Below are 69,613 nucleotides of genomic sequence, written 5' to 3'. Positions count from 1 at the left end.
ATGCAGTGCTCAGCCCAGCGATAGGTGCTTAGAACGTTTGATGAATGGACAGTAAAACATTTGGCTACATTTCAGAAGGAAGAGGAGACAGTTATGTAAGATGCACTTCCTTCGTTTCCATGGGAATAACATGATTGGAAAAGGCAAAATAATGTGAATAGACATAATGGTAAGACGATTTTACAGAAAGTAGCTAGAAAGTGTGCAGCTCACTATACAGAGTGGAAGAAAAACATTGAATTTTCTTATTTTTCAAATGTTTTACTCAATCTTAGCTATCAATAGGTCATGTATAAAGTATAAAGTATATGAGATATATAGAGTCTGATCATATACCATATATATATGTATATATATATATACACACATATATATATAAAATCCTACATATGTAATATCTATTATACACCTCTAACAAGCTTAATCATTTGTGTCAAAAAATTCAGCTATTGCTAGTATATATAGTTATAGTCATTGACATATCAAGGCTTTATTTTATGAAACACTTCATCATAAATTAGTCCCTTCCATATTGAGAGAAGGTTTCCAGAACAAAAAGTTCCCACAATAGAGATGTTGGTGAGTCACCCCATTTTAATGACTCATGCTACTTTGGTTTTATAACCTTTTTAGTAATATGATAATAGTAATGCGTAATTTGTATGTGACTCTACAGACCTCTAAAGATCACATAGGCAGTGTGGAGCAGCAAATAGAGGCTTAGAATTTTAATTCCAGTTATATTACTCCTGAGGTATGTGCATTTGGGTAAGCTCTACATTTTAACCTCTCTGTGTGTAGTTTTTATCTTAAACAGCTATTTTGAAGATTAAAGGAGATAATTAATCAAAGAAACTAACTCATATTATGTTCTCAAAAATGTTAGCTGTATTTTTATCCTCTTGCTTCTCTTTCCAATGATGATAAAGTGTCAGGCAATAGGCAAAATAAGCATTAACATTCAATTAAGTTAAAACATGAATATATATATTTTAGCCTATTTTTATTGGTTAGCAAAGCAAGGCTAAGATTAGTTGCCCACCAGGGTGATATATGTTAAAGGCAAGATTTGAATTCATGTTTATTGTCACGTTTTTTATGTGCTATCCACATTCACATCCAACCTTCTCTGTGAGGAGAGGGAAAGAAAAGATGAAAGTAAGAAGCATAGCGTTGCTTTGACTTCTTACAATATCTTTGTAGGGTAGATCATATTGTGTAGTTGCTAAAAGTGAGGCATAGAGAAGTTACGTAAACTAGCCCAAGGTTATAGCAAAGTTAGAAAGCATGAGTAGACAAAATTGAAAAACTAGTTTTTTATATTCCAGAAGTCTCTGTGGTTTCCTGTTATTGTTGTGACTCGTTTGACTTCCTATGGTTTGTATGCTGTAGAGCTTTCCACCAATAAAGGGAAGATATATTGAAGGCTTATTTGTGCCAGCTTCCAAATATTTCAATTCAACCAACATTTACAGAGCCGAAATTGCAAACGTTAACTCTAAATGTTTCCTCCATCCAACTCAATGCTTCCCTTACTCTTCCTGATTATTGAAAACCTACCACTGGAAATTAAATCTTTGGATTAATGGTTTGTTTCTTGTAAAAATGCAGAGTCATTTTTTCCATATCAGTATGCTTTTTTCCCCCACCATATCAGTAATTTGTGCTTTAAAGTGAATTAGCTTTCCAGATACTTGCCTGCATTTTTATCACGATGAGGAGAGAATGTCACAAGACAGTAAAAAATGAAAAGGAAAGCCGTGGATACATTGTGCAGGTCTATCTCACAGGACGCCCTGACTTGATTCTCTGCTCTACTATGCCTGTTTAATCCCATAAAACAGTTCAAGAAAGGATGTGGTATGTGTACGTAGTAGAGCATTGTGCAGTTATTAAAAATCATATTTTCAAAGAAAATTTAATAGATGATGCAACACTCAAATCATTAACTAAAAATAATAGCAACAAAAATTGTATTTACCACATGACTAATTTTGTAACACCTGTGCATATGTATGCATGTATGAGTTTGTACATGTCAGTGTGTGTATGGATATGTGTGTTTGGTTATATCAGAGACAAGATGATGTGAGCCTGGCTTGCAGCATTCAAGCAGAGGTCGTCTGTGAGCTCAGGGCAAACCAGCTTTCAGCCTCTCGTAGAATCTTCTAGGAGCTGTTGCTGCAGCTGTGTCTCCTTCTACTTCCTAATGGAACAGAAATTAAAAAACAAAAACAACTTCAAACTGTACATAAGGTGAAAATAAAAGGGCTCTGAGACCACCTTTCTTCTTTTGTAATCCAGAGCTAAACTCAACATTTCGCCTTGTAACTTCTGGAAATACTGTATTTTTATGTAAATATATATTCCACCCCAACCATTTTTTTTAGATATGTGGAATTATACCATTCAGCATCATTTTACTTTCTACTTCATGTACTTTAAACAACTTTCCATGTCAGTCTTCATTTTATTTCACGAATATTTATATAATCTTTTCAATGTGCCAAGCCCTCCTCTAAGCACATTGCAAATATTGAATCATTTAATTCTTGTAACAGCTTATGAGATGGGCACTGTTCTTTTGTCTACTTTACAGACAAGCAACATGAGGCATACTGAGATTATGATATTTGCACTAGATAACCCCAGCTGGAAGTGGTGAGGCCAGGATTCAAACCCAGGTGTAGTTTCGGAGTCTGCATTGCGTTCTCTGGACTCTGCTCCTAATCATTAAGCTAAGCTGCTGCTTGGTATGCTTAGTGTAAATAAATCTTGATGTGTTCATAGACATCATCCTTCTTAACAATGGAGTAATATTTCATTGTGTGAATGACCACAGTCTATACATCTAGTCTCCTATTTATAAGTACTTAGGTTGTTTTCAGTTTTTTACAGTTATAAAAATTGTCACCAAAAAAATCATTGTATTTATCATTTATCTCTGTGTAAATGTGCAATAGAGCTTCAGGATAAATGCTTAGCAGTGATGTTGCAAAACCAAAAGACAAATCTTTTAAATGTTTATAAGTAACGCCAAATTATTCCTCAAAGTTTTATACCAATCTTTATCTTATTAATGGCTTATTTCCCATATACCCAAATGTTTATACTTGCCAATTTATCAACAGGGGAGGAAGCTGAAATTGGTTTCTCACTACTTGTACTTGCATTTTTTAAATTAAAAGTGAGGTTTGAAATATTTTTATATGTTTATTAGAAGTTAATACTTTTTCCTCTGTGAACTTCCTTTTATGCCTTTTTTTCTTGTGCCAATTTCTCTAGTGAGTTTTTTCTTATTGATTACCAAGTACTTTGGTCTTTTAAGACTACTAGCCTTCGTCTGTCATATTTAGTGAAAATGTATTTCCCCAGGTTGGAGGAAGTCAGTGTCAGCTAAGTAAACATTGTGGAATCAGTGGTCTGGAACCTTTCAGCAATTGGACATCAACATGGGCAGCGATACATAATGAAGAAGTCGTGGTTGTCCCCAAAATATAGAAGTGCAGAGCTGAAGGCAGAGACTCAGAATATGGACAAGAAAGCATCATGCCCAACCCTCCTAGCACTTCCCGGAGGGACTATGTCATGAGGTTTATCTCAGGAAAAAACTGAGCTTCAACTAATTACATACATTGAAGGAGGTTTAGTATATTGAACTTAGAAGGTTTATTTAATAAATGTGATAATCGTTCTCAATGGCAGCACTGAGCAGTGGTGAGGCACACACTTTCAAGTCAGTCTTCTTAGACTCAAACCAGTGCTTAAATATTATTAGCTACGGGCCAATTATGTAGTCTCTCTGTGCCTCAGTTTCTTCACTCATGGTTGGTGGGAGAAGGGAGTACTTACCCCCTAGTTGTGAGGGTGATATGATATTGTATGTGAACTGCCTAGATCAAGGCCTGCATGTACTGATTACTCAGTAAGGCAGAGTTCCGCAGATGGCAGCAGGGGAAGCCAAGAGGTCCATCTGATCTATATTCTTTGTGGAGACAAAATACTGAGAAGAATGACACCAAAGGTTAACAACAGATGTCTCTGGCAGGTAGAAGTGCGGGAATTTTATTTTCTTTTTTTAATTTGCCTGCATTTTCATTAACGAACATTATACATTTACCATCTGCATAAAATATTACTTTTAATAACCTGTTCCCTCCCAGTAGACTTTGTTTATTAATCTCAACCTATTCTGATTTCCACCAGGTTCCTTAGATCTATCAATCATATATAGCTAGCGAGCTAGATATCCAGCCATGACCTTTGTCTACAAAGAATTTATTAAACACTAAAGTAAAAAACAGGTCCAGGGAAGGAATCAAGAGAACATGATGTGAAATACATGTAAGTATGTCCTAAGATCCAACAGAGCTGTTATATTTTGAGAACAACTTTGGCTCTGAGCTTCCAGGAAGACAAAGGAAAAAAAGGAAAAATTACCTCATTTTCTTTAGAGGAAAAAAAAAAAGTTCCCCAGGGGAAGAGCTTTTCTCAGATGAAGAGGCAGTAGGAAATAAAGCAGGCAGTATTTCCAGAAATGGCAGTTTATACCAGTATTTCTTGAAATGTCTCTCAGTGAAAATCAAGGTAACAATAAAACCCAGTTAAGACAATTTTGTGGGTCAATAAAATAACCTGGCCTTAGTACATGGTTTTTGGACAGTCAGCCATGATTAGAATTAGACTATGTAGTACATGGAGACATTGCTTGCCCTTCAAAAGAACCCACTTAAGTAGCATTTTACAACTCTTTCACCTAATGCTTTCATTTTTATACTCTTATTAAGATTTTGGCTTGAACCATAAATTTCATATATGTATGGATTACCTTGAAAACAAAATTATATTTTCTATTTTTGTTTTGTTATACCACACATGCTGCATTTGGCAATTTATATGTCACTAACTGTTTTGATCTAGTGTCATATATATATTCTTTCTAATCTTTAGCTGTCAATATGTGAATTCCAAATGCAATTTATTTTTAAATTTAGTTTGGACAAAATTAATTTGATGATTTGAATCACATGAAGCTTTATGATAAAACATTAAAGTTAAGGTTCTTTTATTAAATGAAATTCAGAAACGCTTTACCATCAAAAATTGGGATTGAAATGCTCCTTTCACTTATGTCTTGCAATCACTTTGCTTATTTAGAAAACACTTCAAATTGATGAGGTGCTATCCTCATCAGAATGTTTGATATTAAAATTTAGTTATTGCTCTGATTTCGCTACATTGTGTGCTTTAAATCTGAAATTTAAAATAATCCTTAATTTACTTAAGTCTGATAAAAAGGAGGTTAAAAATACATAAAGTCACCCCTTTTTACATTTGAGTTGAAGCAAGTAATCATAAATTACAACTACTTCAATAACTCATCTCAAAAAAGAACATTACAATATTTTGAAAAAAAATTCTATTTTCCCTAACCTCTGTGAGGACAGAGAAAACTGATTTTTTTTTTCCCCAAGAGTGGTTTTGCTTTTTTATCTTGATATATATCCAAGAAAAACTACTACTTAAAATATCACAAACTGGAATAGTGACATATGTATCTTTTTATCTCTGATTAGATATAGATAGATAGATTAGATAGATAGATAGATAGATAGATAGATAGCTAGCTAGCTATAGATAGATAGCTAGCTAGCTAGCTAGATAGATAGATAGATAGATAGATAGATAGATAGATAGATAGATAGATAGATAGATGCTAGACAGAGAGATGGAGATAAATACAGATAGATTTTTTTTTGGCATCGGTTTTATTGCTTGCCACCTTTTCATCAAGTCAAATAATGGAGTCTTTTAACACCTTATATTGTTTTAACATATTTCTTTTTGACATGCAACACTATTCCACCATCAAAATACTGTGACCTGTGCAGCTCATATCTGAATTTATATTGATAGCATATTTAATTTACTTTTATCACATGAGAACTGAAGTAATTTAAGATGTGGTATTAAATTTTGGATACTAATAAAAATCTTTTTACACTAATAAAAATTCTTTTTACATTAATAAAAATTCTTTTTTACATTAATAAAATTTCTTTTTACAGTAAAGCCTTGCTTGTTAGTCCATCTGCCCTCTGGGGACAGCAGAAGGACGTCTTCGGTGTGAATCCTGTAATGAGGTTTCTCTGCCTGTCTGATAACTAACAGCCCTTAGAGGTGTACCCAAAGGGAGCCATACAGTGCTGAATTTCAACACTGTAGTAGGTTGTGTAGTCTGAGTTTTCATTTGGCAGAATGACTGATGTGATGCAAAATAATTTTCAAAAACTAAGGGACAGCTTTTGAGCTACGCTTCTTTTGCTCAGGCTCTCTTCCATGTCTGGAAGTGTACTTTCTCTTCTAATAAAGCTTTTCTTTTCTACTGTAAAAAACAAAAACAAAAACAAAACAAAACAAAAAAACAAAAAAATGTGAGACAAATTTTAAGATCGCATGAAATTTGAAGTTTATTTTGAAAGTTAATTGAATAAAATTATATCATTAATACAAGGAACACTTTTAATGTTTTTCTGAAAGCAGGTCTGAAACAAAATGGTAAAGATAAAATGAAGGCCTTTCCGCGTAGAAAAAAGTTATTTAGAAAATGAAGCGGATTTAACCATGAGGCATAAAAAACAGATTATTACTACTAGTAAAGATACAGAGCTGGATTAATAGATGCAATAAAAACATTCATCCAAAGGATTCCTAAACTAGATGAATTAAAAGGTCTTATATAATAAATTTCTACTACATTATGATGAGCATATACTTTTGACGACTAACAGTTAGTGGGTGCTTACCATATGACACGGAAGAACTATATCACTAAATTGTCACATGAACTCTCAGAGGGAGATGCTATCATTGTTCATGTTTTACAGATGAGGAAACTGACACAGAGAGGTTAAACAAATTTTCCATGTTGTGTGATTGTTAAGTGGTAAACAACCAAGATTTGAACTTGTAATCAGGCTTCATAGTTAAATATCTTTATCACCACAAAAAGCTAAACTGGCTTATATCTGTGTTTATTAGTGGTATTTGCTCATTATAAGTTACTACATGATAAATTACATAACTGCAGACCAGAAAGGTTAAGAGAATTGTCCCAAGTCATTCAGTTAGATGGTAGCAAAGACAAGAATCCTGGTTTTTCCTGTCTAGTGCACTCCTCAAAACTGTGCTGCATTCCACTTATATGATATGTGCAGAAAGCCAGAAAATAAATTGAGAAAGATAATCTGTGATAAAATGACCACAGAATAATTAAACGTGACCAAAGTTATCTAATCATTTCAATTTACATTGCCTGTCTGGTGACCACCCCTCCCCTCCACTTTTCTATTCATCGGGGCATTAAAAAAGTTTCAAGATATTGATCTGACTGAATTTCTTAGACACATATAATTCTGCCATCGTCCTGCGTTATGGCCATGGAGAGCACCCAGTTTAAGCTCACTTGTGAATGATGTTATTAGAAGCATGCTATTGTTCGGATCATACATTATGAAGGTAGGAACCCTCTGAGCTATTCATCTGACATCTTTTATTAATTTTAAATTAACCTAGAAATTAAACTGAGTTACTTTTTTTAGAAAGAAAAAATGGTTTGGTAATTATCCGAATAGTCACTAGCCTGCATTTTATTCTTAGGTCGTATCTTGAGTTGCTTATATAACCTTCAGGAAGTCAATAAATCTATCCCAGTCTTTAGACAAAAATTATCTAAACCTTAATTTCACCCTGCTTTCTTCCACTTAGCACCGCTCAACAATTCTCCTGTATGTAATGTATTCCCCCTATGAAATGATATGTAATAAGCAGAGAAAGTTGAAGAGGCATGATTGCACATAAGTTTAGCTGGGCTTTCTCCACTCCCGTTTAGAGGGACAGTACCCGAATTCTAGGCCTCAAGTACTGTCCCTCTAAGACCTACTGAGATACAGGTGCAAGATTTGGGACTGAAGCCTTGAAAAGAGTCCCACCTTGCCTACACTGCTGATTATCAGTAGTATAACCTTGCTAGATGAAAATATTTAATACTTCACAGATGCCTGAAAAAAATGTGCAAATCCATAGGCCTAGTAATTCTGCATTTAGTAATTTACCTTATACAAAGATTCATTTACAATTATGAAATAATTCACATCACAGCATCATTTAAAATAGTACAAGAACAACAATTTCAGCCAAATCTGTGTATGGTATAAGTCCAGCGATAAGGGACTTATGTAAAATGATACTTTCATATCATGCAGTATCCTACAACCATTCTAAATATAGAATAGTTATTAGCATCTGAACATGGCAATAAATTTATAAAATATTATCTTTATTTTTAAAAAATAACAAAAGCTTTATACTAATACTCTGAAATTTCATGAAGATTATACCTGAGGGGTAAAATTATGTGTAAATTTTACTTTACTCTTTGTGAATTTTCATATTCCTGTAATTTCCCTAAATGAATTTGATGCACTTCCTGGTCTTATCTCTTTCTAAGTATTAACTCTGGGTTAGCATTAAATTCGGTTTATTTCTTGTCTAGATTCCTACCCTGGCCAGGTGCTGCTGCCATCACGTTTGTCCAAGGCAGCGGTGACTCATATCTCTCTTTCCTGGTCTCAGTTTGGCCTCAGTTTTGTTTGGGTTTGGTTTTGGTTGCCATTATTTCTTCAACTGTTGGTAAGGTCAAAGGAAAGGCCTGATAGATTTTTTCCCCCCTTTCATTAATCCTTCAACATCAAATTCATCACTGTGAGTTAAATGATTAATAATTTATTCAAAGCAAAGCTTTGGAGTAACTGAAGATATTAGAAATCTTTCAGAAATCAATTTTACTTACATCATGTATGTCAGGGTATAGCATGTTGTGGGGATGATGAAGTCTGTGAATGAATATTAACATAAACATTGACAAAGAAAGCAGTGTGTATATGACTTTCTTCGAAGTATTGTTCTTTCTTACACAACAAATATGCTCCCCAAAGTAAGTAGCATAAAAAACAAATCGTGAATGTGCAACTGAAAGGAGAAAGGACAGAAAGCTTCTTATCAAACAAATATTCATTTCGAATTTTCCGACTGATAAGTTTAAATCTCACATGTATTGCTAAATATTTATTATCTTAAAGAAGGGTATATTAGAGCTTTCTTGGAGGAAACTTTATCTGAATAGCTTCAGTTTTGCGTGGGTTCAGTTTCATGCAATCAGGTTTCATTTCCTGTAATAGATCATTTTTTTAACTCATGATGAAGAAACTATGTCAGTTTATATCATGCCAATTTGTTCAAGCTATCCTAATTTAATTAATATATCAGCCCTCATCTCACCTGTGGTTTTCATGCAAAATTTCAGATTATCCAGGAATATCATTGCTATATACAAACATAAGGATCCTGGGTTGGCACAAACTTTCTATATAAATTTGTATATATTCAGCTATGATACTGAGTTGCTAGACCCAGGAGCCATTATGATTGAATTTCATAAGAACACCAGACTGGAAATGCAAATACAAAGCTTAGGGACTTATTTATGGAACACCTATCTGTAATGTGTCAGTCTCAAATGATATTATTGAATGATTCTTTTCATAAATTTTGAATGTGCTCAATTCTGTAATACGGTATCTATTATAAATCCAGTGTTAGTTTGGGCACATTTATTCCAGATAGTTTTCAAATGCTTTGGGTTTGGTAAAATGCTAAAGAACTTCATCAAACATCCCCCTATTCTTACCTGTTTGGAACTATTCATACTTTAAAGAGAACCGAATCCTTCTATAGCTACATGCTAAGTTGACAATCAAGTTACCAGGGTGTCATTTTATCTGTTTAACTTCTAAGAAGTTGCAGAATGTATTTCACAAACTGCTGCTGTATCTCCTCCTCTTTTTATTTTTTAAAATTACTGGAAAAATGCATTCCCTAGTGCTAGGCAAAGCAAAATCTGGAGAGATTTGGAAATTTTGTTTATTCTAAACTTAGATTCCATAATATTTTGAGTGGGTCTAAATTTGATAAAACCTGTTCTCTCATTCTTACCGTCAGTTTGTTTTAGAGTCATCTGGTTTTGATTTTTCAAAGAGAACCTGAAGATGAAAATTCAGCTGTACAGCTGCACAACTTATTGCCAACACAATACTTTACAGAGATGTGTATGTGTTTGTGTGTGGGGGGGCAGCACACACATGCAAGTATGTGTCTTTAAATAAAAAATAAACTATACATTAAATCTAGTGATTATTCAAATTGAGTTTTAAAGCTCTCATCCCACCAGTCCCTTCTAACTGTGGGTTTATACTGGAGAGAACAGTGGAAAACTGTCAGGAAATGGGTCTAAATGCTCTAAAATTTTTTAGGAATTATTTTTTTAAGGCAGTAATCTATGCAAAGAGGTATTCCTTTCTGAAATTTCTTGGTCAAAGCATCAATACCTTTATTGCCCTAGGTTACTTTTGAAAAACAGGATGACCAAAATCACTTTTTCACAGTTGCTTTCACAGGACTATTTAATAAATTTTAGCAAAGTGAATACTTGGATAAGTGATTGAATGAATGATCCTGTCTATAAAGATATTTAGACTTTTCTGCTTAGTACGATTTTGTATTCATTTATACAATTGTGGGTTTTCATGTTAAGAATAAAATTTTATTTAAAAATTTTTATTTTAAACACAAAATATACAAAATATTTTAAAAATTATATTACTGATTCCTACAACTGATTCATTTTTTTTTTTAACTTTAGTCATGGAACAATTCTTTTATGGTCCTTGGGAATTCTCTAAGCGTATCTACCCAAAATGTTAATATTTAATGGAATTTGCACTAGCAAGACTCCAAAATGGTCCCCAAAATCACCACCAATGATCCACCCTCCCCCCTGTCCCCGGTATTTATACCTTTGGTTCATTCCAATAAATCTAGACTACACCTGTGTGACCAATAGAGTACAGAAGCAACAGCATGTGACTGTCAAGATTGCAAAAGGCATTAAATCTTTCTTCTGATATCTTGGATTACTGACTCTGGGGGAACCTAGCCACCATACTATGAGAACATTAAAGTAGCCCCTTGGAGAGGCCCATATGGAGAAGAAATGAGGCACTTGATTGACTTACCTCACCTGTGAGGGAGCCACCATGAAAGTAGGTCATCAAGCCCCAAACTTCCAGGTGACTGTCACCCCCAGTCAAAATCTGACTGCAACTACAAAAAAGCCCTAAGCGAGAACTAACCGAAAGTGCTCTTCTTGAATTACTGACCTAGAATTCTGAGCATAGTAAATCATGATTTTATGTCATTAAATTTTGGGGTAATTTGTCACACCACTCTAGTAACTAGAATAATATTTAAATGTATATGTATTCAGCAAATTTATAGATTTACTTCTCATTTTTAAGAGTATAGAAAATCAATAGTGATTCTAAGATCAAGTGCACACTTAGATCCTCCAACATTCATTTGTCAAGTTTCTCTTCTTAGAAAAGATTTTATGTTGAAAGTATTCAAATTTGTGCTATTTAATTTCCTTCCTGGCCTTTCTAGCCTTTCACTACTTTGGTAGATTTACTTCTTATCCCTCTCTAAAGACATGCCCATTTTACGATCAGAATCTACTGGTGCCCCCTGGATTTGGTGGACTGTATCTAGTGAGCAACCGAATAAAGGGATCGGTGCATAATGGGTGATAAATACACAAACTGATGAGCAGATTTTAGTGCCTTATATGTGCCAGGTATGTTTTTTCCATTACCCCTTTGTGTGTGTATAGTCTTTTTTGTAGTATTTCACATGTATTTGATTTTCCCAATAATCCTGTGTATTCAGAAAAAAAAGGAATCTCATGAACAAAAGGTGTTCGTTAGCATTTAGAATCTTCCTAACATAATTTTGTCTTTAAAGGTGTAATCAGCTTTTGGTTTGTAGAAAGAAAATCTGAGAACTGCTCATTAACAAATAGCTTCAATTTCCCCAAGAAACACAGGCTCCTACTCTCAAAGAGCTTCATTTTTGTGAGGAAACTGACAACAAAAAAGAAGAAACTCACTACAAAGCAATGACTTCTATGCAGAGATGCAAATAAGATGAGACACTGGAGTCATTAGATAGCTGCTCTGGAGGGCAGATAGCCTGAGATCTGGAAAAAAGAATGAAGAAGGAAGGAAAACTTCACAGGCAGAAGGAGCAGAGCATAAGGGCCGCAAGGTGAGAAAGAGCTTGGCATATTGGGGACAAAATGAAGGTCGATGGCAGGCAGAAGAGTGGACCTGGGTGGTACAAGATACAGTCAGACCAGCCCCGTCAGGGAGGGCTTCGTATAATAGAATAAGAAATCAGAATCTTTTTTTCTAAAAGCAGGAAGAAGCCAAAGAGGACTTTATACCAGCGATCTGAAATATTTCTAAAGGTTCCTTCTGGCTGCTCTATGGGTAAACAGGGTACTGTATGGGGGCAAAAATAAAACGAAAGGTGTTAGGAGACTAATACAAAGGATAGGGAGGGATGATGTTGGTTTGGCTATGGAGGTAGTAAGAGAAAGTGAGAGGAATTGATATCTGCAAGACATGCTTTGGAGGAAGATGCTGAGAAATTTGCTGATAGTTTGCATGTGGGGGTCGTTTGCCACCTGCCAAACCTCAGCTGTTTTGGCTCTACCAAGTTTCTGGCTTGTACAGCACTGTTTGCACAATCATTTTAATCTTCACTGACCTTTCCTTTATTATTTTACAAAATAAAAATGTTAATGATAAAAAGCATGGGTCTGTTAAATGTGATACCTCGAAACATAGATGGATGTTATCAGCAAGCTGAAAGCAGTAAGTTTTAGCATCAGTTGGTTTCTCAATGAAATTTAAAGCTGTCAACAATGTAGTCAATGTTGAGGAAGAGAAAAAAATTAAAGTTATATAAAATGGATTATTGTAATTGTTTCTAAAGAAAAGATACATTTTTAACCTCTGTATCATATTTAAGCCTATTCAACTTTTGTATATTCTTGACACTATTCATGTTTTCATGCTTTCAAATACATATAATTCTTTACTAAATATCACATTCTAGTAACACACTGTAAATATTTGAATGTCACCAGATACATTTATGTATGTATTAAAACATATTGAATTCTTTCTATGTCCTGGACACTTTTCTATGTGCTTTGATTATCGACAGGAACAGACCAGGTCGGCCACAGTGTTTGCCTTCGGAGGGCGTACAGTCTTGTGGGTATAAAAGTAAGTAAACAAGCAACCAATAAAGAAGGAATCACACTAGGAAGGGACAAAAGACAAGATGGACAATGTTCAGGGTGTCATGGGAACACACAGGCAGAATCATTAACTAAGCAGTTGGGTGACTTGGGGTGGGAAAAGGGATAGGAAAATCCCCCTGGAGGAGATGACCTTCAGTCTGAGATCCAAGTTTGAGTTGCATATACTGTGGAGCTTATCTGTAAGAACTGGTCACCTCACTAAGGTGTGATCTCAGCCATTCATTCAATAGCCTCACCTCTATATAAGTATATTTTCTTTCTCTAACATGGTGCATGGAGGAAGTCCAATAAAGAGACACATTTGTATTTTTAAAAACAGGCTCTGGAAAGAAATTCAATTAAGACTAAAGATGAAAGTGAAGATGGAGTAAGCTGTTATAATAAATTAATGGCTTATAGCCAAAAAAACCCCAGAAATGTCTGATATATTGAAAAGTGGTATATTGAGGTTCACAGTGGCTCTGCTCTATTCGGTAACTGAGTTCTCCGTGAGCTCTATAAGGAAACGAGTTCAAGCAGATTGTAAAACAGATTCAGAATGTACCAGGAACAGTAAAAATGTGCTTTTTAAGTGAGAGAGATAAATCGTTATGTGTCCGAAGAGGTATACAGATGTTCACTTGTGCTTCTGCTTTTGTTTTGTTAGAGAATTGTATACTATGGTAGAACTCACAAATTTTGACATTCACAAAGGCCTCAGGCCCTCCTCCCTGGAACTATAAAGGCCCCTATCCCCTTTAGATGGATATAATATTTTATCTAAAGAAAGACTGCAGAAATCCAGTATTTGCATTGTGGGTCTCTCTTACCATTTTCTCAATACATACACCCACTTTCGCATTGTTCTTTGCCCTTTCCAAGTTCCTCTTTCCTACACACGATACATTATTGCCAGAGTTAAAAAGCCAGAGGGACTGACTTTCAAATATTTCAAATGTTATTTATGCAACTAATTTAGTTTGCCCAAGTAATAATGTACACACCCAGCAGGATGTGCTCTATAAATGACTCCCCAGTTAATCTTGGATTCCACTTAAAAATTGGTGTTATTACTAACTTATTAGTCAAAAAGTAAAATGCTTATGATAAATCTTATGCTCACAGAAGTCTTTCTTCTGGGGAGCTAGAACTCGTCTACAAAGAAAGAAAAAGTGAATTCTCACACCCTGGATCAAGACCAAATCTGGAATAAGTCAAGGTTTCTGATATTGTTTCTCATGTCCATGGTATAAGTTTAAATTTTAAGTCTGTGAATTGAGTACTACAAAGATTATCATAGTTTCTGGTCTCCATCTCCATAAAGTCTCACTATGTATTCTATTCTTCTTTACCTCTCTTTTTAAACTAAGCAATGAATATTTAGAAAACGTCTTTATTCATATAGCTACCTTCTATGCTATAATATGAATATGTTATTGAATAGGATCTTATATGGATCCAATATGAACGGGATGTTGGTATTTGATCCACCAGAAAAGGGCATGCCAAAAAATGTTACACTAAGAACTTTTCTAAGGCTGAAAAATATTCAGCACAATGAAGACAGTAGTACTGAGTTTTTTCTTTAAATTATTTTGCTCATAAATCATTTTGTTAATGACTTAATACATACATATAAAGCAACTTGAATCTTATTTTGACTTGAAAAGGTGCCACCGTTAGTGTAAACCTGTCAGTCTCACCTGATGTTAGAAGTATCAGAAGGCCTTTATAGCATAGTCTCAGCCTCAGCGTATCAGCTTACTGACATCCTGTAACTAAAAACAAACAAGAAGCTTGTAATGCATACAGATAAGCATCACTATGTGTTTTTCTTAAAATAATGTTTTAGCTATTATTGTTGTTGCTGATTTTCCTTTCATTTAAGTGAGGGAGAAAAATAGCCAGCAAATAAAACCTTCTCTTGACAGCGTCAGGCTGTCTCCCTGCTGTACGTGTGAACACAGAGGATTCATAGTTTGTAGAACTATGGTTCCTGTTTGATTTAGATTTGCTCTTAAACACTCTTAGCTTGATCCCTGGTGCTTATCTGCAGAGCTTGCTAGCTGCTGTACCAGCAATATTCCACGTCTTCATTAACTTACAATTAGGTCACTTTTGTTCCTTTTTTAACAAATTGCACTGCAGTTTATAAAAATGTGAGAATTTGGCACAGTTTTGTTTCCACCAAGGCACCTTGGATTATTTCTCAAATGTTTTCGGTTAGGTAAAATTTCAAATGCATCTTGCCAAGTGCCCTTTTCTCCATGACTTCCAAATCCATGAAAATTTCAGGGGAAATTTAATCCGTATGTTTCTGATTCATTCACTCTTAACTCATCATATTATTGTTTTCAAAAAACAATTTTATGTCCAAGAAACCCTAGGGACATTTTTAGTCAAAAATTTCCCCAATTGGATCATGGAAGTCGTTAATTTTCAAGTATTAAACATTAGACTTGAACTTCCCCCACCCCCCCCATTTTAACTTCAAATTATTCTTGTAAGAGGTAAGTTCCAATCAGAATATAGAGAATGTGAAATGACTGCACATTTCTGCCAGCAGCTGCCTTGCCAGAACCGAGGCTGACTCAATCAGCCTGAGCCTGCTAAACAAAGCCAAGTTCACCCCTTAATCGTCAGAGTGCTCTGAGTCTCAGGCGTTCTTCCCTCTACTGAGTCACCAGTTAAGTCGCACTTGTGGATCTGAACCTGCCATTTTGTAAAAAATGTGAGCTGAGGCATGTCTAAACCCTTTTGGAATCAGGAAGTATCACACTTAGTAACCGTTTCTTCTGAAAGGGAGGAGAAATCTTTCTATAAATAGTGTACTCTGCATCTACTACAGTATTGTTTGTTTACTTTTTTGCACATCATTTTAGAGTCATCAAGTCACATTACAAAGGACTTTCGGTTTCATGCAAAAACACCAATATACTTTAAGATGCTGAACACATTAACAAATAAGTACCAAATACATGTTTATGCATTGGCTTCTAGTTGAAGCAATCTGGTTGGCATTTTCTCAAGGGAGTTATTTAAATTTTAAATGGAACAACATCTCATTTAGATTTCTGCAAATGTGCTAGGGCAAAGAAGTAATTTATATGTACATGAAACTCTTCATTGAAGCACCTGGGTACTTGACAATAATTAAAATACAAAGTAGCCTTATTAACTTTTCCTTTCAACTTTCTACCTTTTTTCTTCTTCACCGAGAGTGAGAGGAAATTTCTAGAGTAGATTGTCAGGTGCCCAGAGGTCCTCTTTCCTACTACCACATAGTGCCTGCTTGCAGTTTGCTCCTGTATCCCTTTCTGTTGCATCCTTCAAAGCTATGCTCTGATCTTCTCTTGTACATTCACTGTCTATTTTCAGAATATGTGTTTTTATTTCTCAAACTTTCAGTCCCTTTTATTCCAACTGCCAGAAATTGAACATTTATTTCACTTTAATGCCAGCAATATAATTAAGGAAACAAATGATAAAGAATACAAAAAGGGTGGAAAGTACTGTAAATCAGAAATTTCCATAATGCAGTTTCAGCAGTGACCTGGGTTTGGATAATTCTCCCACTTACCGTTGTTGGCTCTAGACCTCCATCTTCAGAGGATGTGATTTAAATCAGCGGTCTCAAAAGTGGCACCCAGAAATGCACATACGGGGTCCATTCCAGACCTATCAGAAACTCTAGGCATGTGTCCCCATATCTGTGTTAACAAACCAGCCAGGTGATTCTGATTCTTGCTGAAGTTTGAATTAGCCCCGAAATTTAATGGGTTGAATTCAACAGTTTGCTTCTCATTTTGTATTTCTTTCCATGTTTTTTTTTTTAATTAAATTCATTGGGATGCCATTGGTTAATAACAGTATAAAAGTTTCAAGTGTACAATTCTGTAATACATCATCTCTATATTGATTACATTGTGTGCTTACCACCCAAAGTCAAATCTCCTTCCATCACCATGTATTTGATCCCTTTAACCCTTTTCATCCTCTCCTAATCCCCTTCCCATCTGGTAACCATTATACTGTTACCTGTTTCTATAAGTTAGTATTCTATTGTATATATGTACCACATCTTCTTTATCCAATTATCCATCAGAGGACACTTAGGTTGTTTGCATGTATTGGCTACCATGAATAATGCTACAATGAACATAAGAGTGCATATCTTTACGAATAAATGTTTTCAATTTTTTAGGTAGATATCCAGAAGAGGGATTGCTGAGTCATATGGTACCTCTATTTTTAATTTTCGAGGAACCTCCATACTGCTTTCCACAGTGGTTGTAACAATTTACATTCCCACCAGAAGTGTATGAGGGTTCCTTTTTATCTACATCCTCTCTAATACTTATTATTTCTTATCTTATTGATAATAGCCATTCTAACATCATTTTCTGTTTTCTTAACCTTACCTTTCTTATCAGTGGCATCAATCACTGTACTTTGTTGTGAAAATTTTGAAGTCATTTTTACTCTTCTTCATTTTCTTTTTCTTTTTCTTTTTCAGCACCTTGTCATAAAAGTTGTCCATTTGGTAACCAAGGTAGTTTTAAAGATGTAATCCTTCTCACATATTCTAGGCCCATAAATATCAAATTTTAAGCCCTTTCCAGTAAACCAACCGATATCCTCTCTGAAGTCTTCTATTCTATACTCCTATTAAAATAATTTCCCTAATATGCTGATTTTATCTGTCACGCCACTGCTCAAGAACAGTGCTATTTTATTTTGAACCAAAATCTAATTCTCTTGTTTATCCTTTAAGGTCTCTACCAATTAGCATTTCTCTGCTGCTTTGGTCTCATTTCTCATTTTCTAGCAAAGCAGACCTCATTGGCTATACTCACTTACTTTTTATTTTATGTTTCTCTTATTTAGAATGCCCTCCCCCTCCCCTTTCCACCATTCTATATTCTCTTCCTATTGAAAATCCAGTTCTCATTCTTTGAATCAGGACTGTAACTTCATCATTCGATATTTACTTTTGCTCTGTGATCACTATATTGAATTTGGCCTAACTTATATGTTTCTTCCTGGGTATTATTTCAAGTCAATGCAATGTATGTACTCTCCAGTTCTTTTTTTATAACCTCATAATGTTCTTGTACTCTCCATTGCCCATTTCAAGGCCCAGTACTGTGGTCAACTGACCTAAAAGTAGGTAAAATGAGATACTGAAACTCAGCTGTCCATTTGCAGTTATTAGTTGCCCTGGTTTAAGTTTATGGGAGTGAGTATGAAACTTATTTCTAATAAGGTGGTATATTCATAACAACTCACCACACCATGTGATTTTTGATTCTGTGCTATTACTGTTTAGAGATACTGTCCCTTATTGTGACTTTATCTTTTAACACACAATATATTACTCAATAAATTGAAAGAATGAAATAACTGCGTAATTATACATGTATACATATATCTTCTATTTAACATGGGCCCACACCTAAAAGAAACTCTGTTAAGGCTATAAACAGAAAAAAATTACCTTAACTTTGATCAGTATTTCTATGGCTCTCGGAAATAAAATAGACTATTTGTTCTTAATATTTTTTATAATTTAGTGATATCCTATAGCGTACTTTATTTTAATTTCAAAAAGGCAATGAATAACAGATGTGGTAGAAGACCATAAAAGGGAGAAATAGTTTAGAGAGAATCAGTAAAACTAAAAATATACAGTGCCAGGCTTCCAAGGCAAAGCCAACTATGATAGAAGGAACAGAAAGCTTTAGTGGGAACCAGTTTCATTTAATCATGGCATTGAGGGTGAAGGAATTTTACTTTCTTACTTTTTATGAATAATTGATTTTGCTAAAACAGCATCTTTGTCAGCATCATGTCGTTTAAAATTGTATTTGGAATTCTATACATCAATACCAATCTTCAGATTCTTATGATTAAATTTGTATTTGTCCACAATTGTTCTTTATGAAGCCAAACCTAAAAAGCTCTGAAATCTATTTTGATCACTCTTATGGTGGTAGAATATTACTTGACCTGAATTAGTTTGGTGGTAGAACCTTACATAAACTGACATAAAATTATTTAAAGTTTTTATTTATTCCACTTGGAATGAAGGTTCATACATTTTGCGGCTCAAATAATGTGTTTGAATACAGAGTAAAGTTCCAGACCCCCGGGTGTGTGATATATTATATTGATTTTATTATCTTTCTAAAATTTTAAATTTTCCAAATTTGGAAACATCTAGCCCCATAGATTTAGGTTTAGTGATTGTGAACTTGAACTCATTTTCTCCTCTGATTTTTATCAGGAAGAAGTTCTAAACTGTGTCCTGTTGTCTTGAAAATATCTTTTTAAAACCTTGAAGTTTCTGAATGTCTCTACTATAAAGGAAGTAGCTAAGTTAGGTTTTAACAAAAAGAACCCTGGATACAAGTTATACAAAGGGACTGCAAATACATTAAAACATGATAAAATATCAAGGGGCAAAATTCAGAACCCAGAAAGTGAAGAGTTTTCAATATTTTATTTCTTAACTTCCATGCGTGTGCTGAGTAAAAAGAAATATATGTATGCACAAGTACATATATATACACACATGTATATATGATATGTACACATGTATATATTTTATCAATCTAATGGCAAATGAAAAAACTTGGATTAGACCTATCGAATGTGTGTGGTGTTTGCCTCTAGATTATATATTATGATTTCTCATAGCAGATCATAATAGTCATTCAAATAAAAGATATTTATTATTGTAGTTGCCACCACACAGACATGCACATAATCTCCACCCAATATATTCTCTTGGCTAATTTTTCTAGTGTGATTACAGAAAACCAGGACTTTTCAGTATTTTATCCAATGGATGATTGCAGTGAAATTAGTGTTGGCTCCCAATGTATGGTGCCAACTTCTTGAGAGGATAAATCTTGGGTGGTTAGAGTTGAACTAAATAATTCCAATGGAATATAAGTTGTACATAAAACACTCTGCATATGTTGAGAGTAGAGCAAGTGAAGCATAGGTTCTTTGCTCAGCACTGGACTGTGAATCATTCCCACAGAGCTCCCCCTCAGCTCTTCAGGGAGAAAAGCTGGCCCATTACTGTTACAAACAGGGCAAGGCACAGGATTCAAATAATTAACATTTTACTCAGTTCACTATGTGCCAAAATCTGAAGCAGACACTGGGAGCTGTTACAAAGTTATTAGCAGACAGAAGAAAGATCCTTTCTCTGAAAGAATTTACAATGTAAGCAGAGACACAAGGCAACCACACATTAAAGGAATTGTCTAAGGCATATTAGCAAAAGAGCATTGATAGTGTTATTAATATGCATATAAAAGTCAAATTTAAAAACATTTTAAAAAAAATATCAAGCCCTGGGCTTGCTAAAAACACTCTTTTCACCTTTACCAGAGCCATGCTTTTTATGTATGGGGCATTTATTGCAGAACGTTCTCTGTGTAAAAGTTAAAAAGATGCTGTAATGGGAAAAGCATAAGAGAACACAGGTAAATTCCCATCTACGAGTGGGTGCCAATCAAAAGATGAGGGAATTAAATGTGGCAAATGAAAGATTGGTTCTGGATTGGAGCCTTGGGTAACAGAGAGACATAGAGCTCCAGTACTGCATTCTGGCAGTTCTCGAAAACATTTCACTGACTGTCTAAAGGCTATTATTTTAGAGGATGGGAATCCTTCTGTTTTCCAACAGAATGTCAGAATTTTTATATTGCTTTGCCATGATGTAAAAGGGTTTAATGATTTCTTTTTCCAGCAGTCTGTGGTCCTAGGGAATGAAACCCAGAGAACAGGCTATGCTTCAACATGAACGACAGCACCATCCTTTGAAGACAATCTCAAGACCTCCTAACTGAAAATCCATGTTTCTAATTTAAGTATGAGACAGTAATTACTCACACGGCCAGGGAGAATTTCAAGTCCCTGCCCATTGGCAGCACTGTCTAAAAATGATCAACTCATCTTTCGAACTTGATCAAACTACAAATGGTATTAGAACTCAGTTGTCTAATAAGGATGTTCATTTTGGCACTCAGCAGTTTATGTGTGGCTCACAGATGGCTTCTGTCTCATTTTGTATAATCCAATCATCCTGCACTATTGCATCTCACCCTTAGTCTTCAGGAGTAATTGAAAACCTCACAGCGACAATCATCTCTTCTTCCAGATGTCTTCAATATAAGGAATGTAGCTTTCACCACCTCTTTGACATAGGATGTGTATATGGCTCTCCAGGTCAGAATTGCTCCAAGCAAGGTAAAGAAAAATTACTTTTTTACGCTGCTTTTCCATTACTGCCCAGCACTGGTGAAAGCAAATATGTTCTATAAATGGCCCTTCTTTCAGTAGGCAACTCGTTTCACTTTTGTGTGGGTACCACGCAAAAAACATTTTGCAATACTCTTGCATCATGTGGTAATGATGGCAGTATAGAGGTGCCCATGACCAAGAAAGGATAGTAGCTATTTTAAAGTTAATATGTTATTCACAGGCAAACTTTATAGTATTTACACCTGTACTTTTGCTATTGTTTTCTGAAATCATGACATTTTGTTCTCAAACTTTTTTGGGGGGGTGGGGGGCAGAGGTGGCTTTTATTTTTTCAACTTCTAAAAGATGTATAAGATTTTAGAAGCAAAGTATTGAAACATTTTAAGCTGTAGGTGTATTAGTTCCTTTTTCCCTTGAGGCTAGTGTTAATAGTTGTTTTATTTTAGTATAAAAATACCCCTTAAAAAAATCAAAGCACCTAAAACAAGGAAATATGAAAAGCCTCAAAGCAGCTGAGTAAATTCACAGAGGCTTTGGGCCTATAAAAATCTGGCCTTAAGGGAATGACACTCTGGAAAATCAGATTTTTTACTTAAAAATTAAATTATGATTTCAAATTAGTGCTACATTCATTTTAGTAAAATTTTAGTGCTATATGTATTTCCTTCATTTTTTTTCTGTTCACTGCCATCATCACAACATACATCATCAGTAAGAAATGCTAAATATGGAAACAGCTAAGAAAATTTTTCTAGATTAGTAAAAACATTATTCAGGTAAAATATTTGTTAAAAACTTTTTTTTTTAAATGACTTTAAACTGTTCATAATTTATGTATAGTTTTGGGATTGAACTAGCAATAATAACTTTGCTGAAGAGATAATAGTTTATATAAAGTATGAGGACCAGGGCTTACACACACACACAGACACACAGACACACACACACACACACACACATCCCACATGCTCCTTCTGGTGGAAATATCCAGGTAATCGCTGCAGTTTTTACATTTTTAGAATCCCAGAATTTTACATGTGGAATCTCAGCCTTAGAAACATTAGACCAACATGAATATGTTCAGAATAAGTGAGTTGAAATCTGAATTCTCATGATACATCTCTGTAAGTTATGAGTTAACTTTTCTTAAGTCCTGTTCATTGTCATATTATCAGCACAGGAATCACTGATATGCTCATAAATTAATAGCAATAGCAGAAGTGACCTTCGTCTGAAGAGAATTCCAAGACTCAACAAATATTTATTGAGTGCATGCAATGTGCCAGGCATTGGGTTAATTAAATCCCCACTATCCCTACACTTTGAAGGAGAGAAAAGCTGACTCAAGGGAAAGAATCATGGCCAAAGGCCATTTAATTAATTTGCTGTCTGGGGAAATTGCACAGGAACTGGGAAGGAAGCCCAGGTATGAGGACTGCAATGTTGTTGTTCAGAATACAATGCATTGTTGTTCAGAACTCCGGTAGAATACACATTTCTTAGCTACATTAAACTAATGTAAAATTATGACTGTAAAACAAATGTTGCATGTAAAAATCTCAGAGGCACAACACATTACCTTCATTTCTTTGTGGTTGTTGACCTGAACTGGAGAATTTCATGCATATAGACACTTTCAGAAGAAACTACTATTAGTAGGCTGGATCCTACACTATGATCCTACAGATGAGAGAGCTGTATTTCATGATTATATTAGGAACTGTCCAAAAAACCAAGCAGTGGGCTTTCACATGGGGAAAAATGGAGAGCAAGTTATGTGTTGAGCATATATAATACTTAAAGCTAGAAATTTTACGTGTGTGCTGAATACAAACTCCCCTATGAAATTTTATATATATTTACAAATGAGAACAAAATGAAAAGAGTAGGTGGCCAATGTGACACCATGCCAGTGAGGAACTGAAAAAGAAATCCTAATGTAATCTGACCCAAGGGTCCACATTTTCAATGAATAGACTATGGTCCTCACAGAAGTGGGTCTTTTCCCTTCTCTTCATTAGCATTCAAAATATATTTATTGAACACTTACCAAGAGCTAAGCATTATTTTTGTGACTGAAGAATTAAATGTGATTAAATCACTGTCTCTGTCTTTCAGAGTCTAGAGAAGTGGGCACCTTCATAAATAAGCATGCTACAACACAGGCGATCATATATGTAAGACATATCCACACTGCTATGGGTATGAAAGAAATATGGAGGGATTGATTCTGTCCCTGAGTAAGGGATGTAGTGTGAATATGATCTAGAGCTAGACTTTGAAGAATATACCGGTATTTCCTCTGTAGAGAAGAGTAAATCTGTTCTAGTTAATGGGAGCATTCTGCTTTGTAAAATCATATAAGGGCGTCCAGTTTTCATAGAATAAATAGAAGGGATTATTACAAAAGGACTAGGCCCAAGTTTCATAGGGGAATTCTTGTAAATCTGCAAAGATCGTATACATCTGTGACTTAAATTATTTCTGAGTATAAAAAAAAGAAAATCTAAAAGATATTTTTATGAAATAAGAATTACTTTGTCATCTAAACTTTATAAAGTTAGCACATAGACACAAAAAACTACAGATCAATCTCACTTTAAATATGGAAGTAAAAATCTAACTATAGAGAGAATCCAAGAATTCATTATAAAGATAAAACATCATGCTCAAGTAAAATTTTTTCCAAAAATGTAAGGATGGTTCAATATATGTAATCTACCAACAAAATTTACCATGATTGTAAATCTAAGTAGAAAATTATATGATCATCCTTATAGATGCTAAAACAGCCTTTGACAAAAACTGACAACCATTCCTAATTAAAACAAATAAAGTAGAAACTGATTACACACACACACACACACACACATACACACACACACACGCACAATGCAGTCCCAAAGTCAATATGTTACTTAATAGAACATACTAGAGGCATTCACAGTAAGACCAAGAATAAGGCAAAGATATCCACTAATTCTACCACAATTTCAAAATATAGTAGAGGTACTAGTCTAATATATAGAGGTGCTAGTCTGCAATCAGACTAGAATAAACAGCAGAGCCATAAGAATTCTAATAGAAGTGAAACTTTCTATTTTCCAATGATATTGTAGTGTATTTGAAAAGTCTGAGAGAATAATGAAAATACTAACATAAAAAATTCAGTAAAAATTCAGTAAAGTAATAGAATATTAAAGACAAAAACCAGAAGGTTTTATATACACAAATGATAGCTAATTAGATGATGTAACAGAAGATAAAACTTTGGTTGCATTAGTAGCAATAAAATAATTTATTTAAGAATAAATTTAACAGAAAGTGTATAACAGCTATGAGAGAAAAATTGAAATACTTTTGAAAGATACAAAACTAAATTTGAATAAATTTGGAGAATTTTCTTTTTTATGGATAGCATGAACAAACATTATTAAGCTATCATTTATTTCTATCTTAATAATAAACTTAGCATGATCCCAATAGAAATAACATACAGTTGTTTTATGGATCTATTCAAGTACATTTTAAAGTTTATATGGCAAAATAAATATAAAAATAGCTAAGAGAACCCTAAAAAATGGACAATGAGGGTTGACTATATTAAAACTCACTACAAAGCTTCTGTAATTAAAACAGTGTGATATTGATCCATGAATGAGTAGAGACACCAATGGAAGATATTAGAAAGCTCATGAATAAACAAAAATGTGTATGGAAATATAGTGATGACATCCTTAGAATGTCAGGTTGTGACAGAAAACAATGAAGTACAAAGAAAATGATGGAGATATATAAAATAAAAATAGGTAGTATTTTGTAGTTGCTCAAACTAGTCCAAATTTGGGACAATTTCAGCATTGACAATTATGACATTAATGCATTATAACAACAACAACAAAAGACCATGGTTACCGCATATAGTTGAATAAATAATAAATATATAAGTTCAAAGATAAGATGGAAAATCTCTTTATGAAAGTTTGTACACTAATATATATAGAAGAAAAAATAAAATGAGAAAAATTACAATTTTACAACACCAATGTAAATAATTGATTCAGACAAGGTATGTGTATCAGTAGATACTAAAACCGAGGGGTAAAAACTTTAGAGGGAACAGGATATCCACATAGTCTCAAGTGCCACCCCACAGATTATTTACTAATTATAAAGGTTAAATAGTACAATTAAATTAGAGAGATCTGACAGCTGTCACCTTTACTAAGTGATAAAACTGACCACCATCAATAATGAGACAAAATAATATTATGTATCTCTTCATGAGATACAATGAGAAGCACACACTGCTACCTATGTAGAAGTCTTCTCCAAAGAATTTAACTATTAGGAAACCAATGGAAAAATTCAAAGTATGACACTAAAGAGATATGACAACCAAATGTAACATGTGCAAATTTAATTGACTCTAGGATTCTCAGATTTTTGAGGATAATTGGAGAAATTTGAATATGGACTCTATATAAATAATATTTTGTATCCATGTAAAGTTTCTTATGTATAATAATAGTATTGTGGTTATATAGGAGAATGTTCTTGCTGTTGTGAGAGTTTGGGAAAAAACACATAATTTCTATGAAAATTTTGTTTTCGCTTCCTGCCATTGAGAAATAAATACATTTCATTTGCACATTACCTTTACACATTATACCTAGTCATCTTTTTGCAAAGGATGTAGTTAAATTTAAGCCATTTAAAGGGGCCACAAATGTGAATATTAATATAAAAAAATCTATTTTGAAAAAATATTTTTGTGTGAAACACAAAATACTTTAGTATAATGTAGTGAGATATGTGTGCACATATTAATGTTAATGAATACCTCAATGGCTGTTGGTTAACTTCTGAAATATCCTTATCAGAAATCCGCACTTGAAGAGGTTCTTGGGCAGTTCAAAAATTATTATTAAAACCTATACCAGAGACTTTGTTAATGAGCATAAAAAATAAGTTATTTTTCGTACAGGTAAAACGAGTCTTGTTTAAAATATGCAAAATCGAACAGGCCTCCTATCCATACATGAATGAGATATAAGACTCTGGAAAGCTCAGTAACCTGCATACCATCAGAAAAGCACTCAAGATCTAGAGTTCCATGGTCTTGAGTTGTATTCCCACTTCATGGAGAAATCTGTCAACTGATCTGGCCAGGATGGTGGATGCCACCTTCAGGACATCATTATGACTGTCTCAGAGTAAACCTGACATTCTCGAGGTGTTTGCTCAAGGGCTGAGAGACAGAGAATGGGACTTCCCCGAGTTTTCAAAAAGAAGTCATATTTTTGTGTCCTTTTGCTAATAAATGTCTGTATATTTGTTGCAATTTTAAGCAGGACTTGCTATTATTTAACATACAACACAGAAATTTGGTCTTTTGTTTGGTCAGAAATTTTTAAACCATGGAAAAGGGAAAAGGGACTATTCATAATTTTAGCATGTAAGGACAAACACTATTAAGATATTTATATTTCCTATCAAATTTATATTTTTTAGATACCGAACTGAGGATATGGGAGAGAAACATAAAGCAACCATTTACTTCTAATCTCTAAAAGTTACAAATGTTGACCCAAAGAAACTGACATTTGTCAAATAGCAGTTTAATTTAGATTTTCTTGAATAGCGAACCTGAGTAGTTAATTTTAGTGTCTGAGTAGTGAGATTATGGGCAATTTTCAATTTTTTGCTTCATGTTTTTATGATTTCCAAATTTTCCATAATGACTATTAGTTTGATAGCCGAATTTGTTTGTATTTTTATCTTTTGTACTGAATACTTTTGGGGCTGAAGTAATAAATGTATATTATTTAAATAATAGCTGGAATTTAGAAAATTAAAGAAGCAACTGGGACCATAGACTATTTTAGACCTTTTGAACTTTAGAGATCGGGGAAGAAATTGAAAACTGAATTACTTAAAACTGCTAACCAGTACCCCAAAACAAGAGGACTTATTTGATCTCCCTTTCCACCCCCCCAAAACTAACGCAATCTTTATAACCAATATTATCATATTAGTTTAAATAAAGCCTATATTAAACTTGTTTCCCAGATGATTGTCTTATTAAGAATTTAACAGCAGAGAATACACCAACCTGTCGGTTACTCTGCCTCTTTCTGAAATGTTCTCTAGGTATTGCCACTTTGTGTGGGTCCTTTTACATAGGTCACCATACTGCATATGAGGTGAACTCTATATAGTCATATGCCACTTGATGATTTGGTCAATGACCAACCTCTTCTATGATGGTGGTCTCTGAAGATTATAATAGAACTGAAAAATTCCTATTGTTTAGTGATGTCATACCCGTCATGCCATTGTAGCTCGTAAGGTTGTAGCCTGGTAGGGTTGTGGTCCTCATGGCGTCACAGCGTAGTAAGTTCATAGCATTAGATAGCGCAATGTATCACTCGTGTGTTTGTGGTGATGTTGGTGTAAATAAACTTACTGTGCTGCCAGTAATATTAAAGTACATAATACTTGATAATGATAATAAACAACTATGTTACTGGTTTATCTATTTACTATACTATACTCGTAAACCCCCTGAAACTGCTGTCCTTGACCCCAGAGGGACACACGAGGCAGAGGGCTAGCATTTGTTTTCTTACCATAAATATGAACAACACTTTCCATCAGGTGAGAATTAAAGGAGACAAGGTTTGAGAAGTGGGTAGTGTGGCACCTGGCACATATAGGTATTAAGCAAAGGTTATCCTTAAACCAAGTCCCTAGGGAATAGAGATATTCCTTGAATTTTCATTAATAAAACCATATTTTAAAAATTTGTAAAGATGCTTACTGTTAAATAAATTTGCTGAGAATTTTTTTACACAATTATTATGAAAAAAGTAAACATATGCAAATATAAATTTAATAGTATAATGGATTCCATTTATCTATCACCTAGTTTCACAGTTACCAATCAGTTCAATCTTGTTTTATCTATATCTCTACCTAGTTTCTTGCCCTTTTAGTTTGAAGCTACCCAGATATCATATCATTTCATTTGCAAATATTTTCATACGTATCTTTAAAAATAAGGACTCAAAGAAGTAACCACAATATCATTATATCATAATACCCCTAAAATGTTAACAATAATTCTTTAACATCATCAACTGTACTTTCAAGTTCAATTAGTCAGATGTCTCATAAATGTCATAATTATTTTACAATTTACTAGATTCTGGATCAATTACATTTTTTAAAAAAAAGAATAATAAAATTTATTAATGGCTAAATATCTTGACTGCTCCAAGTTCTGATTCTAAAATATTGAATTTTCCTAAAGTGCAATAATAATGGTGTCATAATAAAGTTATATGTTTAGTCATTTGGGTGTCATTATTAAGAGTTTTTTCTTTGGTAATTCAATAAAACTTTTTTTCCTAATTCAACTCTATTGAAAGTATTGTACTAGAATTGGTTAGTCAACATTCTTTTATTGAAAACCTACCAGGTAAAAAGCAGGACAGCACACAGTGGAGAGAGCTCTGACATCTAGCAGGTCTGAACTGGAGCCCTGCCATATACAGACCACATGAGCTAAGATAAATTTAAACTCTCTTTGTCTCATTTTTCAAATCTGTGAAATGGAGATAATATTTACGCAAACCCAGGAAGCTTTTCATGTGTGCACGTAATAGTAGGGTATGAAGAAGGGTGAATAAAATGAGAAAATATGAGTACAGTGCTTGGCACATAGTAATCCTCCAAAACAGAGTAAATATAGTTAGACTGTCAACTATGAGGCAGAGTTAAGGGAGTGAGGCTGGAAGGGTGATGGTTAGAATTCCGCTATCTAATAAGGTAGCCATTAACCACACATGTCTACTGAGCACTAGAAATGTGTCTAGTCCAAACAGAGATGTGTTGTAAGTAAAATACCCTCTGGCTTTCTACCGTGTAGTATGAACAGATGACATAAATATCTCATTAATAATTGTTAATAAATAGTAATTGTCGAATATATATTGGTATATTGGGTTAAAATATGTTAAGACTAATTTCACTCATGTTTTTACATTTATAAATGTGGATATTAGAAAATTTGAAATTATTTATGTGGCTTGCATTATATCTCTAGTGGGCAGCACTGGGCCAAATCACCAATTACCATTCTAACCATTTCAACTTGGTTTTGCTTTTCCTCCTATTGTTGATCTAGTCAAATTCAGAGATAAAATCAACACCACCCTCTCTATCTTAAGCCCCGCAACTTGTCAATTCTATATTTTTACCAGCCCACACATATATTCTCTTCTCCATCCCTCCTACTGACTTAGAATATTACAAACCCATTTATTTTATATTTTGCATTTTTTATTGGGACATAGTTAACAGAGAATATTATGTAAGTTTAAGGTGTTCAACTTGTTAATTTGACATATTTATACATTGCAATGTGATTACCACCACAGCTAACACATTAGCTAACACCTCTACCACATTAGCTAACACCTCTACCATGTCTTTTAGTGTTTTCCCTACCTATTGGTTGCTCGCCATTCTACTCTGCTCCTTCTTAAATCTTTCAGACTCTCCTCCGCTTTCAGAGAATTTGATACTCCTCATCGAGGCATAAAATTCCCTTTGTGATCTGACCTCAACTCTTTAAACACTCTCTTACTGCCCCTGCCACCACGACAGCCACAAGCTTAGCTCGAGCATGTCTTTGCAGGTGCTTCTGCTTCTGCCTATAGCAACGACTCCCTCCATTCCCATGCCCCAGCTCTTCACAAATAGCCTAATTGTTAAGAGTCAGAGAATAAGCTTTGAATCTTAGCTCTGCAATTACTGTCAAACTTTGAAAGAGTTACTAAACCTCTCTAAGCCTCACTGTTCTTCTCTCTAAAAAATAAATAATAGTAGACCCTACCTTTCAAAATTTTATGAGGATTAAGAGAGATGATGCATAGATAGTGCCAGGTCTACAGTAAACCTATAGTAAATGCTATTGTCAAACATCATCTCCTAGAGAAATGTTCCTTGACACTTCACCTTCCACACACCCTTTTGCTCCCATTCTCCATTAGTCTCATTCTCGGGCTTCCACAGTCCTCTGTACATTCCTCAGTCGCAGCTCTTCTCTCTGTATTGGAGCCATCTGTTTCCTCATCATTCTTGTTCCTAGATCAGTAGTCTTCAAAATGTGATCTTAGAAACAGCACACCCAGCATCCTCTAGGAACTAGTTAGAAACACAAAGTCCCAGGACCCACCCTGAACCTACTGAATCAGAAACTCTGGGGCCGAGACCCAGAAATCTGTGTTTTAACAGGTCCTCAAATTGAGTCTGATATTTATACATTTGAGTAACACTGTTAGACCAAGTCTCTATGCCTGGGACCACGTCCAATTTATCTTGCATTGCCACCCAGCCCAGTGATGATAGAAAAAAATGCATGAATGCATCCTGATCACAGTGTGGAGCTAGTGAAGGATATCCAGCGGAGACTGTCATGGTCTGATTGCCTTTCAGGAGTTGCTTTTGCAGGGTGTGTAACATATAGATTATAGGGAGAGGTTACTAGAGACAATTGAATTTGCTTATAAGAAAATTATTATTTGGTAGTCAGATTTATTATTCAGGTAGAAAAAATAATTATTTATAAAAATATGTCTTACTTTTCAAAATAATTTTAAATTGCATTGTTATACCACTCTATACGTAGTGTTTTATAAATTTTTTAGGGGAAAGTAGGTATATCTATATATAAAATTTGTCAATAAATATGTTTTCCCACAAATTATGATTTCGTTTAAAAAATAGCTTCGAATGTCTTATACATATTTATTATTTGTGGATTTTCTAATTACATAGTACAATCCTCTGATTTTATTATAAAAGTAAAATTTTATAGCAAGTGAGTGCATTTAATAATGAAAATCTTATTTAAATTTCAATATTAATACAGAAATAGTTTCATTTTTGTTTGACATATCTATGCTATATCATATTAGTATAGAAACTATATATTATTTATCTTATTTTGAATTGAAATGAAATAAAGCAATCATGTAGAAACATTTCAGTTAGAGAATGTCAATGCTTTTATTAAAAAAAAAAATGATGTTAAAAAACAGAATAAAGAGTAAAGTAAACCCAAAGACACATGGCCTTTAAGGAAATTATAAGGCTGCAGAAGCCTCAGTTTGGTCCCATCACATACCATCTCCCATTAACAGATTCTCACCCCAACGGTTGGGGAAGATTTCAACCAGCTTGAATGTGGGCACAGTATTTGGACCTTCAACTCAAGTAAAGTTTTCACATTTTCTCTTGATCTTTAAACAATCTTCTCTACAAAATGAGAGCCTTTTGTTATTTCCATATGAACCACTTGGAAGACACAATTAGTTGCCCACCTTGCCACAGCAGACCTCACTGCCCTTTCTTCTTCCTTGCTAATAGAGCTCTAATTTTTATTTTATTAAGGTAGTAGATGCCTATGCCTGGCTGCAGGATCCCAATATCCAAATCTCTTGTGGTAAACTCCTTTACTGTTCGCCTGTAACTGTTCAGGAAATGAGCACATAACCAAGTGGTGGCCAATAAGACATAATGGGATACCTGATGGGGGTTCTAGAAAAGATTTTTATTCTCTAATTAAAAAACGAGAGCTGTGGGAAGAAGGCCTCTTTTGCACTCATCGCTTTACTACTTCTCTTAGGAAAGGGAGCCGTCATGAAACCACAGGCTATGCAAGTCTTGGAAAAAGAATGAGGTTTTGTTTAAGGATACAAATTCACAGTAGCAAGTCCTAGAGCTCTAATGAACAGTATAGTGAATATAAATAACAATATTGTGTTACAATCAGCAAACTCACTAAGAGACCAGATAATAAAAAAGAAATGATAATTACGTGATGTGATAGAGGTGCTAACAATCATATCATGACAATGGCCATCATATTACAGTATATAAATTTATTAAATCAACAGATTGTACACTTTAAATTCACGCAGTTATATGTCAAATATATTTTAATAACAATAATAACGAAATAAATTTAAAAAGAAAGAATGAAGATAAGAGGAAACTAAGGGTCATGAGGGAGGGGAGGTTAGGGGACAAGGAGTGAGAGATCCTGAAGGGCAAGCAGGGATAAGAATTATTTTCAGAGAGAGAAGAGACTTGGTAGGCAAAGGGGAGTCTGCAGGCAAAGAGCAGGACGGACTAAAGATGATGTGGTGGGGACGAGGACAGACAGCTTGGCATGGGATTCTGAAGGTCCCAGAACCCTGTAGTTCTGGTTTCCTGTGTCCCAATTAGGTCCAACAGTCCACCCATTTTTTGATAGTTAAAAGAATTAAGTTCTTGGTAACTCTGTAAATTCGGTCCATTCAGCCACTTGGTTGTGGCGTGCTCCTAATCCCTCTCCACTGTCCTTCTCTCTAGTGGAGGGCTCCTTCTGTACCTGGGCCAGTTACAAGGCTTGGAAATTTGATGAATTCGTCAGTCAGAGAAAATGAATAATTCTAAAGTGTTAAAGTGTTAGCTAAACGAGATGGCTTTTCTAAAGATTTAAAAAAGGAAAAGAATAAACTGAGACATTCCCATGTGACATTTTTATTATATTCACAAGAATATATTTTAAAAGATTAATAGTGAAGTTTAGCACATTTTCAATTATTTACTGGCTTTTAAAATGTTTATTCATGTGATCTGCCTATTTATATACTTTGTCCACTTTATTGGTTTGCCTTTTTTTAAAATTTGTAAACATTTATATATATTGTAAATATCAATTATTTGCCTGTGATACATGTTGCAAATATTTTATCCCGTTCTATTTCTTGGCACTTAATCCTTTAATCCATTTGAAGTTTATTTTGGTGTTTGGTACAAGACCGGAATCTAATAAGATTTTTCCATCTAGAAGTTAAACAACTTTTACGAAATTATTAGTTGAATAACCCACCTGGTCCATTTACCTGCAATGCTTCCTTCTTGAGTCTCATATGAGGTAGGGTTCATTTTAGGATCATGTATTGTGTTTTAGCCAATAGTTCTGTGAATTCTCACACACAGGTTCAATAATTGTTGTGTTATTATGTATTGTTTGTTCACACTTTTCAAAATTTCTTAGCCATCCTCATATTGTTACTGTTGCAAAAGCTGAGATTTAGAATCATCTTGTCAAATTAAAATACAAATATTGGCATTTAGGAAGTATTTTATAGTAAATGGAGGTTAGTGGTATGAATTTGTATACTGTGTTAATCCTTGGTGCAAATGTGTAATATGCCAGCCTCTTTAGTCAGGAACACTTTCATTTTGCTCTTTGAAGTCCTTCTCACCCCATGGGTCTCCGAGCAAAGCAAGACTGGCCAACACTATCTAGCAGTCATTCATCATCTTTTGTTTGTCAGATTTGTTACCAACAGCCATGTGAAGAAGCCCAGGCTCTTGGAGCTTATGCCTGTCTTATCCGCAGGTTATTTTGCAGAACCTTCTTATATGCGTCATCCTCTTCTACACTGTGTACTATGCAGTTCTGGGCATGGGTTGCATGATGCTCAAGTAAGTAGCACATCGCTTTTGAACAGAATTAAAGAGCTAAGATCAGATATGAAAGGAGAGTTTATACTTAAACCAGACATATCTTTTTGGAATAGAGAATGCAGATTTTTAAAAATGGTATATTTTCTTACTTTTTAAAGTATAAACAAGCAAATGTGCCATCTCTGAAAATGATAAAAGTAACAAGCATAAAATGAAGTAGCTAGAACCAGGCAGGCCCGTTCCCCTTACCTCTGAAGGATGGTCATGTAAAGAAAGTGAAGCTATTACTCCTTGGTGTTGCATCAGAGGGCATTTGAACTAGATGAGAATTTAGAGATAATCTACATCCAACTAGTTTAAATATTTTTTGATATAAACTAGAAATATCTTTGGATTGCAGGTGAGTAGATCTGCATTCTGGCACAGATTCTTCCTATCTTCTTGGACATCTTGACCAAGCTGTAGAGCTTTTCTTATTCCAATTTTCTTTATTTTTCAAATGGAGGTAATAATTCAAAAGAGGGTTATCACAAGGACAAAATAATACATGTGTTTTTAACGACATTCTTAATTAAGTGTGAGACATATTTTTTCAGGTAATTTCATTGTCTTGCTGTGATTGAATTTTGTTTTTACAAATTTAGGTTACCAATGCATTGATTTCCTTGAAATATATTATGTATATTTACAAAAATTTCCTAGCAATTAATCGTTTATACAATTTAATTTTTTGTTTAGGCAAGGAGTTAAGGCCTTGAATTTCAATACGCAAATTAGTGCCAAAAGTAATTCTACCAACTTTTGCAATGAGAAGAGCGTTATGAAGCTTGCTTGCAGGCTAACCCACTGAGGAAGCTTCTGGTGCTGACTCAGTCTTAGCTGTTGCCTAGGAATAGAGATGGTGAACTTGTGCCTGGAGCAGGGAAGGGCTAGAATCTCCAGGGCTTTCTGGGCATGAGATTTTAATGGTTTTTTAATTTGTCAGAGACAAGGAATTTGAAGTAATTGGGCCTTAAAGCTCCGGGAGAAAGCCAACTGATTGATCAGCTGCATGCAACTACAAATGGACACAGCAGAATGTGAATGCTTAATAGATTCAGATTTTGGAACAGAAAGGGATCTCAGAGATTAATCATTCAATTTACAGACAAGAAACTAAAGCCCAGAGAGTTTCAGTGACTTGCCTAGGTTTACAGTTAACACCGTCAGGGCGAGAACTCAGGTCTTGTTGCTTCCAGGACCATGCTCTCATCAGGGTATTATGTTCTCCCACATTTGCTAGAAGGGACCTCAAAGATTACAGCTGAGACCTCAAATATAATGAAGTACACTGGGCGGTCAGAGTGGACTTAACTGAACAAAGAAAACAATGTGGATAAAGAGGTTATTTGGCTTCCATCCAAGTCAGCTAGTTTTTAAATGTTCCACAAAACGGTAAAGCTAATGACTTATCACTGTATGTGAAGAGCAATGTGCAAAACCTTGGTGTGCAAAGTTATGAATTACCTCCAGATTAAACTATTTTCATTTGTAACATTTTCCGGGTATATGAGTTGGATGTCGTGGCATCATTTGATTTCAAAACAAATCCTTCATGGCTCAACTAAAATTATAAAGGTGATTGGTTTTAATTTTCAATCTTTGCCAATTAGTGAACAAAATGTTTCCAAAAATAAAAATAGGTTTTGTTTTATAATTTTTTTTTTTAATAATGGGTCTTCCTCTTGGCCATTTATATCTTATACCCGATTTCAAAAATTAATGTGAGAAAGTGCCATAAAAATTTTTGAAGTGGCTATTCCTAAAAGGTAGAGAGAAGGATGAAATAAGTGAATAGTATTTTTGTGTGAAGTTTTATTTATTGGTATCATGGGTAAATTTTTGTGCATTAAATATTTTTCATAAAAAGGAAGAATGGCTTACTGTACTGGTATAGAAAATGTTCGTGAGATGTAAAATAAAAAATGACTATGTAAGAGTTAGTATAGTATAATTATTCATTTTTGTAGAATAGAGTAAAATATGTGTTGTCAATGGTAAGAAATCTGGAGAATTATGCAAAAAACTGTTATCTCCCAGCTGGGATGACAGAGGTCTTTCATTTTCTGCTTTGCACATTTCTGCTCAGTTTTATTTTCCCCCAAAATAGTATGAAATTTGTTGCAACAAAAAGACAATAAGAAAATATATCAAGAAAAAAATTTTCTTTTAAATTTATTATTTTTGTTAAAGAAATTATTAATTGATACCTACTGTGTTTATAAGCCTTATGTATGTTAATAATAATAGCTATTGGTATTGAACATATGTCACATATACTTGTTTTGGGGGCATTCATGGTGAGTTTGCCCATCGTTAGAAAAATAAGAATTTAATGTTATTTTCTATTATGAAATAATACAGATAAATAATGAAAGCTTATGAAATGCCTACAAGTAGAAAAGAGAAAAAAGAAGAAAATTGATTTCAAGCTTTCTTTCTAAATATTATTATTCTTAACATTTTGTTAAATTTCTTCCTACATATTTTTAATAAATTGTGGATTCTTTAAAAATTACAATTCTTTAGAAAACCACCTGGCACCTGGAAACATATATGCAAATATACAAAAATGTCCTGACACCAAAAAAATCAGATTTCAAATACGCTTTGTATAGGAAACTTGGTCAGCTAAAACTGCTGAAGTCAAACTAAAAGCTTTAGAACAGCATCCCCAAATGGGTAACCTTCTTTGGTGCCATTACTCATTTAATTTTGGATAGACAAAAATTATGTGAGGACAAGAGACTCATTTGAATGAGATACAAGAGATCTGACATTCTATCTTAACTTCCTCTTCATGCACTTCCCTATTGAAGAGCAAATTACTTTATTTTCTACCAAGATTATTCACAAATGATAAGGAAGTAGCCATAGTAAAGAGTTAAGTATGAATTGTGTGTGTGTTGAGTAAGGGGAGATATTTAAAACTCAACTGTTAGTATTTAATTCTTGCCTTTAAGTCCTCCAATGAAAGACAGGACAATGACACAGGCTTATTGGACAGGGCTGTGTTTTTACATAGCAGAGATTAGTGAAGATTAGTGAGGATGCCTGGACAGTTTACATGTCCTTTCCTCTCACAAAACATTAACATTTGTACAAAGATATCAATAAACCAGTAGCCTATTAGCTCTTCAATTTTGGGTTTGGGGAGATAAGTGCCATAACTCTTCCAAGTTGTTACTTTGAGCATCTAGACTTGTTTAACCTTGAAGATAAAATGTAAGAGTAATCTTAGAGCCTTGCGCATGTATTTAGGGTCAGGTTTCTTATTTGTTTAAGTAATTTTGTCACCCAGATCAGGTTTAGGAAGGACCTTGAAAAGTGTGAGTCTTTCTTTGCATTGTAGAGAATAGATTTCAAATTGCTTTTATTTACAATTAAAATCCTCCCAACAATTTCTTTGAGATAGATAAAATGCACTCCATTTCTCAATTTACAGAGAAGGAAACAGACTGACCCAGAGGTTAAAATCCTGCTCAAAGTCCTATCACTCTTAAGCTATAAGGCAAAACTAGAACACTGGTAGTCCTGACTTTAAATTTTGTACTACTTCCTTTAAATCATGCTTTTCTCATATCACAAACAGAGCATAAGCCTTCTCTATCAATATGTGCACATACAACTTGTTCAAGACTAAAATCACTATCTCCAAGCAGCTGCAAGTTAAATTATAAAATCTGTAAATGGTAATAAAAACCCATCTCTATTTTTTTATAATAATGGAATCTCTGTGAGCCACTGGTGGAGGTAGGAGTAGAAATGTTATGGGAAGAGGTGGTGTCAATGATACAGCAATATGGTTGCTTCCACATCCTTGATTTTAGGGGGCAGAGCATGCTTAAATGAACTATATTCCAATACAATAGAAAAAGAGCTGGTTTGAATTGTCCATTTAACTTTTGAAACCTGTTGAGTTAAAAAGCATTGACGAGGAATAAGTGTGAGGCCTTTAAAAAGATAGTACCTGGGACTTGCTCACTTGACGAATATCTTGCTTACCCATTAGACAATTGTTGACTTACTGGTTAATAAATTACTTCTGCATAACAGAACATAATACTATTATTTTATTTTCTGCTTTAAAAAATATGGAATCTGCCTGCCTAGATTTATCAATTCCTGAATTAATATAAACATACCAATCATTTGCTGTGTTCTAAAAGGAAAGAAAGGTAATTTTTATGGGAAGTAATATCATTACAAAAAGACCTTGGTAGTATATCACATATATTTGTCACTTTAAAGTTTGATAGATTTCTTCTTTGAAATCATTATAATCTTAAAGATCCCTATCAAAGATAAAATCAAAAGATTGACTCTTCACCTGTTGATGGCTCTTAGAGATTTGTGGTCCTGACCTGTCTGTGGTCCTGGCTCTTTGTACATGTTCAAGGAAATGAGTCTGAGACAACTGGTGAATTTAGGAAAGCTCCTGCATCCACATGAGTCATTTATGAAGATTTCTTTTATCCATGGTAATCGGTTATGTTTCCCAGATGACTATCTGAATGTACCATTTTATTACAAAGACACATACAAAAAACTCATTTCCAAGTTAGGCAATGATTGTACCAAAGAAACATTAGAGTTCAATAAATTTTATATGTATATTTTTCATTCCTGAAAACTCAGAACTGAAATTTTCATTAGTTTTTAATACATCTTAAAAAATGAGATTTGTAATTCAATTACAGATCGTTGTGCATTGGTTACACTATAACATTTCTTTTTTGTAGTTTACCTTCTAAAATGTTAAGTATAAAGAATATGAAAGAGAAATTATATATTATTATTTTTCTATAAGTCTAAGGATTATTAGGGGTGGAATATATTAAAGGGTCTTATCCAAATTTGAGGATTGTTAAGAGAAAGAACATTTTAAAAAATCTTACCAGAATTGTTTTGCAAAATAAGCTGTAAAGGCTCTGTTACTAATTGTATTTCGGAATTATTAGTTGCTCTAATCCCAAAGAATTGTATTCTTCCTCTTATTTGCAGTTCTTTTAGTTTCAACAGAGGGCACCTACTTTGTTTGTGGATTGCTTTTTGTTTTGGTTGTGGAAGAATGGGTTTGGGATTATGCAATTTTAGTAACTATTCTCCATGTTGCTATCACTTCAACTGGTAAGCAAAGTAAAATAAAGGAAACAAAATGTATTAAATCTGATGCTGTACCTAAATCGTTTCATAAGAATAGAACTTTGTTGAATGCATATTGTCCTCTGATGGCTAAATAACAAACACTGATGATGGAATTTCTTCACCCCTACCCCTTACCATCAAGTTCTTCTACCATTCCTCAGCAAGATATTGCTTAGCTATATCTTCCAATTCAAAACTGTTCCAAATATAGATGTTTCCTATTCTCCTTTTACATACAACTTGTACGGAGTTTGCTCTGTTTGAAATACCTTTCCTATAAAAACCCATTTTTGAGGCAGAACTTGACCAAAGACTGGGAACTGGAACCCAAGGAAACCTGTACTTTTAGGCTCTCTAACTTCCCAGCACCATTTAGTCATTTTAACAAGATCGCTGGGTTCATAGACTAAGGTGTTTTTATTTCTACTTTTGATCTTTGGAATCAGAAGAAAGTGGATTCAAATTCTAGTTCTACTTTTTTACCAGGTGTGTAGTCTTAAGCAAGTCATGATATCCCTTACGTTAGTCTCCTCTACATTATGTGAGATAGCTAGGGAAGTTTCAGTGAGAATTAGAAATTGTCTGACATCGTGTCTAGCATAAAATAATTTCCGAGTATATGATAGTTTCATTCATTCTTCCATTCATCTTCAAAATTTGTAGTTTCATTGAAACTTTTTCTCTTTTATCTTCCATTATTTAAAAAAAGCATAGTAGTCAAAGTAAGGATGGTTATCAAACAATTCAAAGTTATTACTACTTATTAACTACTTAAATCACCCATTTTCAGCACCCTGGTCTATTGATGTTTTAATCAGTCTTCAACTTAAGAGCAATGAATTGTTGCATCCCAGCATTATTGCTATTAAAAAATACTGGTATATCATTCTCCTAGCATCAATTTCCTGAGACACAAACACTTTCGTAACTTGGAGAACTACTTATTATCTATTTTACTTTGGGTCTTAAACTTTTCTAGATGACAGCCATAAAGTATTCACAAAGGGCTTGGGAGCATAAGGTGACTCAGTCTTCAAGGTTGAGATGGGCAATAGGTTCTAGACCTAGAAGAGTTTCAAGTTAATTATCCAACACATGGCATATAGAAAATACTTAACATATATTGCTCGATAGAATTGAGTTCAGAGTGAAGTGGCCAAGGAACTCCAGAGAGAGCCAGGCACTGAAGATTCGGGATGGTCTTAGGCTGTCTCTGCAGCATATCACTTCAAATCAATTTTGTGAGATGACCTGAGAACCTGATAATTCATAACATCATTTCTAGGAGAGAAGTTTCAAATATCTGAGTTAACAAATAACCTTTTTAGATGACAAGTACAAATTTTAGGTTACTTGATTTCCTGAAAGTGAATAAAATTTCCCTGTTTTATATGGATATGATTTGACCAAACAGAAGTATGTCTTCATGAGTAAAAAAAAAAAAAAAAAAAAGTTTTGAAAATTAACAGTTTTTTTTCTATTTCAGTTATGTTGAAATTCCCCTTAATATCTCATTGGTGGGCTGCTTTAGGTATTTTTTAAATATGTGATCCCTTATATAATATACATATATATGTATACATAATATTTGTATAATATAAATATATATTTATACAAAAACTGGCAACACCAATTTCTTTTTTAGGTGGATCAGGTAATTAGACCAGGTGACTGTTCAAGGGTCTTATTATTTTAAAATTTCAGAGAATAAAACTCTGGATATATATCTGTGACATATGCTTTTGGGTTTTTTCCACATGAATGGCATTGCTCTCTTTGTAGTAGTACAAGAAGAAGAAAAACTATTTCATTTCTTCTCTTTCTCTGCCCACAAATTGAATAACTGAATTCATCAATCATATATCTAGTAAGAAAATTAACCAAGTGAAAATGAACTTTTTAAATGGATTTTTCTTTACTGTAAGCCAGGTATCGACCACAAAATATTTTTAGATTTCCTCTTTTCAGTTAACTTGGCAATAGTTTTAATCTAATTATTGTCGTTTTTAGTGATGAGAAATGGAAATGTAGCACTTTACCACATTCTTTTTCTCTGAAGTCGAGTTATCTGTTTATAACACAAACAAATGGCAGGTCTGAAGAGCTAAAAGAATTGAGAATTGTGAATTCCTCGGCATGTGCTTTGACTTCATTGCTTTTGAATTTCTGAATTTTTAAGAGCTTCTTACTATTAATTTGACAGAACCATATACATATTATGAAGGAAGTTTTGAATTTCAACAATTTACCAACACAGAATATATACTTACTCTCTCTTAGTTGAATACATAAACTAGTCTATTTCAGGTGCTATGTCAGTTTCAGGAAAGTTATGTTAGTCATAACAATTGTTCTTATTCATAATCCTACCAATGAATTAATCATTATTGGTTGTTAACCAAAACTTCCCTTTCATTACTTGCAGGATCTAGCTTAATTTCAATGATATGTAGAGGCCAGACTTTAGCATACTGTTGGTTCAAAGACAATTTTATCTATCCAGACCTGGATAATTTTAACAGAACATCTGAAATAATTTGCCTCAGTCTTATATTATTATGTACATTGTATCAGAACTAAATTGTATTTTTTGTTCATACCTATATTCAAGGTTGGATGTATTCAAGATACTTTATAACTATGAAAAGAAATAAGAAAAATTAAAGGAGAGCAAACGAATGCTAGTAAAGAATTCATGAGCAAAAGGTTGTAAACTCCTAAAATTCAGTGTTTCCCAAATTGTATTCCAAAGAACATTAGTTCTAAAGGATGCTAAGAGTGCCATGCAAGGAAAATAAAAGTTGCATGTGTAAGTGTATTTGTGGAATCCTGGGTTTAAGTAAAACAGACTTATTTATTTCAGGACTTCTAATACCTTTAACATACTATTGTGAACAAGGCCTCTCTAAGTAGCAGTATACCTTATACACTGTTTCTCAAACATATTCGACCATGTACACACTTTAGAAAACGCTAATGTATCATGTGGAAAGTGTAACACAGAAGAGGGCAGATTTAAAACCAGATTTAGATTCCATTACTGTCTTTGTGTTAGAGAATTTCTTATGAAATTATTGCCTTTTTAAAAATATTAGTGTCTATTTTTTTCCTTAGACCATGGTCTTCTAACATTGTGCCTCTTAAAATTTAATGTGCATTTGAATTGTTGCAATAAAGATTTTGGTTAAGAAGGGCTGGCTGGAGCCGGAAAGTCTAAATTTCTAACAATTCCTGGGAGAAGCCTGTGCTGTTGTTGGTCCATAGACCACACTTTGAGTAGCAAGGTCTAAATTGTTGGGCCCATATATGTTTTCAGTTGTATAGTTCTGTACTGACAGTCCTATGTTTTTTATATCACTGTTATTCAATAAATTCTTGTAGAATTTGATTAAAACTGAAATGAGTTAAGTTTATATAACTGTCTTAAATATTTGTCACTTTTTAGTATAGTTAAAATGTCTCCTGATATAAAAGAAGAGCATTCCATGGTTATACTAAAATATAAGCATAGAAAAAAAGGACAGGAAAGTAACACACACACACACACACACACACACACACACACACACACACCATTCCTACGTACAAACATTTTGAGAAACAATTAGAAACTAAACAAAACCATTTTTAGAATTTTTTCCTAGATGACTCTTTTTACCCTAAAAATCTATTTCTTCCACAAAAATATGCATTCAACCACTAAGAAATGTCATGCTAACTGTATGTAGTCCAGGTGACCTTCCAAAAACTACTCTGTGTTGGTCAGTTACTGGCTAGATAATTTAAGCTTCTCATGCACATTTAAATATAAAAATAATGATATGGTCTCTGCTTCTTTCTCACATTTACTTATTTGCATAAACTTTTGTCTTCCATCCATTCTTCTCATTCTTCTCATTAATTTCCTCCAAAATGTTTGGTCATAGAAGCATCAACATATGTAACTCAACTAAATTAGTCAAAGGACTGTAAATTTCTATTACTAATAAAGATTTTTTTTTATCTTTGAAAGAAGGCAGCATAGAGTAACTATGAAAGGATCAGCATTATGATCTTTCATTCTCCAATTAACACCCATTGACAGCACTCAGAAAAAGGGTCAATCTAGTGATACCACAAAACTCCATTCTGTTCTGTGAAAAATGCAAATATTAAACAAATCATGGATACACCGATGAGAAAGTCCACCCCTATCGAAACACACATGGAAGACATTTATAGAAACATTATAACTGCCTAAATAAATTCAATAATTAAAAAAGATTTACTTGATTAAGTACTTTTTAATATAACAAGAATTAAGTTACACTAGTAAATTAGAATAATCTCTCTAGACTCAGAAGACCTTAATATCTTGTCATTTTGTAGTATAGCCTAATTAGCATGTTTATTCCTAAGATTAGGGATTCATCTGCTCAGGTAATTACTATTGTGCTAATCTTTCTCTTTATTTTTTCTCCTGATCACAAGAATAATCTGTGATTTTCTCCTTTTGCTCATTAAAATGATTATTATTGTCTATTTGATGACACCACTTGAAACGAAAATTAAAATACAATTAGGTTGCCTATTTTAGCTTAAAAAATAGTGTGTATCAGACATATTAACTAATTATTTACTGCCTTAAGCTATATATAAACTTCTTATAGGCCAAGAGTCATGCCCATTTAATTTACTTCTCTAGTGTCTCACACAGAATCATAAGTTGAGAGAATCCTATCTGATATTTTGATGAATATTTTTTAGGCAGGACTCATACTATTTTCATTTTTAAAAAGGTAATACTTTTACATTATGCATAACCTTTTCATAGGTATGCTTTAAAGTTATTATACCATTGCCATCTTATAATGTAAATCAATTTATGTATTCTTTTAATGTTTACTTGAAACAATTATTTTTCAAATAAATGAATAGTATCTTTACTCTTGCTGAGAATGATTCTAAAATATATATACGAGGTATATGAGGACTATTTTTATATCTACAATCTAAATATTTTACTCCTATCTAAAATTGTATGAGTTTTGTTCAACCAATATACCTTAGCTGCTAAATTGATAAGTTCAAAAGCTATAGAGTTTATCGTACAGAAGAGACAACATATATACCATGAGATAGAGAATTTTATGACAAACATCCTAAGGAAAAACAAAGGCACTTCCTAAAGTAGTTGTACCATAAACTTTAGAAACCTGAATTGCTAGGTAAATAAATCTGTAACAAAAGCCTCCATGGATATCACTGTGGTATAAATGTCAGAAAAGGAAGGAAATACAATTTGATTCATATGGAGAAACTATAATTTTTCAAAAGAAAATTTCTACTACAGAAAAAGGCCTCACAAAAGATGTAAAAATTTGGTGATATTTTACATTTTTAATAGAGGAAAATAAAGCTTCAACTTTCCAAGTTTTATGCCTTATTTACCTTAGCTGTTTCATTTAGATTTTCCTTTATTCTATCTAAATGTTTCTGGTAGTTTAGTAACAAGAGGGCCAAATCATTTTTAAAAACAAGAATTAATTACCATCTGACTTTCTTCTTGATGAAAAATATTCAACCTCTCCCATATGCCCAATAATTTAAACAGGAAGATGATTTGCCACCAACATAATAATAATTGATTCATCTAATTTAAGGAATAATAGATGTACCCACAAGATCTTTCTTTAATTGCAAAGGGTAAAATGCTATTACAGTAGAGAAAACTGGCTGATACAACCTTAGACAAGTGATCAAAGTTAACATTGTTAGTAATGGGACTAATCAATAATGTATAACTCCTATGTGATACACTGGGAAGAACCCAGTATCAGTTCTGTGGTATTCCTCCCCAAAGTGAATAATTTGAATCTATTCTTAAGGGTGCATGAGACAAACTCAAAGTTAGGGATATTTTACAAAATAATTGGGCTGCACTTTTCAAAAATGCCAATATTATAAAATTCAAAGAAAGACTCAGAAATTTTCCCAGATTAAGGAAAAGACAATCTGGGATTTTCTTTTGCTATAAAGGGAATTATTGGAACAATTGACAAAATCTCAGTAAAGTCTGTACATTACGTAATTGTATTGTTTCAATGTTAATTTCTTAATTTTGACATTATACAAATCATTGTTAAAGAATCATCCTTTGTTAAAGAATTCCTTGTTTTTAAAAAACATTTACTAAAGTATTTAGGAGAGAGAGGGCATTGTACCTATAATTTATTCTTCAGTGGTTCAGAAAGAAAATAGTTGATATGTATATTGTATGCATACACAAGTACTCTCACATAGAGAATCAGAAAAAGGTAAAACAACTGTAGAAACTTAATATTTTGGGAATCTAGATGAAGCATATGTGGGCATGCTTTGTACTGTTCCTGCAATTTTTCTTTAAGTCTGTTATATCAAAGTAGAGAAAAAGAAAAAGAAGAGATGGAAGATCAGAGAATATAAGTGACTTTTCCAAAGTCATGCAGGAGGCAAAAAAGCTGTCTGGGGCTCACATTCATGCTTTTTTCACTATATCTCTCCTTCTCTTTCTGTGATGACATTTCTGTACTGTACTAATACACGTTGGAAGAGAGAATGAGCTGGGCTAGTAGGTGGACTGTTAATTCCTTGAGAACATGCTTGAACACCCTGAGTCATAGTGGCATTCGAAGGTAGCCAGCATAGAAGGCAGGCGTGTTGCTGGTACTAGAGACACTGTTTTGGCAGTGTGCCTTGACCTCTAGAAGCTTGTCTAGCTATTCAAGACACAATGTCTAATAAGGAACAATGGGGCCTGGCTTTCACTTCCCTAAGGACTCGGTTCAGAAGCAATATCCATTCATAATGATAATAGGGGCAATGCCTTGATTGAAATGGTGTTCCAGCCAGTGGTTTGGGGTAGAGTGACATGGTTCAGCTTTATAGGTAGAGGAGAAGAGCAAAGGCTGGCAGGTTGGCAGGCAGATTTGAGTTCAGATTGGACTCCAATGCTTGTTGGGAACCAGAATACAAATCAAGAACCCCAGGCTGAGGAAGGTGCTCCACTTCCATACTCCTAAGGCAGAGTCTGTGTTATTTATTGAACAAATAAAAATTGAGACTGGTACTGTGTCAGGCATTGCTTTAGGTGCTATAAATACATCAGTGAACTGTTTTCAGACAAAAATCTGTATTCTTATGGCAAATACTTTCATTATCATCATATTCAGCACTTAGCACAGTGCCTGGAACATAGTAGGTGGTCAGTAATTAATGAGCAGATGTTCAGTTGTAACGGGCACTGTGGCGATTAGGAGGAAAGGCTGCAGTGTCATGGGATGCAAGGGACGCAACTCAGATACACTGGAAACTGGGCATAGGTCAGAAAATTAATGCCCAGTTTCTACTCTGGAAACGGTGGAGTTCCCAGGTCCAATATATTTGGGACTGCCTCAGGATCTACCGGCTGAGTCTGCAGGTTGAAACTTTCACCCCCCAGCAGTTGGGGAGTGCTCTAAGAATAGAGGGGTGATACTCAATACATTATAGGCTTGCTGTAGTTTACAAAGTTGAATGTCAATGACAGGGGAAGATATTAGAAATCATGTACTCTCTCACTTCTAAATCTTCAGAAATGTTTCTTCTACCAGAATGATTCTCAACACGCCATGCCTCTTATCTTTACCCAGCCCCTTCCTCTGCAGCTACAGAGGCTTATCCTTTACCAGCTAACTTTGCTTGGTCTCAGCTTGGATGTCCATTCCTTCAGGAAAACTTGTTGTGCCTTCCTCACATCAGACCCCTTTTGTGCATTCACACAGCTCCCTTGTCTGTCCCCATCGAAGCATTTGCCACGTTACATAGGAATTGGATACATTCCTTACTGCATTGTAACCTATGAGATTGGAAATAAGTCTGTCTTGTTTACAGCTGTGTCCTAGAATCTAACACAGTAGTTATCTTAAAATAGGAGCCAGTAAATACTTATTAATTAAAAAATATTATTTAAAAAAATTCTGAATTATAAGTACATTCTCAAATTACACAGGAAAGCTTATGTAATGTTCTAAAGGAATAGTTTTCAATCTGCCCGTTGGAACACTGGAGGTCCTCTGGCGATCCTTAGGGACTATAACAATGGGGGGACAGGGAAGGTAGCCAGGCCAGCTCAACTTTTGACTATATACTAAAGGATTTTTTTTTGTTTTTCTGAAGCTATACTCTCATATATTCCAGCATGTGTGCACATAGCTGAATCCTCATCTGGGCTACATGAGTGGTGTATTAGTTTCCTATTTCTGCCGTAACGAATTGCCATAAACTTAGTGGCTTAAAACAATATAGATTCATTATCTCAGTTCTGGAGGTCAAAAATCTGAGACAAGTCTCACTGGGCTAAAATCAAGGATGGGGAAGTGGTCATCTTTGGAGACCATCGATCAGCCTCTCACAGATGGGCTTCCTCAGGTCTGTGAACATGAGCAGTTTTTTGAATGCACGTTGTCAGAAAAATGCAAGTCTACATTTTAAAAAAATATCAAAAAGGGTCATGGACTCTGCTAAAACATAAATCATGTCCCTAGTGAATTTCATAAAAAATCTATTTCAGTTTATTTACATACATGTTTTTAGGACCATATTCTAATGCATAAAATACCACTAACGTAAATTAGTGCACACTTTCGGTGAGGGTAACTTGGCAAAATATATCAAAGTAGAAAACACACATATATTTTAATTCAGGAATTCTATTGCTAGAACTTTTCCTTACAGACATAATTGCAGAAACAAAAACTACAGAGGAAGATCAGTTATATGACTTATAGCATTCATACAATGGAATATGACAGTGATGATAAAGAATGAGGTGTGCCCAGAGAAAGATATTCAAGATAAATTTTTATGAGGCAAAAGTTCAAGACAGGATACAAGGTCTAATATCTATTTGTAGTTTTAGAATGTATGTATGCTGGTTCCCAAACTAATTTTTGGGCAGGACACATGATAAACTATTTTTTAAAATAATTTATTTTTATTTTTTAAATTAAATGTATTGGGGTGACACTGAAGAAAAACTATTAATAGAGGGGGATAGCAGAGGCTAGCAAAAAAAGACTATGCTTTTCTACCATCTATATTTTCTATTGTGCATATATATTATTTTATTTTTATAAAAGAAGGCAGGGGCAGTTAATAACAATAAATAATAATTATAATAATAACAGTGGAATCAATAATAATGTCTATATGCCTCAAACAGTTTTAAGCACTGTGCACAGATTATTTTGTTTTAATTCCCACATCTCTATGAGATTGGATCATTGTTATACCTTCTTGGCAGATGAGAAAATTCAGGCTCATAAAGGTTATGCCAATTGTTCAACGTCATGCTGCTAATAAAGAAGAGCTCAGATTAAATTCAGGTCTCTTTGACCTAAACCAGTACTCTCAACTGTTGCTACTATTTTTGTTTTCTTGCTTATATTTCTTCATGTTAAAATAAAAATGCTAATAAAGATTATCACATATATTTCAGTACTGGTAAAAACTTTCTCAAATGTTAAAACTAAAAGTATACTTTTCCCTAACATGTCATAAATCCAAACAAAAATCACTATATCACAAAGGCCCCAAATTTTTGAGGCTTAGTATGTACAAAGTATGAAAAAATATTTTTGAATTTTTAATGAGAAGCATTACTCAAAATGACAGCGTGCATACACACTTATAAGGAGGACAATAAAAAGAAACAAAGAAGAGGGGAAATGCAAACAGGGAGAAGAATCGAAAAGGAATGAGAGAAAAATTTACGAGATTATGCTAACACTGGCGATTTACAGCTTTAAGAAAATGCTTTATAAAAGTAGTCTAGGCTATCATTTCTGACAGCTGTAATTTGTTTCCATTATATGCACTAAAGAAATGCTCTATTTCCATTACAGATAGGATGAGGTTGAGGTATTTTCAATGAGAAGATGAGACCATTAAGTCATATCTAACATGCTTTATTCCAATTGCTTCCATATACCAGTACCACTCACTTTTTTTAGGGAAAACAATAACAAAAATAAATAAGCAACTCATTGCCACTCCAGATTTGCATATAATCTAAAAATAATTTCTCTAAACCTTTTTCGGGTGAAAACTGTCACTATTCCAATTCAGTCTATTCAATGTTTCATGAAGGTTCTGATGTGAGCCAGTAATTTAAGGATCATCTTACACGCATCCTTTCTTCTGATTTCTTTTACCCTGGCTGAATCCCTTAAGTTAATTTGCTTGCATTGTTGCTTTCCAAATGATCCTAGTGTGATATTAAGGTTGGTTATCAGGCGGTTCTCCAGAATCCTTTGGTTAAATTAATAAATCCACATGTGATTAGGTTAACACAACTGTTGACCAGTTTCTAGTCCGTTGCCAACAACTAAAGGTCTGTAGGAAGAGTACAAATGGAGACCCATGTACCATATAACTAAATACAAAAACATTAAAATCAAGCTGTCGAACTGTTAAATAGAATATCTTAATCCCCTATTTTGACAAAAAAAAATCTTTGAGAAAATATTTTTAAAAATATGTTAAACATTACTGATACAAATGAAAGAGAACAAGATTTCAAGAAAAATAAATTTTATTATTATTGTACAAGTTTGAGTGCTTTGGCGATTGCTGGTGGTGTTTGGGTAATAAAATAAAGACAATTCAGATTCATAAGTTATTATAATATTATTTCATACAATTTATTTCTCTTGCCTTTATTTCAGAAAAAAATAGTAATTATGTTGTTAAAATCAGAATTTTCTCACAATTTGTGTTCTATTACCAGTAATGTCTTATCAGGTCACAGTAGTTCTTAGATTATTTTAAATTAATTTAAATTTGGAGAAATTGCTTAGCTGAGGAATAGCAAATGAAATTGTTAACAAAATTTGTAATATGGGGATGAAACAAAAATTTTACAAAATTTAAACAATATTAAAGAAAACTATATAAAATTTATAAAATATTTTATTTTCATCATAAAATGTCTATAACTTAAGTAGTGATTTTCACCATTTTACAGTAATATTTTCATTAAATTTTCATTTACATAAAATTGCTGAAATTTCAGTTGATTTGTTCAAGTTGTGGATCTAATAAAAACAGTTGTAGTTCATTTGTATTGTTTTGGTCAATAATTAAATCTGTATTGAATAAAGAATTTATAATGTCTTGTTTGCAAATTTTATGTGGGTCACATTCAATGTAAATCTCACTTTTCTTGTTTCTAATTCTTATAAACTTAAGCAAGCTCCCTCTTTGAACATTTTCTATTTCTTTATGCTTTTCAATTTTTTCCCCTGAGCTCTACTCTTATATTTTTCTATTACTAGTATGATCTCAACATTAACTCATTCTCACTAATCTGTAAGGTTAAAAATTAAATGCAATTATATTCAAAGTGAACTCAGTTTGACTGTATTTTCATTAAAAATGTAAATTAAATTTTCATTTATATGTTTTCAAAAATATTGTTGTATAATATTCATAAAGACAAATAAAAATTAAAATGTGAAATGGAATTATAATGACGTATAAATTTTAATGTAAATTATTTAAATGAATTTAAAATTATGCATTTGAGGGAAAATTAATAAAATTTCATTAAGTACTTTCACAAAAACAAAATTATTTGCAATTCCAGTATTTAATGTCCATTTAGTCATCATTAAAAAAATTTAGATTATATTTTACACTTGTTAGGTCTAGACTCCTATATATGTAGATATATATGTACATGTATATATATATATACATATATATATATATATATACATATATACATATATATACACACACACACAAACAAATATAAGAGTAATATAGGCTTTTTAACATTGCAAAATGTTCCCTAGGTGCAACAATAAATATAGAAGACTAGGAAAGCAAGAACATGGATGCTAGATACCACTTCATTATGTAAGAGTCTAATGCAATGATCTTATCTGAAAGGAAGGAATTAACAAATTGGTTAATTTGCCTCTTCTGTTTCCTAAGCACTTCCACATCCAAAATCCTCTCTGGACTCAGAAGCAGTGTCAGTGACAACCCACAAACCTTGACAGCATTTAGTGGTAGCCAGCATTTGTCTAGAACATATAGGAAAAGAGATGTAAAGTGTTTCCCCAAGGATGGAAAGTGTTACTCCCAAAAGCACGTGCTTAGGATTATGGAGGTTCTGCCATGTCAGTAGAACCTGAGTGCTGCATGGATTGTAAGTGACAGAAGTGCCCATGAGCTCTTTCACAGAAGTTTGTGATATGTGGGGCCCCCTGCAGCACGAGGCCCAGGGCCTTTTGTGACCAAGTCCTGGGGGAAGATGGTTGGGAATCTTGTTCCCATGGTATGATCCAGCCATGACTGTATTCCTAAGGCCTTCTCAGGTCTGCTTTCCCTGGAGGTATGCTAATCAATCTCATAGAGTATTTAGGACTAGACGTGATGACATGTATAGCTCTTCCATTTTGAAAAGAGCTTATGCATGTTTCTGATACACCAGGAACCATACTTTTTCTATTATGATGCAACAGTCTGTCTGCCATTTTTAAGTGTTGGATTTTGGACAGGTTATTAATTCTCTGGGTCTTGGTTTCTTTAGCCATAAAATGAGTTCAATAAAACTACTTTCTACAGTTGTTCTGATGATTAAATGAGTTGATGAATAAAATAAACTGCTCATTGCCTGGTATATACCTATTTTTATTATTCCTGATATAAAATTTATTTCTATACTCTTCATCCCACTGTTTAACCAGCAAGCTCCAAAAAAAAAAAAAAGGTTATTTTCTAAAGAAAGAAACTCTGTCCCCAGGAGAGTTACTCTACTTTCTCCAAACTGTAGGAAACAGTGACTGCCATTCTGTGTCGACCCTGGACATATTCGGCTGTCCCTCTTTGCATGGTGTACTCCTTTAAATTCATGCACACAATATAATGTAGGCCCTTGACCCCACCCAATGATCTTGTTAAGTGTTCTTGTTAGCTCAGTGACTATTTCAGAGCTTGTCTGCCTTGGCCACATGGTCTACCTCTCCATATTCTCAGTAGATAACTCTGCCTCTTACTATCATAAATTATTAGACTAGAGAAATAGAGAACTTTGATTTCTCTTTTTTCATTAGGTCCTTTTCATCAATATTTAATTGTATTTATGCCTCTATTTTCTTAAGAAAGAAAGAAAAAAGAGAGAGAGAGAGAGAGAAAGAAAGAAAGAAAGAAAGAAAGAAAGAAAGAAAGAAAGAAAGAAAGAAAGAAAGAAAGAAAGAAAGAAAGAAAGGAAAGAAAGAAAGAAAGAAAGAAAGAAAGAAAGAAAGAAAGAAAGAAAGAAAGAAAGAAAGAAAGAAAGAAAGAAAGCAAGCACTCCCTAGACCTGTCCCCAGCTAGCATCTATGCTCTTTCTCTTCTACAAATCTTGAATGAGTTGTCTCTAGTCATAGTCTCAGTTTCTCTAACTTTCACCCATTCCTCTACCAGGTTCCACTACACTGAAACTTCTCCACCACATCTTCAAGGTTAGCTCCACAGTGTCGAAGCCAGATTTTCAAGGTGTCAATTGGTCTTGGGCAGCATTTAATATTGTTGATCCCTCTCTGCTTCTTGAAAAAGTGACATCTCATGACTGTCATGGCATTGCTGTCCCTTTTTTCCCCCTCTAACTTCACAGTCTCCCCTGTCTCCATTTACGGTTCTGAGGCTTGTAAATACTGCCTCTATTTACCCTTCACATTCTCACAGGGCAACCTTATCCACTCCCACCCACAAAACAGTACCCTGTCAGGGGAAACTCCAGCCATCTTAGGAAGGTAAATTATTGGCTCACGTAAACGGGGAACTCAACAGATAAGTCTTGACTCTATCCAGGAAGGTGACTAACAATAGGAAGGATGTGTCCTGTTTTCTCTGTCCCTTGGCCCTGCTTTCCATAATGTTGTCTTCATTGTCAGCCGGGCTCCTTTTCTTAACAGACAAGAGAGCCACCTGCAGCTCCAGACTTACATGGCTCAGGATTCTAGAAGGAAAGACACAACAGTCTTCTCATATCCATTCCCACTTTGCTCAAAAGAGTTCTGTGAACTCACCCTAGTTCCCATGCTCACTCTGAACCAACTAAGGTCAAAGCAATGGAGTACTTAAAGAGTCAATCTGGGTTCCATCCTTTTGGTAAAAGTAGAGCAGAGTGAGTCTTAGCCAGGACACAGGAGTGTCCTCACAGAAACACTGAGGAAAAGAAACAGATACCGAGCAAAAATCAAAATACACATCTACAATCTTATTTATCACTTTTTGTCAACAATTCTACTGTCTATATTTCCAGATTAATTATGGGTCTTGAGCTCCATAACTTCATATTGACAACCTCCCAGCCCTATTGCTTTTGAGAAGATATACAAGCAAATTAAATTAAACTGTTCTAAAAGTGAACTCATTATTTACTATTCCAAAATTTGCACCTTCCCTTCTGTCTTCTACAGAGAATGGTGCTGCCATTTACCCAGTTGCTCAACACAGATATCTAGTAGTCATCCTGGACATTCCCTCTCCACAGCTAGACATCTCTATCTAACTGATTTTCAGGTGCTGTGACTTTTAAATAGCTCATCTATCAAAATTGTATCAAGCATTTTTTTGAACCACAATAGTATGAAACTAGAAAACAATTAAGTAGTTCATCTGTTTATTTCTTTTAATTTCTACTGTGACCTAAATTCAAGCCACCATCATTTCTGCATAGACTTTTAAAAAAGTTTTCTAACCTTTTACACTTTTGGCTCCAATTTATTCTCTTTTCCCTTTTATTTTGAATTTTTCAAAAGTGTTTATGTTATACATGTACATGAAGTGGCAAAAGTTTTCACAAAGTTTGTTATGAAAAACAACACTAGTCCCCCATTCACCCTTCATTTCCACAGAGATGCTACTATCACAAAATTTTAGCTCATTATTTCGGTATTTTCCTCCTAAATAATATAATATGTTGCTACTTTTTGTCATTTTTCAATTTTAGACAGTTCCTATCCTATTGACTGCCCACTGGAAAGGATGAGAACTTAACTCTCTTTCTTTCCTTTGCTCCCTCCTGTGCCATCCCCCTGTTTCCCAGGAGAGCTGTATCATAATTATGGCTTGACGTTTTGGCTTGACAGTCAATGTTGTACTAAAATGTACTAATACTAATGGACTAAATGTGCTAATGTACTAAAACTACGTTAAAGCTATTCACAGCTGAAAATATTAATGAAACTTGTTTTTTTTTCTTCCTATTTAATATGTGTCTTCCCTAAGTGGCTTCTTTATTTTTTCTTTTCTTTCTTGCTCTTTTTTTTTGGGGGGGGGTCTATATTTTTCACATTAGAGGCTCTTCTCAGATGCCTGTTAGTGCTTGCTTGTCTGTGCGTATTGAAGAGGGAGGATGATTAGAATTCTGGGTCCATGAGTAGGGCTTGTTAACTGTGAACTTCACTGTCAGGTGATCTGACTGGGCCATTTAATCGTGGAACCTTTGATGTTGGTGTTTTCAGGACCTTCCCCCAGACCAGGAAGGTTTCCTGAAGGAGACCATTTTGCTTTCCTATTTTATGACCAAAGGCCTGGTTTTCAGCACTGTAGGAAATGGGAAAGAGCCACCAGGTCTCAGTGTCCAGTCTGCGTACATCTTCTAATCGGTCCATTGTTATGAGGTCACTTCTTCTTCTCAGCCGTGTCTAGGTGTCTTCCAGTCCAGAAACCTACTCTCCAGAGAACAAGCCTCCAGACTTTTCTGGCCAGATGAGAGACAGCTGTTCAGCTACATGGAATGGAGGAGCGGATTTGACTGCTTCTTAAACAGGCATTAGACTAGTCCTCTAGTTTATTGAATGAACAAATGGCTCTCACGGTCACCAAACAAATGAACAAATATAGCAAAAGGCTAGCCTGAACTGGGAGGGGTAGCCCTGAGGAGAACCTACGAATAAGTCAAGACAAAATTATGACACCCAAATACAAAAGTGTGCCAGAGTTCTGCATCACACAAGATGAAACTGACTGAGAGAAACAAACTTACAGAATGAACAGTAAATTTGTTAGATGTGGGGGGAGAATGTAGTAAGACTTAAGATGCAGAATGGATTAAACATCTACTTTCTGCTGCAAGGAGGGCCATAACATCTACTTTGTAGGGGTGTTGTGATAGTTATAGATTGTGGATGTAGCCTGTTTTACATTTTAGGCTTTTAATAATTGGTAGCAGTATATCATTTTTAGTTAAGATGTTACTCCATTTACATTTTTTTGGAAACAGTCATATTTTTAGATTACAACCCAAAGAAACACATCTGGAAAATATTTATGAAGGGAGATATATGCTTCTGGAAACAGATACCAGTAATACATTTTAGCAGGTACTCATGGACATCTGTTTCTGAAATGACTCATTTTGCTTCCTTTCCCGCCTGTCGTATCTCTGCTGCAGATTCAAACACCTGGTAGGGAGACTCTAGATAGCTTGAGTCTTGGTGTCTGCCTCGAAAGGGTAGTTTCCCAAACAATAAAAATAAAATAATAATAAATAGTAATAATAATACACGACTCAGTGCTCCAAATATGGATTCACACCTAAAATGGTAACACCAAGTATGTGAAAAATAGTGATTTTTTTAAAAATATGACTTCTCTTAATTACTAGAATTTGAGTCAGATCAAGTCAGTGTTTTTGCGCTTTATTTGCAAGTCACATTCTAGGTAACAGTTCTCAAGGGCTTAAAGAGAATGAGCCCCAAACTCCTTTGTGAAATTCGCTCTCCTTCCCTGACATTACACATGATATTAAACGGAAAAACAAAAGATACCAGAAACCTTCATCTCTAGGAGTCCCTGTCTAGATGCAGGGGGAATTCTTGGCATAGAACTTTCCGTCACTCCAGTTTCGAGGGCAATTTGTCTTTCAAACCATAGTGATGAAACATAGGTTACTGTTTTCTTATGCTATATTATTTTATTTATCATGATTATCCAATGCCTTTTTTACATTTAGTACATAATGCCTTATTAAACATTTATCTCATTTCACTTACTTTAGAAGTTTTTTTAAACATCTGCTGAAGTATAATTAGAGAAATGCCACTACTTTAGTAAGTGTTCAAAAATCAGTTAAAATACTTATGTTATTATTTCAGCCAAATAAAAATGATGGAAATCAGATTACATATTAAAAAGAAATAAAGGAAACATTATGATGTTGAGGACCTGTATATGATCTCCTTTCTTGACTTTAGCTGCTATTTCATCTACATCTAAGCTCTATTAATTTTAAAATTACATCAATTTTATTAATAAAAATAATTAGGTTCAATTAAAGTTTATGAGTAGCATTTAACACATTATTATACATGTCTGATTTTTACACTAGGCACCATTGAATATTTCATATCATGTTAGAAGTCTGCCAATTTTTCCCTAAGACATTCTATTTCATCAAAAAAAAATAAAAGAAATATGGTAGTCTAACTGAATTTCTTGCTGTATACAAGTGATAGAATTTTGTTCTTATATAATGTAATCATATAAATGACAGTAAAAATCTAATTCCAGAAATGTGGGGGAGGAAATTGTCATTTTTTGTTCTATTTTTTGTTGTTGTTTTTAGTTTGCTATTGTTGTTTTTAGTTTGTGATGACATTGATTCAATTGACTTTGATTGACTTGTGAATGATAAATCAACCTTGCAAACTTGGGTCATGATGGCCTTTTTAAATGTTGTCGGATTCTATTTTCTAATGTTCTGTCAGAGCTGAGCAGATCGAGAAGGGATGATTCCATGGTGAGGCGCCCAGTTGGAAGAATGCACAAGAGGCCAGCACAAGTGTTACATTGCAGGCACCAACTTTATGGTGCAGAGTGCAGTTCTATTGGGGGAAGTGCAGGCTATTGCGGGAAGCCGGCTTCTGCTTCTGCTCTTCTTCTGCTCCCCTTCTTGTGCTCTCCTTCTGCTCTCTAGGGGACCGCATGGCTCCTCACAGATGAGGGTACAATAGTGGCATTCAGCCACACATGCATGATACAATAAGCTGAAGTATGTTTACATATTTTAGGCGCAGGCGCCCTACTACACTAACGTAACATTCTAGATCTGGGGTCCTATTACTAGCCACAAGCCTGGATCACAGCCAGACTCAGGACCAGCCAAGCCTGGGACCCACATATCCTGTCGATGTTTTGGAGTCTATGTTCATGGGGATATTAGGATGTAGTGTTCTTAATTTTTGTAACGTCGAATTTTAGTGTCAGGATAATGATGGCATTGTAAAATAAGTTAGCTTTCCCTGCTCTTTTAATCTCTAGAAGTGTTTGTGTATGATTGAGATTATTTATATCTTAAATGCCTAGTAGGATTCACCAGAGAAGACTTCTGAGTCTTGAATTTCCTTTGTGGGGACATTTTAAACTATAAATTTTATTTCTTCGACAACTTTAGGGTTTTTCATCAATATTTTTTTGAGTAAGCTTTTCCAGCTTTTGTCTTTTAAGGAACAGACTACTCGCTTCATTTTAATTTTCACATTTATGTCATTGTGTCTTCCATATATTTCTTTGCTATTTTTTTAATATCTGTAGGACATGTAATGGTGTTCTCTCTCTCATTTCTAATATTGGTGATTTGTATCTTCTTTATTTTCCTAACCAATGTTTCTAGAAATTTATCAATTTTATTGATCATTTAAAAATGATCAGCTTTTGGCTTCACTGATTTTATGTATTGTCTTTATTTTTATTTTATTAATTTCGGCTTTTGTCTTTATTATTTTCTTACTTCTTTTTACATTAGGTTTAATTTCTTTTTTCTAGTCTCTTAAGGTGGAAGTTTAGACAATTGGTTTGAGAACTTTCTTTTCTTCTAGTATAAGCATGTAATAAGTTTTACCATAAGCACCACTTTTGGGCTTTCTATAAACTTGATATGTTGATTTTAATATTTACTTAGTTCAAAATATTTTCTAATTTTCTTTGTGATGCCTTCTGTTTCATGAGTTATTAGAATTTTAGAAGTGTGTTTTGAAATTTTACCGGTGTCTTTTAGTTACTGATTTCCAGTTTAATGTCCTTGTGGCTAGACACCATATTTTGTATAATTTCAATCTTTTTAAAGTTATCAGAACTTAGTATATGGCCCAGAATGTGGTCTAGTCTATTTTGGTGTCTGTCTCATGTGTCCTTGAAAAGAATGTGTATTCTCTCTTGAGTAGAGTGCTCTATTATCATCAATTAGGTATAGTTGGCTGATAGCAATGTTCAAGTATTTTATATCCTTATGACTATCTATGAGCTCTATCAAATATTGAGAGAGGAGTGTAGTTGTGATTTTGTCTATTTCTTTTTTGAGCTCTATCAATTTGGGGTTTGCATATTTTGAAGTTCTGTGATTAGATGAATATATCTTATAATTTTTATATGTTCCTAATGAAGATATTAATGTTTAAAATTAAGAAATCTTCTTTACTTCTGATAATACTCCATGCTCTGAAATCTACCTTGTCTAATAGAAAAATATATATTCTAACTTTCTTTTGAATAATATTAGCATGATATATGTTTTTCATTATTTTACTTTTCACCTAATCTGCTAGAAGTATCATTTGTCTTGCTAACATTATATTTATGTTAACATTATATTTCAAGCAGGTTTTTTTTCCTTGTAAGCAATATATAAGTGTTCCTTGTTTTTTATTGAGTCGGTCAAGTAATTTCTGTTTTTAATGGAGTGTTAGGTCATTTACATTTAATAACATCAGTACATTGATTTAAATCTACCATATTGCCATTTGTTTTCCATTTGTCTTATCTGATTTTTGTTCCTTTTAGCCTGCTTTCTTGAATTAATTTAATAATTTTCAAGATTCCATTTTGTCTCCTCTATTGATTTATTAGCTCTAAAATATTTTAAGTATTTGTTCTAAAGTTTATAATATAAGCATTTAATTTGTACCAGTCTCCCTTCAAATAACTCCTTACAATGGTGTACTTTCATTTTCCCTTTCTAGCCTTTATTGGAAACTATTTTTGTCATATATTTTACTTCTACATATGTTATTAATCTCACAATATGTTGTTATTTTTGCTTTATATCATCAATTATATTTAAATGGATTTTTTTAAATTGGGAAATATATTTTACATTTACCCACACTTCTACAATTTCTGGTGCTCTTCATTCCTTTGCAAAGATCCAGATTTTCATCTGGTATCATTCTCCTCCTACCTGAAGGACTTTAACATTTTTTGTAATGCAGGTCTGCAAGCAATAAACTCTCCAACTTTTGTTTGTCTAAAAAGGACTTTACTCTGCCTTTTCTTTTTTTGTAAAAGTTATTTTCACTGAATAAAGAATTCTAGGGTGAGAGTATTATTTTCTCCCTCTGCACTTCTGATTTGCATTGTTTGAATTTTGTTTTAACCAGCAAGAATTCTAATAATCATTCCTTTGTATGTAATAAGTTCCCCACCTCCCACCTCCACCCCGGCTTCTGAAGATTTTCTCATTATTACTAGTTTTCAGCAATTTGATTATAATATGACATAGTATAATTTTCTTTCCTTTTTTTTCTACTCGGAGTTAGTTGAACTTCTTGGATTTGCGGATCTATAGTTTTCATCATATTTGGAAATTTTGGTGACTTTTTCTTCTGTTTTCCCCCTTCATTCTGTGATTCCAATTATATATACGTTACAGTGGTTGATATTTTTCCACATGTCACTGTGATGTTTATTATTTTCTGTCTTTTACCTCTCTGTACTTTATTTTGGATAGATTCTGTTGCTCTGTCTTCCAGGTGACAATTTTTTTTTCACTTTTACAATGTCTCAAATGCTGTTCATTCTCATCAGTATATTTTTTAATTCAGAGATTGTTTTTTTTATCATCTCTAGGAATTACATTCAGTTCTTTTATACTTTCAATTTCTCATGATCCCACTTCCTTTTAAATATTTGAAAATATTTATAATAGACGTTTTAATACAATTTTCTGCAAATTCCATCATCTTTGTCATTTCTTGTCTGTTTCTAATGACTGAATTTTCTCATGGCTATGATTTATATATTTTTTATATCTGGTGAGTTTTTTAATATCTGGTGAGTTTTATATCTGCTGAACAGTGTAAATTTTATAATGTTGACTGCTAAATTCTGTTGTATTTTGTAAAACTGTTTAAAAGTATACTGTTGTATGTTTAAATTACTGTTTGATTAGATTCTAGAAAGCAGTCAGATTTCTTTTGGAAAGCAGTCTATTCCTAAGCGCTTTTAAGCTGGGTCTAGAGTAGCCTTTATTTTAGGACCAATTTTGCACCACTCAAAGGTGTGGCCCTTCTAGTCTGATGTCTTTAGTGAGATTTCTCCACTCTGATTTAAGGGTACTTGAACAACTTTTGGATGTTTGTGAGCTCTGGGGATTATTTTACTTACAAGTCCTCAATAATCGTTTTTTCCTTGAAAGCTGTTTTTGTCTGACCTTTTGGAGCATTCACCCTATGTAAAACACTTGTTATTAAATAAAGACTTGAGGGTTCCCTACTATAAATTTCTGGAAATTTTCTCTGCATACCTCTTCTTTTGGGCACTCTGACCCATGAATCCTAGTCGGTGCATTCCTTAGATCTTCAACCTTGTTATACTCAACCGAGAGTGATCGCTATACTTTATTGTGTTTCCCGTACCTGCGCCATAGGGAATTACCCCTGGGCAGAAAGTATATAGGTGAAAGGAGGTCTAATATTAATTTTTTTTTAATTTCATAATTTACAGCCCTGTGCTGGCAGTTCTCCAATATTTAAAAATAGTTTTCCCCTACAGCTTTCACCTATTTGTGGCTGGAAGTTAATTTTGACTATATTACTCCCTCATGGCAGAAGTAGAATTCTACATATTCATTTTTCATGGTATTATGGTATTCCTTTGGATATATGTTAGAGGAGCTTATGCGGAAAATTTTTTTCTGTTGTAAATCATCAAGCTTTTAATATCTTTGGAAATAGTGCATCTTTTTGAGGGGTGAGGGCGGGAGTGTGAATGTAGGAGAGAAAGTCTGTTAGATAATTAGGCATAAGGTTTCTGAAGAAAAAGAATCATCTCTGACTATCTTTTTATTTACAGAATAATCATAATGCTTGGCACATAATTGGCTCCTCAAACACTATCAGTCAATGAACAATAATAAAGAAAGGAATGAAAGAATGAACATAGAAGAAAGCTATATATTAGAATAGTATTCTTTTTGTCAAATGATGTAAATATATTTTTAAGAGCTTGTTACATATTGCCTTCTTACTCTTTAGAAAATGATACCCATTTATATTACCATCAGCCATTTACTCACTTCCTTGCAGCCCTGCCAACATTGAGCTAAATCATTTTTATGTCTCTAAGAACTGATGAACAGCAAACATCCAGAACCATCAATTTGTACACTAGATCTTTAAATTTCTATGCCAATTTTCTTGCTAGAGTTAGGATCTCTTAATAAATAAAAATGCCTGAGAAGAATTCAAGTTATTTACATGATTATCCCATCCTAACCATTTTCTGTATTCACTGTTTTCTTTAAAAGGAATTAGCTGCAGAAATTCTAGATTACTCATTGTTTATTAACCTAATATCATCAATTTGTTGCCATGTAGTACAATTTCGTCCTGATTTGAAGCTTTAAAAGAACCTCCAAAATTAATATCGAAGTATTTTGAAGAGTTTATAAAGATGTGGGCAAATTGATGTGTTTTAAAATCATCTAACTAAAGAAAAGTTTTTCCAAAAATAGGACAGTAAAGATAAACTGAAGTCTTTCCAACACAAACAGAAGTGATAAATAAAATACAGCAAACATTATTTTAACACACACAATTATACTCAAAAATAGCGAGGGAAATCTCCAGAGGACAAAAGCATGAAGGTAAGTGAACACGAAAAGAGTGTGATTTGATACTTCAGCTTTCTTAGAGGGTTATGTGAGTCTTGATAAACTAGAGGCTTAGAAATTAACTGAGCATAAGTTCATGCTGAAATAGCATATAGGGAATTGGGCCTACAGAAAAGTAAGGAATTAAAAATTACATACACTTATGTGCAAAGGTTGACTAAAAATTATCTGTCCTTAACACAGATAGGTGGCATGGAAAACTTTTGGTCTCAGGCAAGGCTCTAGTTGAAAATAATAATTCCTTGTAAATTTATAATCACAAATCTGATCACAAAAGTTTGAGGTGTGAATCGCCATCATCTCTGTAGTCTAGTAAGTGTATACTAATAAATTAACATAAATTTTGGTCCTAAACTAGTTATAATCCTGACATACCTCAAATCAGATCACCTAGGATTACCATACATAAAGTCCTGGGAAGATAAGCTCACATAACAAATTCACTCTGTTTGCTGTACAGTTCTGAGTTTTGATAGACGCACAGAATTATATAGTCATTCCACCACTAAGATACAGAATAGTTCCATTTCTCTAAAAATTCCATTGTGCCCCTCCTTTGTAGTCAGTGATTCCCCATGCTTCTAACCACAGGCAACCACTGATCTGTTTAGCATCCTTGTAGTTTTGTCTTTTCCGGACTGCCATATAAATGCAATTACACAGAGTATACTCTGTTGCATACGTAACATATGCTATTGAGATTCATTCGCATTATTTCATACATCACAATTCCAGTCTTTTTTATTCCTACTTAGTAGTCTTTGCTAATTCCAGGGTTGCATTGTTCAGATTTTTCTGGTATTTTAAAAATAAATTTAAATTATATCATGGGCATTTTGAATATTATGTTATAAGACTCTGGGTCCTGTTAATATCCTGTGGAGAATGTTGACTGATGTTTGCAGTCAGTAGGCATTCAGACTAAAAGTTCTACATTGCAATCTGCAGTCTGTGGTTCTACAGTCAGTTCAGTTTTCAAAGCTTTACAGTGCTGTGTGTGTGTCTGCTTTGCACATGCCCCAATCATGGGCCAGTCTGGGAACTGGATACTGTTTCACATCATAGTTCAGTTGGCAAAGCCTCTGCTGTGCTTTTTTTTTCTGTTCTGTACATGTACAGATCAGATGTAAGCTTGGCTTATGTCAGATCATATATATAATTAGGGAGTCCATTTCCTCTGCTTTCTCTTTTCAGAAATTACCCCACATTCTCAAGCTCATAAGGTCTCCTTTTCTCAGTTCCTTTGGTCAGAAAAATGGTTCTACTAAGCTTCTACTAAGATAATCACATTCGTTTACTTTGTCTTTTGACCTAATAGAATTAAACAAATTTCTTAACATTGACCTATTTTGCATTCATTTAATTAACACCAGTTGGTGATAATATTTCATACCATTAATACTCTGTTAAACTGTGTTAATATTTTTTTAAGGGCTCTATGTAACATTCTATCATCTATCCATCGTTCTATTGATCTACACACACGCGCGCACGCACGTGTGTGCACACATCACTATGGACTGAAATTGTACCCCAAATATAATTATATGTTGGAGTCACAATCCCAAATGTGATGGAGACTTTGGAAAATAATTAGTTTTAGATAAGGTCATGAAAGTGGGGCTCTCATGATATTAGCACCCTTATGGGAAGAGACACCAGAGAACTTGTTTTTTTCTCTCCATCATGTGAGAACACAGTAAGAAGGTAGCCATCTGCAAGTCAGAAAGAGAGCCCTTCCTACAATCCGACCATGCTGGAAACCTGATCTCTAATTTCCAGCTTCCAGTTGGTTAAGCCATCCAATCTATTGTATTTTGTTATGGCAGCCTAAGCTGACTAAAATACACATCCTTTTGGTTTTCTTTCTCCAGAGAATCCCAACTAACACAGATGTCTTCCTTCTTTATCTATGCTCTGAAACAATTTAAATAACATTAAAGTTCTCTGTGTTCTGAAAAATTAAAAGCATCATTTATAAAGCCATTTTTTTCTTTGGCGTTTCTTTGATTACTTTCTGGGTTTCTTATGTGGTTGTTTCATCTGTTTAGGTTTTCTATCTCTACTGGGGTCAATTATTTTCTTTAAAATCATAGAAATTCACCTCATTCACTTAGGTATTCAATATATTTTTTGCATAGTTCCTTTTTAATTGTGGTTATTTCTGTCATTATTTTTCCCTTCAAATTGAGTCTATCAGAGTGAGATTTCAAAATAATTTCAACCTACATCTCCATTCCTGTTCTTAATATCTTCGGTTTACTCCTGGATGATATTTTTCAAATATTAATGATGTTACTGCCCCCCCTTTAAGGTTACCGGTGTACTTTTTACTGTTGTTAAATAAGTTTTGTCTTTCAAATTAAATTTTGTACCTCTGCTCCTACTCTGCTAAATATCTTTAGAAATTTGTTTTCTTATGTGCTTTTTTTTTTGTTTCTTGACACATTAACAACCAATTTATTTTTAAAAGGTGAATGGTTTACATCTATTTAGCAGTTTGTGTATAAATTTGATGAAATAAAGATAACAGGAACCGTGAAAACTGATCTTGATTCTCTTGTCTAACCACTTAACATACTAAAAATAGCAACACTAATTTATAGTTAATATTAATCAAATAATATTATAGAATTTAAATATTCAAAATATTTCTAAAATAACTAAGCAGAATTTTTAATGATCTCAGAATAAAGAATTTTTTTGTAGTAGCTACTTTCTCTCAGCATCTCTTCTCTACTTTTTAATAATAAAACCTTCATCCAGTTAGAAGCTACAATTCCTATCCTACTTTGCAAAAGGTTGTGACTATGAAACTATTTCTAGCCAATGGAATTGAGTGAAAGTGCAACTTCAATATCACTTCCTTCAAAGGGAATTATCCATCATTTATTTTCTCTTCTTCCCCTTTTGTGTGTGCTGGAATAGAGAGGTGCTGCTCATGGTAATACTAGCATGGAGAGCTTCTGTTCAAATTTTAAAAGGTGATCACTCTGAGAAAATAAACATGTGCTTGTTTTGTAATTGAATTGGATAAAGACACTCACTTCAGACAGATGATTAACAAAAAGGTGGCCCTTTGGACAGACTAACGAACAAAGCTGCTGTTTTTTCCCCCTTATCCCTAAGCCAGTGCTACAGCAGAGGATGAACTAAATTTTACCAGCAAACTGGCTTCTACCATGGGGACAAGACAATACCCTAAAGAATGGTCAAGCATCAAAGAAAAGAAAACTGAGACCCTGGAAGACTCTATGGAATAGTCTACCTCGGGTCAGTAACATGAGGAAGACATTGATTTATATCTTTTTGAGTCACAATATTTTTGGGTCTCACTGTAGAGTGTAATTCTAAGCCTACATTCTAAGTATACTTTGGTTCCTAATCTACATGAGGCATTGATTTGATACTTGATATTGACTGAGCAAATTTATCTCCCTATTAAACTCTCAAACTCATTCAATGCAGATAATATCTTCAACATAAGATGAAATTCAGCTCTTTAATCAGAATGTCACAAAAAAATGGATCTTGCTATGTGTACTTAAGTATAACTTTTGTTATAAATTTGAATAGTTTTTATTTTATTTTTCCATTTTACTAAAGGCTATGTGAAGTGGACATCATTCACTAAATTTCTAGGTAGAACGATCTGCCTCTCAAAAGAGGAGATCTTCCCACCCAGTGATTCATGGAGTATTTCCAATCAGCCCCAACCAAAACTCCAAAGACAACAAAAATCCCAATTTTAGACTCTACAGATGTGCAATGTGTCAATCATCACTACTGCAACTTTTCTTCTTTGTTCAAATAATGAAAAGAAGAGTCAGTCTCCCTTCATACCAATTAAATTTGGGCACCAAGAGTTTGTCAGACCAAGAGTCTTTTAGTGCAGGATGCTATATTTATATATGCAGTTACCACATTTTAATAAATGTTCATTAAATGCATAATATGTGCCTAATACTATGCTACACATAAAAAATAAAGATTACCTTTACCTTTGAAATACATAGCTGCTAGTAGAAGAGATAAGTGAGTAAAGATATAATTTCAATAAAGTCATAATTTCTACAAAAGCACTGTGTCAGACAGTTATCAATTTATTGCTTCTCAGTTCCAAATCCATCCTTCAGTGCCTTCTTGTGGTACTGAAACATTTGTCTCTTGCCAACTGGCACGATGTTACACTTTGTCAGTAGAGGGCGCTGGAGAGACACTGCAGGAGGTAGGGATGTCTCCTGTTTCCGGTGCGCATTCCAGCATACTTGCTCTTGCGATGCCAGGCTGGCATGTAGGACATCCAGTGGAACTCATCTCCATCGATTTTCAGCAGCATACTTGTAGAAGTCTTTGCAGTGAGATCCAGAAGTGCCCCAATAGGCTTTGCAGCGGTAAGCGTAGCAGTGCCTCCCAGGACAGTATGCAGGTGAAGGCTAATCATCTTAGCTGGCTCTCCATGGGGAAGTTCAGTGGCATCTCCCCATCTCCAGGCAGCAGATTTTGGATGAGTTCTGCAGTCATTCCAGCTGGCTTCACATCTGTAAGTTCAGTAGCACACCCTCATGGGTGGGTTCAGGTAAGTTCCATGGGTGTCCACAGAGTTCAACAATACTTCTTGACGATGACTTTCTAGCTTTCCTGGTGAGTACAGCTTCCCAGGCAGTTCAACAGCAGTTTCCCAGAAAATCTCAGCAGTGCTCCAACAGGCAGTGCCCTAGCAAGTAGCCTCAGCACACTGGTACTGCTGCAGGAGGCTTCTGGCTTATGAGTCCAAGTCCTCACGGTTCATGCCCACCAGCCTCAGCTTGCTGATTTTGGACCGGCCCAGCCTGGGCAATTCGGCAAACTTCTTTACCATCCCAGCAGTCAGTAACTACCCCCAAAGAGGGCTGAGTCCAGCCTTGGGGAGGGCCTTCTTCCTTAGGTAACCACTCAGCCTTGGTATATTCTTTAGAATTCTCTTTACTCGCTGAAAAAAGGTTAGTAATTCTTTATATTAAGCCCTCGTTATTCAAAGTACTGTAGGGTTTCTGTCTCCTTACTGGACCCTGACTTATTATTTTATCTTAACCATAAATAAATTGATTGATCTTAAATTAGCAATGATACATAGAACATTATTTATATGGATATGATGATATGACAAAATATCTAATTTACATGTTTTTCCTCTTTGCTTAATAATGTACATACCTTTAATAATCACAGATTTTTCTAATCTCTTTTTCCTAGAGAATCACTATTAACTTTTTTCTTAATCTGAAAAATGTACCTGAAAGATTTGTTCTCATATCACCTAAAAATGAATGCTGAGGAAGTAGTACAGAGTGTATCATGTCAGAGAAAATTATTGCTCCAATCAAGGACCAAATGAATTATAAATTTAACCCAAAAGTTCAATATTCACTGGCCTTGGGAATTATGGGTATGAATCAGCCAATGCTCAATTTCACTGCCTCACACGGGCACTGAGATTTCAGAGCAGACCGTGAAGACACACAGGCCTATAGGAGTTTAGCAGCCAGGTTAGTGGGACTGAATTAATTCTTTTCTCAAAAATATCCATTACGGAATAGTATTTTACATCTTCTGGAAGCAAGTTCTCACAGACTTTCAGGGGGTGTTATCTCATATTACTTTTGTAAGGAGTAATACACAATTCAGTTTAGTAACACACTAACATTCTACATGCATCTTACGATGTGAAATGTACAGTGGGACACAAAGATGAACCCAGCCAAGTCTTGCCCTTAAGAAATTTAAAATTCAGTAAGGAAGAGACCGTATATATGACAAATAGAACTTTGGACAAGGCCAAAGAAATGACAAATAAAGAGCATGCCTGCCATGAGAAAGTGCATTCCAGCCCTCCAGCTGCAGGGCGTGTAACCAACTGACCCAGGCTCAAGCTGCTGAGAAGCTGCAGAGCTGACAGTCATCACAGCTTTTATACTGAAGCCACATTTCGTACTGGCTGCTCCCAGGCAATCACTGAGAGTGGCAGCAACTAAGGCAGGCCATGTCTCAGAGAAGCTAGACTACTGTGATGGAAGACCTTGGTTTGAGATCTTGAACTTTTCTTAGAACTGCACTGCATCCAGCTTCCTTCCTTCATTCTCTCTCCTTTGCTCAGGGGCAGATTTGATCATAGCCTCACTCAGCCTCCCTTGGCTCTCTTCCCATTTTCTTTTCCATAGACATTTCCTCTAATAAAGTTGTTGCATATTTAATCCCACCTTGGCTCTGCTTCTTGGAGGACCTGGACTTACACACAGCAACACATATGAAAATATAGACAGAAATATTCATTCTGAAAATCCATTTCAGAGAGTATCTTTTAATCTGGACTTTGAAGGAAGAGTTGGATTTTGACAGGACAAATGCAGGACAAAGACAGGCTGGATTGTGGGATAGCAAATGACATAGGTAGAGCAAGTAGCCCATCATGGTCAGAATGTAAAATGCATAGCAGAATATAATGGAGACAAAGGTACAATGCAAAGAGGGCAGGAGAATATTCTTAAGTGCTATGCTAAGAAATTTAGTTAATTCTTAATGTTAGCATTCTAAATAGGAAAGTGAAAAAAGCTTATTCTAGACGGGAGGCTTTTGACTGCAAGGAAAATCCAATTTAAAGTGACTTTAAACAGATTTTGTTGGCTCACATTCTTGGGTAGGTAATTCAATTCAATGATATTTGCCAAGGACCCACGTTTTTCATCTCTGTTCTCTACTTTGTACAATGTTGGCTTCTTTACAAGGCTGATCTTTTTTAAGGCGAAAGATGGTTCCCAGTAGCAGTAGGGGCTGCATGCTTGTTTAAAAATGAGACATTAGTAGATTTTCAAAATTCTCTTTTACAAGAAAAGAAAAACCTTCCTGAGATCTGTTGCAAACTTGCCTGTCCTCTTCATGAGTTAAAATTGGGTCACATACCCATTCCTTAACTAATTGATGGCAAAGATGGGGCATTACCATTAGACCAATCAGGCTAGTCAATTTCTCCTTGGGCAAATGAACTATTTGGGGGATAAATGGATAAGTACTTATAATGGGAGATCTATTAGGAGAAAGTTGGGAAGACTCTGTCAACAACGCGACCAACAATGTCCACTGCAATGGTAAAGGAATTATTGTTTTTGTCCAATTTTCTTTTGACATCAGCAAACATTACATATTGTAAACTCAAAACGTAAAATTGTGATAAATGCTATAAAGGATGCTTCTTGTGGTGATTAAATGTGAAGTTTGTAAAGGATTTAGATGTGTCTGGCAGAAAGTAAAGTGCCAAAGAAATGATAGCTATGATTTTGTCATCAAAATTGAGAAATTCTTGGATTTGATTATTAGGACACCATGGGTTATCTTTTAGGACCAGATTTACAGCAATACTATAGTGAATA

At 34.2% G+C, this 69,613-nt stretch overlaps 1 protein-coding gene across 1 annotated transcript; it reads left to right on the top strand.

Annotated features, from left to right (window-relative positions):
- Window positions 1-12,769: 12,769 nt before the first annotated feature.
- Window positions 12,770-52,917, top strand: TMEM244 (transmembrane protein 244). The gene is given in 7 exon segments (XM_015600060.1): window positions 12,770-12,830; window positions 13,186-13,247; window positions 34,008-34,085; window positions 35,611-35,692; window positions 39,119-39,244; window positions 40,749-40,793; window positions 52,736-52,917. Coding segments are annotated over 7 exon segments (636 nt in total).
- Window positions 52,918-69,613: the final 16,696 nt, after the last annotated feature.

The sequence above is a fragment of the Pteropus alecto genome, unplaced genomic scaffold, assembly GCF_000325575.1.
Source record: "Pteropus alecto unplaced genomic scaffold, ASM32557v1 scaffold79, whole genome shotgun sequence".
Classification (NCBI taxonomy): Eukaryota; Metazoa; Chordata; class Mammalia; order Chiroptera; family Pteropodidae; genus Pteropus; species Pteropus alecto.
The sequence above is the reverse complement of the archived record's forward strand: the minus strand, read 5'-3'. Positions and strand labels throughout refer to the sequence as shown.